The sequence below is a fragment of the Mustela nivalis genome (genome assembly GCF_964662115.1).
Source record: "Mustela nivalis genome assembly, chromosome: X".
Taxonomy (NCBI): Eukaryota; Metazoa; Chordata; class Mammalia; order Carnivora; family Mustelidae; genus Mustela; species Mustela nivalis.
The window spans coordinates 116313829-116385917 of record NC_139040.1 but is presented as its reverse complement, the minus strand read 5'-3'; the positions used below and the strand labels follow the sequence as shown (position 1 = coordinate 116385917).

At 38.6% G+C, this 72089-nt stretch overlaps 2 protein-coding genes and 1 long non-coding RNA gene across 6 annotated transcripts; 2 read left to right on the top strand and 1 right to left on the bottom strand.

The window, feature by feature from the left end:
• Positions 1 to 3705: 3705 nt before the first annotated feature.
• Positions 3706 to 4643, bottom strand: LOC309855717. Its single transcript, XR_014306945.1, has 2 exons — positions 4409 to 4643; positions 3706 to 4315 (listed from the first exon to the last, which is right to left on the bottom strand). It is a non-coding gene; the product is annotated as an uncharacterized lncRNA (long non-coding RNA).
• Positions 4644 to 14678: 10035 nt separating this feature from the next.
• On the top strand, positions 14679 to 61059 carry MBTPS2 (membrane bound transcription factor peptidase, site 2). Of its 4 annotated transcripts, none has more exons than XM_082718352.1 (12): positions 14767 to 14976; positions 18047 to 18195; positions 21422 to 21656; positions 28160 to 28263; positions 30796 to 30923; positions 38833 to 38951; positions 39856 to 40036; positions 48317 to 48411; positions 48757 to 48952; positions 50331 to 50406; positions 51943 to 52161; positions 60774 to 61059. In XM_082718352.1, exons 1-12 carry the CDS (start codon positions 14902 to 14904, stop codon positions 60823 to 60825), a joined length of 1629 nt encoding a protein of 542 aa, XP_082574478.1. In that variant the 5' UTR covers positions 14767 to 14901; the 3' UTR covers positions 60826 to 61059. The 4 variants fall into 4 exon arrangements, with proteins under 4 accessions (XP_082574477.1, XP_082574478.1, XP_082574479.1 ...); XM_082718353.1 differs by lacking the exon at positions 60774 to 61059 and adding an exon at positions 53172 to 54862; XM_082718354.1 differs by lacking the exon at positions 60774 to 61059 and adding an exon at positions 52871 to 54862.
• On the top strand, positions 32685 to 35218 carry YY2 (YY2 transcription factor). The gene has a single exon (XM_082718355.1). It carries the CDS (start codon positions 33161 to 33163, stop codon positions 34385 to 34387), a length of 1227 nt encoding a protein of 408 aa, XP_082574481.1. The 5' UTR covers positions 32685 to 33160; the 3' UTR covers positions 34388 to 35218.
• Positions 61060 to 72089: the final 11030 nt, after the last annotated feature.

The following is a 72089-nucleotide window of genomic DNA, read 5'->3' as shown; positions in this document are numbered from 1 at the left end:
GCTGTCACTTCCACTGCCTCTCACTGAGACATCACAATCAGGGACCTCAGTGGCTCACACAGCACAGTGTGCTCTTGGGATCAGCAGTATGGACATCACCTGGAAACTGATTAGAAATACAGATTATTGGGGCACCTGGGTGGCTCAGATGGTTGGGTGTCTGCCTTCGGCTCGGGTCATGATTTCCAGGTTCTGGGATTGAGCCCCATGTTGGGCTCCCATCTCAGTAAGGAGTCTGCTTCTCCCTTTCCCTCTGCCTCTCCTCCTTCTTGTGCTCTCTCTCTCTCTCTCTCTCATGAATAAATAAAATCTTTTTTTTTTTTTAAATGCAGATTCTCCACCCCCTCTGCCACCCCACACCTGATTACTCAGAAACTCTGGGGGGGTGGGAGTGGTGAGCTGTGGTTTAATGAGCTGTCCGGGGCCTCTGATGCACATGCAAGTTTAACAACTGGCCTGACAGAAAGGTGCATTATCCCCTCTTCTGACATTATCTCCTCTTAGCCAATCTTAACTGAACCATCTGTCCTTTAAGAGCCATTCTTCTATCTTCTATCTTTACAGAATAAAATTTCACCTTCAAGACCACAATGATCTTCATCAGTTCTTCTCAAATATATGCTTACTTCAACAGCTCAACTGGATCTGCACAAACCCAAAACCTCAGGTCTCCCATGACCCAGATAATTTTCAAGGCTTCATGTATCTGTCTACACACAGAATTCTTTACACTCAAGCATGGAGTGACTGGGTGGCTCAGTTGGTTGAGTGTCCAGCTCTTTTTTTTTTTTTTTTCCAACTCTTAATTTTAGCTCAAGTCATGATCTCAGGGTCGTGGGATCCAGTCCCACATCAGGCTCCATGCTTAGGATCCTCTCCCTCTCCCTCTGTGCCTCCCCACCCCTGCTGGTCTCTCCCTCTCTCTAAATCAAATAAAATAAAATAAAATAAAATGAATAAATAAAAATAAGAAATAAATAAAAAATTCTTTATACAGAAACAGAGTTTAACAACAAAAATAGTTAAAAAGGACTTCTAATCTCTGCTTGTGCCCCTCAAAAGAACACTAACCGTGACTAAAATTAAAGAGCTGAAAATATCAAGTCCTTATATGTCAATAATATCACAACGCAGCTGGAAAAAAATATTTAAATATCAAGTCCAGGCAAGGACATGGAACAACCAGAACTCTCTCACGTTGTTGGTGGGAAATGTACATTGGTACATCCCCTTTGGAAAAATATTTAACAACAAATACTAAGATATAAATATGTCCATTCTATGACCCAGTAATTCCACTCTGGTTATATACCTAACATAAATGAGTAATTATGTCTACACACACACACACACACACACATATATACATTATGTATACACACACACACACACACACACAAACAAGAATGTTCATAGCATTTATAATAGACAAACTCTGGAAATATCCAGATGTCTGTCAAGTAGACAGAAGATAATTAATTTGTGAAATACTACAAATAACCTGTTTCTAACTTTAAAAAAATAAAGGTAACTTTTGCTACCTACCAATAGTATTGATATCTTTTTCTTTAAAGAATTTATTTATTTATTTGACAGAGAGATCGCAAGTAGGCAGAGAGAGGGGGAAGCAGGCTCCCCGCTGAGCAGAGAGCCTGATGTGGGGCTCAATCCCAGGACCTCAGGATCATTACCTGAGCCACCTAGTCACTCCAACAGTACTGATGTCTTACAGATGTAATGTTGAGTGAAAGAAAACAGACACAAGAGAGTACATACGGTATGATTCCATTTTTAGGAAGTTGAGAAAATAGACAAAAACTAATCTGTGGTGATAGAAACTAGAAGAGTGATTACTTCTTAGGGAGCAGACTGGGAAGGGGATGAGGAAGGCATGTGGGATGCTGGTATATTCTTTATCTTGATCTTGGTGGTGGTTACACAGGTGTAGACATATGTAAAAATTCATCAAGCTCAATCCTTAAGATTGAGCTTAATCCCAGGTTTGACTTGGCTTTTCACTAAATCTTTCCCTCTTGCTCACCACCTCTCAGGTCCAGCTTCTCCTAGGTCCATCTTATTCTTCCAATTCTACATCCTGAAAGGTCTCCAGTAGGATGGCAAAGACAAAATTCTCTTTACTAGACAGTTATGGGGAGAGAGGTAGAGAATCCTCAGCCAGTAATGTATCATATCTTCTCATACACTCAGCTATGAAGTTAATTAAACTTTCCTGTGGAAAAGGTACCACTGAGTAATTATTTCTTTTTAATGATAATGGGTACCCGTACAGACAACAGACTCCTCACTTAAAATGCGGTAAGCTTTGATCTCGCTCTTCTTAGCAATATCTACTAGCCCATACCAGGACCTCCATGCCTCATGGGGTTTTTTTGGCTGAAGGTTATAAAGGTAAAACTGGGAAACAGCAGGACTTCTGTAGAAGGGCAGAAAAGCCAAATTGCAATTTCCTAAAATAGGAATATTGGCAGCACATGTCAACTTTAAAAGGAACTGGTCATTGGCACAGAGCACAGAAATAATCAATAGCACTTGCCTGGTATAAGTCCCCAATGTTAAATTTATAGTCTTTGACCCTTTTCCCCTCAACCTAGGGCCTGAGAATAGCTGGGGTTCGGCAGATGTATTCTTAAAGATCTGCAGTAACTTGCCCCTTTAAAAGAAGTCCATAATGGGTTACCAGGGGCTGGGAGGAGGAAGGAATAGAAAGTTATTATTTAATGGGTTCAGAATTTCTCTTTGGGATGATGAAAAAGTTCTGGAAGTAGTGATGATGATTATATACCATTGTAACTGCACTTAATGCCACTTTGAAATGGCTGAAACTGTAATTTTTATGTTTTGTATATTTTACCACTATTTTAAAAAAACAGGTCTGCAGAGACTTCCATTTCCAGTAATATAGCATGTTAGCTATCCTGGAAAACTTCCTAGGACAAAAATGCATAAAATATTAGAAAAGTATTTTAAATATTTCATAAATGCATGGTTGAGGTAGTGGAAAGTAAGGGAAATCCTCAAAGGTTTTGGGTTTTTTTAAGATTTTTTACTTATTTATTTGAGGCAGAGAGAGAGAGAACACAAGCATGGGGAAAGGCAGAGGGAGAGGGAGAAGCAGAGTCCCCACCAAGCAGGAAGCCCATGTGGGGCTTGATCCCACGACCCTGAGATCATGACCTGAGCCATGAAGGCAGACACTCAACCGACTGAGCCACCCATGCACCCTTCAAAGATTTTTTTTTTAAATTCAGGATGAGAAAACATGAATTCAGAGAGGGGAGTAAACTTTAAAACCATGGCCGCCCTGATGTCATCTGCTGACCTTAGCTATTTGAATGTGTCCTCAGTAGGAACAGAAGGTGTAGAAACTGGACCCTTGGTGAGGGAACTAGAGCAGACCAACCATCCCCAGAGTGTGACATTAAAGAAGAAACTCGCCCCTCCTGGCCTTGGCTATAGATGATGGAAGAGAGGGAGAAAAAGTCTCCCTTGAAATTTTCTGATTACACACTAGCCTCCAACAGCTTTGGAGCCTGTAAGTCTCTGTAACTCCTATTGATCCCAAATGAGGCTTCTTTTCAAATACCATCTTTCTTTTAGATGTGGAAAAAAAATCATAATAGATAAACTTTTCAGGTAGTGAAAGACCCTGGAGCCGCACCCAAGAATCGAACAGCACGCCTCCACTGGATGCAAACTGCAAGAGGTTTATTGGTTACACAGGCGCCTGCGGACGCATCAGCCTTTGTGGACTGAGAGTGCCGGGATAAGTTGGGGAGCAGATTATATAGGGCAAGGTTGGGGTGGCGGGAAGCGAGTTTACAGAAGCAGATGCTTGGTTACAGGGATCTGATTGGTTAACTTAAATCAAGCATTGTCAGGCACTGGGTTTAAGGCAAGGACACAACGGTTTGTTCTGGTGGGCCTTGGCTCAGCACTCTGGAAAGTCCCAGGTACACTCTATTCCTCATTTGTCTTTTCTCTTGACAGACCGGGTGATCACAAACAATAGACATCCTGGTATGTGTTGCCATCTGGCTATGGGGACAATCAAGCCTTCAGCAAGGGGAGAGGGGGTGCTGTGGGGACATCAGGTTGCTAAAACAAGCCTTTACCAAGGAGGAAGGGGGTCTTTCAGTAGAATTCACTTAATTCGTTCACCTGTTCTCCATATGACGTATTTTCCAGACCTCTCACCCCACTAACAGTCTTTCTTTGGGTACTTTCTAGTTTGTTCCAGTATCCTCTTCAGGAATGATGGCCACAAGGGGAAATAATAACATGGATTTGGCTCAACCTGAACGGAGTGGAATAGGACTGTTACTGCTGGTGATTGGTGTGATACTTATCTACTACTTGATAACAAATTACACCAAAACTGAGTCCTCACCATTCTGTGGGTCAGGAATCTGGGCACAGCTTAGCTGGGTCCCCTGGCTCAGGGTCTCTCACAAGGTGACAGTCGAGTTGTCATCTGGGCTGCAGTCATCTCAAGGTTCCGTCTGAGAAGGATCTGCTGCCAGCCCTGCTCATGAGGTTGTTGGTCTGAAGGCTTCAGTTTCTCACTAGGCGTTAGGCTGAGGCTGCACTCAGTTCCTTGCCTCTTGACAGGACAGCTTAGGACATAGTAACTTGTCTCATCAGAGTGAGCAAGTGAGAAGAGCGAGAAAGAGAGAGAGAGAATAAGGAAGACAGAAAACACGGTCTTTTTTTTTTTTTAAGATTTATTTATTTATTTATTTGACAGAGATTACAAGTAGGCCGAGAGGCAAGCAGAGAGAGGGAGGGAAAAGCAGGCTCCCCGCTGAGCCGAGAGCCCATGCGGGGCTCGATCCCAGGACCCTGGGATCATGACCTGAGCCGAAGGCAGAGGCTTTAACCCACTGAGCCACCCAGGCGCCCCAGAAGGCACAGTCTTTTATAACATAATCATGGAAGTCACACCCCATCATTTTGGCAGTATTGTATTTGTTAGAACCACGTCACTAGGTCTAGTCCACATACAAAGCAAGGGGATTAGGCGAGGCATAATCACCAAGAGGCAATGATCATTGGGAGCCATTTCAGAAGCAGCTTATCACAACTGGACTCCACACCTCTAATCCATCTCACTGAGACTAAAAAATTGATGATTTAGATTTAAGTGACCCCTCAGGTTAGTGGGGTCTTTAGGTACTTTAGTAAATGTTACTCCTCTCTGGAGGAACTTACCTTAAGCTCAGGCATTAATTACTTCCACCAGATAGAATTCCAACAAACATGAGTTTGCAATAAAAAGTGAAAAAAACACACATTATCATGAGCAATAATTAGCAGAAACAAAGGATCAGAACAGCCAATATTATAGATACTGGAATCACCAGATACACAGTATAGAATGAGTATGTTTAATATGTAAAATTGAAAACATGACTAAGGAACAAGAGAAAGTAAAAAAAAAAAAGCAGCAAATCAGATTTGAAACAAAACCAAATGTAATTTCTAGATATTAAAAATTAAATAATTAAAATTGGAAAATCAACAGACTGGTCAGAACAGCAAATAAACACAGCCAAAGTAAGAAATAATGAACCGAAAGATGGATTTCAAGAAACTACCCAGCATGGAGCATGATAAAGACATGGAAAATATTAAAGAGAGGGGGAAAAGACATGGAGGATAAAGAAACTATTATATCTAATCGGACTTCCAAATGAAAGGGGTTAAAAGAATATTCAAAGTGAGAATGGCTAAGAATTTGCCACATTTGATGAAGATGACAAATCCTAAAATTCAGCAAGCTGAATAGTGCCGGATACTCCCCTAGCTTTCCGCTCCACATTCATCCTTCTGTTCCCCAGCAAGGGAGCCCTGGGGTTGGATGTCTGCAAAATGCTGTCCTAGGCTCCTTTAGCAGATACCTTCCTTCTGGATTCCACCAATAAGGGGCATTGGTACCTAATCATAAGTAGAAAGAGGGTAATAGTAGGAGTTCTTCTCTCACACCTGCTCTCTTATTTTTTCTCCTTCTGGCCACAAGCCCTTGGGCACCACATCTCCTCCAATCATCCAGCCCAACAATTCCTGGGATGGTGGCCCCCCTCTCCTCGCCTCCAAGGTTCTGGTAGCATAACCTCCTCCCTTTGGTGCCTTGAGCCCTAGAGATGTAATAGCTGCTTTATGCTTTCCAATCTCCCAGCTACCTCACCTTTGTTCCTCTTTCAACCTTCCAATATATGTGTAGCCAATTCCCTTATAAAATCCTGTTTTGAAGTACCTAGCGTGGTTGCCATTTTCCTGCCTGGACCCTGACCCATATCCCATCAAACTCCAAGCAAGTTAAATAAAAAGAAATGCACATCTAAACATGCCGAAGAGGAACACCATAAAGAAGACGCATTACCTAAAACAAGAGACAATTAAACTGACAACAGACTTTTTGACAGCAGCTAGAAGCCAGAAAATAAGTAACAATCTCAAAATGTTGCATGGAAATAACTTTCAACCTAGTATTATATGCCCTATGAAACTATCATCTAAAATAAGAGGGAAATCAAGATATTTTCAGACAAGCAGGAAGACATTACTTTTAGAGCCTGCTGGATTAGATAACAGGGATACACTGGAGTTTTGTTTAAACCTTAGAACTTAGTATTTGTGATTTTGTTTCCCCCTGAGCCTTTTCTTGGAAGTCCAAATGGCTGCAGCAGAGCAAAATATACCACCCCAGAATATGCCTTTTTGGCATATTGATTATTTTAAACTAGTTTGGTGGGGGGTTTTTTTTGGTGTGTTTTTTGTTTTCTTAAACAACTGACACAGAGGATGCTCTGAAAACAATACAAGTTACCCTTTGTAAGAAAGAAACATTTACAAGGGGAATCTCTCTGTGTAGGGGTGTCTGCCTCTGCACCAGAAGGAGGAGGAAGACTCTTAATCTCTAGAAACTCTTATCTGTGCAGAAGGCAACAATTTAAATCAGCTTAACAGCCTTACCCTTGTTCGTTGTGCTTTTCCTGGTCACCTCCCATAACTGGCTTCCCCCACCAACGTCGTTTGTTCTTAGCAGAAGGTATTTAAGATAGTAGCTTAGGCCATTTCAAGGAGTTACTCAGTTTTCCTGGGTCTCTCCCCTGTATACAGGATGTGTACATTGTATTAAGTTTCTGTTTGCTTTTCTCTTGTTAATCCTTTATTATGGTGGGTGAGTCTCAGCGGAGGAACTCAGAGGGTAGAGGGAAAATTATTTTTCCTTCCCTATATGGCCAATTGCCTACTTCAACATAATTTCTGGAAACTCTGAAAATTTGCACAACCAGTGATCATATGACAGAGTAGATATCATCATATATAAGTAGTGAAACAATGTAAATAATATGAATAAGGTATGTCACTGAATGTACTGAAAATATTTTTTTTTAAAGATTTTATTTATTTGTCAGAGAGAGTGAGCGAGAGCGAGCACAGGCAGACAGAGTGGAAGGCAGAGTCAGACGGAGAAGCAGGCTCCCTGCGGAGCAAGGAGCCCGATATGGGACTCGATCCCAGGACGCTGGGATCATGACCCGAGCCGAAGGCAGCTGCTTAACCAACTGAGCCACTCAGGCGTCCCTACTGAAAATATTTTAATATTCTTTCAAACATACACACTTGCAGAGACTAAAATAACTTGAGGTGAAAAAAATTTACGTGCAAAGTTTATTTATTTATGTATTTATTTAAAAGGTTTTATTTGTTTGACAGAGAGAGTGAGAGAACACAAGCAGAGGAAGCAGAGAGACAGGGAGAAGCAGGCTCCCCACCGAGAAGGGAGCCCAAGCCTGATGGGGTCACGTGGTACTCAATCCCAGGACCCCAGGGATCCTACATGCTATTTTAAATCCATCGTTTGATTAGCAAATGTTTACCCATTACTGAAGAGTAAAATGCTATGATAATTATAATTTTTAAAACCATCAAGCATATGGGGCGCCTGGGTGGCTCAGTCGTTTCGTTCAGCAGCTGCCTTCGGTTCAGGTCATGATCCCAGGATCCTGGAATTGAGCCCTGCATCAGGCTCCCTGCTCAGCTGAGAGCCTGATTCTCCCTCTCCCACTGCTTGCCGCACTGCCTACTTGTGCTCTCTCTCTCTGTGTCAAATAAATAAATAAATTTAAAAAAACAACTATTAAGCTTATGTAGAGAACCAATTAAGAATTAAGAATATGAATTGCTTGGCCTTTGCTAGGTTATGATGTAGCAACAAATTCTAAAATAAAGAACTGTATTTAATTTTTTTCTTCACTTCCACTTAGGTTATAAGCCTTATAAGAAAAAAATCTCACTAAGGAATTATTCACATCTTGCAAGGGTAAATTAGCAACAAAATGTCAGTTTACCATGTCAAAATTTCACAAGCAGGAAAAATTCCCAAGTCCCCTTCTATAGCATCCTTGATATATATATATATATATATATATATATATATATATATATATATCTTCAGTTTATACATGAAGAAAGTAAAGTAGAAGAAGAATAAAAGAAAATGCTAAAGCAAAATGAGATCTCAAAACCACATTTTATTCTCATGTGCAAATCTCTAAATAATAGACTTCTTGAGAAGGCTTTAAAAAGAGAAGTCCTAGGGAGCCTGGGTGGCTCAGTGGGTTTGGTTTCTGCCTTTGGCTCAGGTCATGATCTCAGGGTCCTGGGATCGAGCCCTACATCGGGCTCTCTGCTCAGCAGGGAGCCTGCTTCCTCCTCTCTCTCTCTCTGCCTGCCTCTCTGCCTACTTGTGATCTCTCTCTCTGTCAAATAAACAAATAAAAAATCTTAAAAAAAAAAAAAAGAAGAGAAGTCCTTATAGTTCTATTAGGGAAGCTAAAAGTTAAAGAAAATCTTATCAACAATATTACTACAGATCATAGGTCAGCACGCTTTTTCTTTGAAAGGCCAGATAACATTTTAGGCATTGCAGGCCATTAGGTCACTGTCACAACTACTCAGCTCTACCGTGGTGCAAAGGTAGGTAACATGCAAACAGAGATCATGGCTGTGTTCCAGTCATTTACACAACAGGCAGAGGGCTAGATCTGACCCTCAGGCCATAATTTGACATCTACTACATACGATGAACTATTTTCAATAGTCAAAGATGAAAGGGGGTTTTTTGGTATTTGCTGAAGCTATGAATGCTAGTTCTTAAGTTCCTTCTAGAAAATGTGTTACTGGAAAATTTCTTGAATAGTGTTATGTATGTGGAAAGGCTACAATATTGTTAAATGTGCTACTTTATCTAGGACATCAGACATTTGGATATGCAGAAACAATTACAGGTCATATTTAAGTCAGGTGATATGGTAGATTAGTAGTGAATTCCACTCTGCTTCTGTTCAGTAGTTCTGACTGAAGAACTACTTGTAAGATGGAAAACCAGTTGTAAAATGTGTCACTATTATTAATAATAGAACTAACATGGTAAAGGCTAAGAGTGATTTAGGAATCATAAGTATACAATGTTTTTTTGATACACACTTCAGTACTATAATCAGAAAGCCATTATCTCTGTCTATAAGCAGAAGGATAGTGGACCATATCATCACACTTCCGTCAAAGACAAAGGTACAAGATGTCCAAAGATTTGGAATTGCCTTGTCATATATTTAACAAGAAGTCTAAGCGTGTTTAGAAGCCATCTTGAACAAAACCAAAATTATGTGCTTTTTGGATGAAAACAATACATCTTACTAAAACTGCTTTCAGAGAAAGTACTTTGCTTGCTGGAACCTGATGAAGGAACCAAACTGATATTTTCAGAGTACACGTATGTGTTACATGATAGCTGCTAAAAAGATTCTCTTCTCACTCCACAAAGATGTAGACAATAATGTACACGAAGTGAAACTGAAATGCAGGTGGAAAAACCTAGATGATTGGTTTCTTGAAAGCAATTATCTTGCTCCGTTAGCACATTTTTAGAACCAAGGTTTATACGATCTTTTTAAAAAAAGATTTTATTTATTTATTTGACACAGAGAGAGAGATCACAAGTAGGCAGAGAGGCAGACAGAGAGAGGGGGAAGCAGGCTCCCTGCTGAGCAGAGAGCCCTATGTAGGGCTCGATGCAGGGCTCGATCCCAGGACTCTGAGACCATGACCTGAGCTGAAGGCAGAGGCTTAGCCCACTGAGCCACCCAGGCACCCCAAGGACAAACATTATCTACATGACTGTAAAGCAGCAGTTGAGGTCAAAAAGTCTATATACATTAGGAATGAAATATAATTGAAGACAGCACTTTCAGAGGAGATTCAGAAAATATTTTCTTCAAATGGCACTAGAAACTTCCATTTGTGGGACTGCTTCAACCAAACTGTGCCATCTTCAGCAACCATACCAAGACTGGATTTAAAATGGAGAGAAGGGGCACCTGGGTGGCTCAGATGGTTAAGCCTCTGCCTTCAGCTCAGGTCATGATCTCAGGGTCCTGGGATTGATCCCCACATCGGGCTCTCTGCTCGGCAGGGAGCTTGCTTCCCCCTCTCTCTCTGCCTGCCTCTCTGTTTACTTGTGATCTCTCTCTGTCAAATAAATAAATTTTTTTTAAAAAAGATCTTTATTAAAAAAATGGAAAGGAGTCTTTACCTTAAGTCGGTTCCTTTTAAATGGAAAAGAAAGACTTAGTAATTGTGTGGCAGCATCAACACTAGCAATATCCCATAATCACAGCACTAACCAAACATTTTGTGCCACCATACCCTCCCTAGGTGAGAGTGAACGGCTGTTTGGGCTGTAGATGACACTACTGTGTATTTCCAGGTGTTCTTCTCTCCTTCCAGGTGATGACACTCCATCTGCTCTTCTTTTTTAAGATTTTATTTATTTATTTGAGAGAGAGGGAGAGAGCATGAACAGAGGGAGGGAAGGGAGAAACAAACTCCTTGCTGAGCAGGAAGCCTGATGCGGGGCTCGATCTCCAGGACCCGGGGATCATGACCTGAGCGGAAGGTAGACGCTTAACTGACTGAGCCACCCAGACAACCTCTCCCTCTGCCCTTTTTGTTAAGTACAACTATTTGACCACTTTTGGCTAATGAAACATGAACAGAAGCAACATGTGCACTTTGGGACCATAATACTTTACTGCCAGTGGTATATACTCTAGTCTTTTCTTTCTCTGTCCCAGTAAATGCTGAACCTCATATTGAGCATAATAAAATGGTCAAGTCTCCATCAGCATGTCAAACAATGATGGATACAGAGAACAAAGAAAAAAATAATTCTTTGCTATTTTTAGCCCTTGGGATTTTTTAAAAGATTTTTTTACTTTAAATTTTAATTTACTTTAAAGATTTTTTAATTGGGAGCACCTTAAAAAAAGAAATATTTCTGCACAAAACATCAGACTTTAAAAATCTAAATACTAATATTCTTCATAATGAATTTGTAATAGTATTTTAAATTAATATCTGATGTTATATCTCAAGTTGATCTGGTATCTCAGAAGTTTATTGAATGATGTTGATATTCTGCTTCAGCCAAATATTGATTTTTAATAATGAAGCTATTTTACATTCAGCAAAAATACATATCTGATGCCCCCTCTAAAAATGATAAAATTGTATGAATAATTTTATAATAATAGAGGCTATGTGTCCTCTATTTAAAATAGTTACCTGACAGGGGTGCCTGGTTGGCTCAACCAATAGAACATGTGACCTTGGGGTCATGAGTTCAAGTCCCAAGTTGGGTGTAAAGCTTCCATTAATCAATTAATTAATTAATTACCGACAGAAACATGAAGCGACTTGTAAACTAGGTCACAAATTTGTTTTTAGGAAAAATTCTTTGATCTTCTGGGATTCAGGTTTTTTTTTTTTTTTTTTTGCTGCCATCTTGCATCCTCTATCTTGTCTCATCTGCTGCCACCAGCTGGCTTCCACCACTGATAAGTTCCAGAAACCAGCAGGATTCAATTCAGTGTTTTGTTTTGGCTGCTGGGTCCCTGAACATCAAGTCAGCTGAATAAGTAAAGTTTTAGGTTGGGAACAGAAAAACACAATCAACTCATTTCCTACATATTTAGGTAATCAGATAGCCACACAGTAGCTGGTACTTGTCCCAGCAAGGGGTCCAGACAAGGCTCCAGGCTAACAAAAAAAAAAGATCTTAAGTTCTTATTCTCTTCCCTGGGAAGAACAGTGTTAAAAATTGCAGTCATTATGTAAGAGTGAACAAAGACCAATTCAAACACAATAGCCTACCAACAGTGTTAGTGCAGTTTTAAGTTTTAATAACTTCAGAAGTACAAATTCCACAAACTTAAAACATCTTTTAAAAATAAAAATACTATGGCAGCTGGATGGCTCAGTTGGTTCAGTGTCTGTCTTGGGCTTCGGTCATAATCCCAGGGTCTGGGACCCAGCCAGGACTGAGCCCCAGGGTCCCCGCTCATGGGCTCATTGGGGAACCTGCTTCTCCCTCTGCCCTCTGCTTGTGAACTCTCTCTCTCTCTCTCTCTCTCTCAAATGAATAAATAAAATCTTTTTTTAAAAAAGTAAAAAAAATACCTAAATTTCTTTCATGCTTAGTCTTGAAAATTTTTAAACAGTAATGTATTTCAATTTTTTTCAACATTTATCTTCAGTTGAGACTAAAACACTTGAAATTTAAAATTATCCAAAATTCAGAACGTGAAATAAGTATAAAAGAAATTTATTTTTTTAAGGTTTTATGTATTTATTTGACAGACAGAAATCACAAGTAGGCAGAGAGGCAGGCAGAGAGAGAGGGGGAGGCAGGCTTCCTGCTAAGCAGAAAGCCCGCTGTGGGGCTCGATCCCAGGACCCTGAGATCATGACCTGAGCCAAAGGCAGAGGCTTTAACCCACTGACCCACCCAGGTGTCCCAGTATAAAAGAAATTTAAATGAACTTTCAAGTGATGGCTTTTACAAGTTTGTAGCAACTATACTTCTGAAACTATCAAAACCTTAAAGTACACTAAGACTGTTGGGGCACCTGTACATGGAAAACTGTGGGGTCACAGAGTGCTTGAATATAAACTTTTATAATTTACACCCAACTACATCCAAAATAAGTTGAAACATTTTATAACAACATATATGCACACATGTATGCAAGGAGATGTAAAACTGACTTATGAGGTCTCTTGGAGCTGGAGGGACATGGTGTTAAATTATTAAAACTTTAGGAAAAGGATGGGAGAATGAGGCAAATTAGTAGCAATATCTGTAATACAGCTTTCTAGTATTATACTGTCATTTTTCAAATTGGAAGCCGTTTATATATGAGGGTCTATTTTTATTAGGGATACTTGTTCTTAAAATAGTATTATGTTCCCTATATTAATATTGATACTATTATTGCTAATGATGCTTCTTTGGAAAAGTTGGCTTACAAAAATATGAACATTAAGAGAATGCAGAAAAACATTCCATAAATAAGGGTTTTCTTTCCCTTTAGAAGTCATTTAGTTTAGTGATTCTCAATCTCATCTACACAGTGGAATGATGTAAGGACCTTAAAAAAAATAGTGACTCGGGTCCCACTCTGAGCTTCTGATTCAATTAATCTAGGCTGCAAATGGACATAGGAAGTTTTAGAAGCCCCACGATGATCCTACTGTATAGCCAAGGCTGAGAACCACTACTCCAGGTCAACACTTAATCAAGTATAGGTCAGCATACAAATATGTGCAGATATTTGGAGCTCCAGTTTTTAACATAGCACCAATCTCAAATTTCGTAATGGATGGGATTGCAAAAAGAACCTAACTTAATCAACAACATGGATGAATCTCAAAAATATTGTGTTGGTGGATGGAACTAGAGGGTATTATGCTCGTGAAATAAGAGAAAAACAAATATACGATTTCACTCATGTATGGAATTTAAGAAACGAAACAGAGGCTCACAGGAGAAGGGAGGGAAATATAAGATGAAATCAGAGAGGGAGACAAACCGTATGAGACTCTTAATGGTAGGAAACAAACGGAGGGTTACTGGAGGGGAGGTGGGTGGGGGTTTGGGGTAACTGGGCAATGGGCATTAGGGAGAGCATGTGATGTAATGAGCCCTGGGCATGATATGTAACGAATGCTTCGCTGAACTCTACCTCTGAAATTAACAATACACTATATGTTAACTAATTGAATTAAACAAAAATTTTTAAATAGAAAAAAATTATGTTGAACAAAATAAGCCAGACACAAAAGAGTATACTTACTGTATAGCTCTATTTATACAGTTTAAATACATTAGAACAAGGGTGGGTGGGGGGGACGGCCTGGGAAGACAAAGGAAGAAAATTCGTGAGGTGCAAATGTTCTCTATTTAGATTAGGGTACACAGATATACACAGTTATCAAAACTCACTGAAATGGACAATTGAAACCTGCACTATGATTTGGCTTTATGTAAACTACACTCAAATTAAAAAAAAAAAAAAAAAGAATAATTAAATCTGGATGCCTATGACAGCGTCTGCGAGACGGAGACATGACCCGCTGTCTTCACACGACCCCAAACTCTCACTGGCTTAAAAGGGAACAGCAAAGCCCGGACCAGAACTGGAGAGAGAGAATACAGAGCCAACAGCAGGGAGGGCCAGAGCCTAAGAAATCGCTAGAGGGCTGGGCGCGGGGGCCAGGCAGACGCACCCGCCTCGGTTCCAGGGTGTGCCACGAAAATAAGCCCCCGCGCCCTTTTCCGGTGCGCGCATGGCTGGTTGTGTGCTTTCCGGAAGAGTCCGGGGGGGAAAGGTCGCCACCGGGAGAAAGGAACCGGTGACAGCTTGGTTCCTGCGCGGATGCTGGGGCTGTAGGCGTCGCGCTTTCGGCTCGTTGCGGCTCACAGGGAGGAGGACGCCCGGGCTCGCTTATCCCTCCGCTGCCTCCGCCACTGCCATGATTCCAGTGTCGCTGGTGGTAGTGGTGGTGGGCGGCTGGACTGCCGTCTACCTGACCGACTTGGTACTGAAGGTGAGGGCCTCGGGCCTAAAGCCCAAGCCCGCGGTTTCCAGGGCCGGGCGCAAGGCCCGAGGCCTTTCCCCCTGGCTCGCGCCTCCCGGGCTGGAAGCCGCGGGGCCAGTACCCACGTGCGCCTTTCCGCGTGGCGCCCGGGCCCCGTGGAGTAAATAAAACACGGCGGACCGCGGGAGGGGTGTGGCGGTCTGCGCAGCTGCTGCAGTCATATTGCGGGGCGGTGCAGGCCCCGACGCCTTTGGGTCCTGCCAGGGAGGCGCCAGTAGTGGGCTAGGGAGGGCCTGGGCTTTGCCAGACCCCGCGGCAGCACCTGGGAGGAAAATAAAAAGCCCGCCTAGGAAAGGCATTGTTCTCCCTCATTGTCTTTAAGGCCACGACCCTCCAAAGACTGTGGTACTGGAATGAATCTAAATCAAGTTGCGATTTAGACCAGCGGTCTCAAACTTGAAAGTGTATACAATCATTGGGGGTTCCTGTTAAAAATCGCTTTCTGAGTCAACAGGTTTGGGGTGGGGCCTGAGGCTGCATTTGTAAGCAGTGCCCAGGTGTTACCGGTGTATTTAGTCTATAGCCCATACTTCAAAGTAGCATACTCAGGTAATAAGCATTTAGATAACCAGGTTCTGACTACTTCAATTCTAGTTTGCACCCGCTTCTTCACACTACCCTCCTTCCCCACCCACACGTACACCCCCGGTGCATGGTCCACTGTTTAGCTATTTGGGAAGGGTAACAGAAATTAGGCACACTTGCCTGACCACGTGTTTCAAGCAACCTTTGGAATGGAATAGTGGCGGGGGGCGAAGGTAACAATAAAGTCATTACAATATACAGATTTTATTCCATAGTACCTTTCTTAAGTGTTTAATAAAACCTTCATGTTACGAATACCGTTCTAAATAGAATATTAGAGTTTAGTATTGTGTGTTTTAGATGTAACAGTAAAATGAAATGATACTTGTGCTGCTTTCTTGGATTTAAACTTGCAAGTGAATAGGTTTTACAGTAGAGTCCTTAGAGCAAGGGCTGGGTTCAGCCACTTCCCACCCTTTGTGACCTTGGCCAAATTACTCTCTGTGCCTGGGTTTCTTCATCTTCAAAATGGAGTTAATAATAGTGAGGATCTTCTGAGATTGTAGAGGGAATTACATTAGTTCGTGCACATAAGACTTTGCTACTCAACCTGAAATTCAAGGACCAGCAGCACTTTATCTGGGAACTCGTCAGAAACGTAGAATCTTGACCTACAGAATCAGAATCTGTGTATTTACAAGATCCATAGGTGCTTCCTCTCCAAGTACTTGGCATAGTGTTTAGCATATCATAGCAATACTGGCCACTGCTTCTTTAAACAGGGATTCTGTTGTTTAGAAAAAACAAAGCCACGTGATTTCTTCATGTAGCATATGTGACAAAAATCCAAAATAAAAAGAACTTTTCAAACCTCTACGGTCTCTGGTCAAGTGTGTGAGGTGGTCAGGTTACTTCACTTTCAGTAATAACCCCCTAGGTCCCCAACAGAGCACTAACTACCCCTTGAGCAAAAAACCTAACTCTCACTCAGAATATCTGCCTGGGGAATGGAGAGACCTCAAGTTCAGGAGTCTGCACACCTTCGGCTCCTCTGCTTCCAGCTTGGTCTGCTGTTCCACGGTTGGTTCTTGTCAGATTTCCTCAGTAGACATATACTGAAGGAGTGTGTCACTCTACTTTCCCAAGTCCTGGGAAACAAGCAAGTTTTAAAAAACTTCACCTGAAGACTGAGAACAGAGAACATGAATGGGTCCAAAGGCGAACAGATACCTGTATTCGGTTAGATCATTTCTTATGACAGATAGGGCAGAGGTATCTCCTTCCTTCGAGACAAATTTCTCAAATGGATGACAAAAAACTTACTGTAACTGAGGAGTAATAGGGGTCAGTGTCGGGATATATAAAACAACCTTATGTTATTCAAAATCCTACATTACTCAAGGACTTCAGACTTCCCTAAAGATAAAACTCTTGTTAGGCTGTGTAGAAGCAGATCCCCTCAACCCTGAAAAATCTAAGTTACAAGACCCAAGATGGCTTTATGTAGGTTTTGTACTTTTATATGATCAAAGGCAGCCTAATTTCTTAGGGTTGTTGCTCATAAGAGGATAAAAAGCACTGATTCCAACTAACTTGTTCCCTGTGTTGGATTGGTTGGGGGTCTTCTTAAATTATAATACAAGATCTCTTTTTGTTGTAAAAAGGCTTCTAGAACTCTGCTGTTCAGTGTGGTAGCCACTATCTACATGTGGTCATGGAGCATCTGAAATGGCACTAGTCCAAATTGAAATTGCAATAACACTGACACTGGATTCAAAGACTTACATACGAATAAGTAGATGGAATGTAAAGTATTTTAGTAGTTTATTTTATTAATTACATGTTGAAATGATATCTTAGATATTTTTAGTTTAAAAATATATTTAAATTAATCTGCTTGTTTACTTTTTAAAATTGGGAAATTTAAAATTACATATCTGGCTTGCATTTGTGGCTCATGTTTCTATTGGACAATGCTCCTCTAAGCAGAGTTCAGCAAACTTTTTCTGTAAAGGGCCACATGATACGTATTTTAGGCTTTGTGAGCCACATAGCATCTCTGTCACATATTCTTGGGGTTTTTTTTGTCTTTTTTTTTTTTTTTTTTAACAATCCCTTGAAAATGTAAAAACCATCCTTAGCTCACAGGCTGTATTATGTGGCTTTGGCTGTCTCAATCAATAGTACATGTGACTTGATCTCAGGGGTCGTGAGTTCGAGCCCCACACTGAGCATAGAGTTTACTTGAAAAGAAAAGAAAAACAGGTTGTGGGCCACATTTAGCCCATGGACCATAGTTTGCCAGACCCTGACTTCAACAGACCAGCTAGTCTGAGACATTTAATATCCTGAAGAATAAACATAAAGCTTTTAATTTATAAGTATTTGGACAGTCAATATCTTGTTTTCCTATAGAAAAGATTTTTTTGATTTTCTTAAACTTCATACATGTTCTTCAAAACTGAGTGATACGGAACTTTTCTTTCTCTCCTAGTCATCTGTGTATTTTAAACATTCCTATGAAGACTGGCTGGAAAACAACGGACTGAGCATCTCCCCTTTTCACATAAGATGGCAAACTGCTGTTTTCAATCGTGCCTTTTACAGTTGGGGACGGCGGAAAGCAAGGATGCTTTACCAGTGGTATTCTTCATTTTCTTTTTTTGGCTTAAATCAGTCATAATCATGAGAAATGCTTGTTAAATGAACTATTTCCATTATTTTCCAATCTACTGAGTGTTAAAATGTCAGTAGTATAAAACTTTTCTGGTTTTATATGAACTTAGGAGATTACATCATTGTACTTTTGCATACATCAAAAATCAAGGTTCTGTATCTTGATCTGGGTAGTAGATGCATGGGTACACATGTAAAAGTTCTGTAAGCTGTGTATTTGAGACTTGGGTACTTTACTGTGTAAGTTATACACTACTAGAAATGAAAAACGAAGAAGAGAAATGCAAAAAAGCGCTTTCCATCAGGAACTAATTCTGTAGAATTCTGTCCCCTGTCATCACACATAGAAACGAAGGTCCTGGGAGTCATAGGATGTCCAAAAGTCTGCAGGCTTTTTCCTATACCTCTTTTGTGATCCCCCTCCAGGGGAATGATACTTAAAATATGTCACAACCAGTAAGGCATATACACACACCAACTGGGAAAATGGCCAGCCAGATTGTAGCAGCAGGGTTTTGAAGTCCCCTGGCCATGCCAGGCATACCCCTTTATTTTAACAAATTTCTTCAATCAAGGACCATATAGTGTTTATTGTTAAGAGGTTTATAAAAATCTCCTGGACACCTTAGAGACTGACACATTTTATAGCTGGCAGAATTTCTAGTGTGGGCATAGGAGGCCTTTGTCTAAATTCCTTTTTACTAGAAAGTTAGCTCCAACTGGAATAGAGCTAAATGTAAAAAAAAAAAAAGCATTAAAAAGCAAAAAAAATGCAGTAGCAGATCAAACAAGATAGAAAGAAGAAAGTAATAAAGAGCAGAAATCAGTGCAATAAAAATTATACAGAAAGAAAATCAGCAAAGCCCAAGTGTTGGCTCTTTGAAAAGATTGATAAAACCAATAAACCCCTTCCATAATTATCAAGAAGAAAAGAAAACACAGGTAACTAAAAATCAGAATTGAATGGTTAGTATCAAAAAGATAAAAAGTAGCAGGCATTAGCTAAGATGCAGAGAAAAGGGAACCCTAGTGCACTGTTGTTGGTAATATAAATGGTGCAACCACTGTGGAAAACAATATGTAGGTTTGTCAAAAAAAAAAAAGGAACTAAAATACCACCAAATGGTAGCTACACTTATAGTGAACACAGCATAATGTATAAACTTGTTGAATTGCTGTGTTGTACACTGAAACTAATGTAACATTGTGTGCCAACTATATGTCAATTTAAAAAAATATTTTTTTTAAAGAGTACCATATGATCCAGTAATTCCACTACTGGATATTTACCCAAAAGAAACAAAAATACTAATTTAAAAAGATAGATGCACCCCTGTGTTTATTGGAGCGTTATTTACAATAGCTGTGATGTAGAAGTAGCCCAGATATCCATCAATAGATGAATGGAGGGGCGTCTGGGTGTCCTAGTTAGTTAAGTGTCCGACTCTTGGTTTCAGCTCAGGTCATGATCTCAGGGTTGTGAGTTCGAGCCTTGTGTCAGGCTGTGCACTGGGTGTGGAGCCTGCTTAAGACTCTGTCTCTCCTTCTGTTTCTTTCCACCCCCTCACCTTTACCCCCCCCCCCAAAAAAAATAAATAAAAAATAATAAAAGCTTTAAAAAAAAAAAGATGAATGGAGGGGCTACTTGGTAGCTTAGTCAGTTGATCATCCTATTCTTGGTTCCGGCCCAGGTCATGATCTCATTGATGGTGGGATCAAGCCCTATGTCAGGCTCTGCGCTTGGCAGGGAGTCTGTTCAAGGCTTCTTTCCCTTTGCCTGTACCCCCACTGACTCTCTCGTTCTCTCTTTCTCTCTTGAATAAATAAATACAACCTTTTAAAGAAAGATGAATGGATAAAGAGGATGTGGTATATATACATAATGGAATATTAGCCATAAAAAAGAATGAGATCTTGCCATTTACAACAACATGGGTGGACCTAGAGGGTATTATTATAAGTTGGGGAAAGACAAATAGTGTATGATTCCATACACTATGTAGAATGCAAAAACAAAACAAAAGAACAGCTAACAAAAACTAAGCAGACTCTTAAATACAAAGAACAAACTGTTAGTTGCCACACAGGAGGTAGGCAGGGGAATGGCTGAAATAAATAAAGAGGATTGAGAGGTGCAGATTTTCAGTTACAAAATAAGTCACAGAGATGAAAAGCATAGGGAATATAGATGAAAAGCATAGGGAAGGGGCACCTGGGTGGCTCAAGGGGTTAAGCCTCTGCCTTCAGCTCAGGTCATGATCTCAGGGTCCTGGGGTCGAGCCCTGCATTGGGCTTTCTGCTCAGCAGTGAGCCTGCTTCCCCCTCTCTCTGCCTGCCTCTCTGCCTACTTGTGATCTCTCTCTCTCTCTCTCTCTGTCAAATAAATAAATAAAATCTTTTAAAAAATGCATAGGGAATATAGTCAATAATAATGTAATGATATAGAATGGTGACTACACATAGCATGATGAGTATTGAATATTGTATAGAATCAATATGTTGTATAACTGAAACTAATACAGTATTATGTTAATTGCACTTCACTTTAAAAAAATCAGAATTGAGAAAAAGGCACATTACTGTCTATTCCACAGACTTTTTAAAAAATGAAACTATTGTGAACAATTCTGTGCCTATAAATTTGATAATTTAGATGAAACAGACAATTTCCTTGAAAAACTTATAAAAAATTCAAAAATGTAATAGATTATTGCCAATTATAGAAGGGTAATTTGTAATTATTAAAACAGTAGAAGGAAACTTGTTCAATTTTACCATGTTAATATTTAAGCTTATCACAAAATATAGCTAAAATAAAATGCAAACAAAAGAATTGGCAGAGGAAAAAAGATATGAATGTCTACAATGTCAAAAGAGCTTTCATAATTATATGAGAACGAGATCAAAACAGTTCTTTGTAAATGAACGAAAGACATGAGAGGAAAGAAGCTTTTTATTGGGAAGAGTATTCAGCCTCTTCAGTTATGAGAGAATCATAAATTATTACAATTGCTTGGAGAGATCCTTGCCTGTGCCTCAGTCACATACCTAAAATTCAGATAAGAAAACGAGGCAGATACAGTGAAATTTTAGCCATTATTTTGAAGCTGTGAAATGTGGCTTGTCGATTAATTTGTTAACCCATGAGTTATATGGAATTGTATGTTTATGTGATTTTGTTTCCTCCCAACAGGTTCAATTTTGGAATGGTGTTTGGTGTAATTGCCATGTTCAGCTCTTTTTTCCTCCTCGGGAAAACACTGATGCAGACTTTGGCGCAAATGATGGCTGACTCTCCCTCTTCTTCTGCTTCTTCCTCTTCCTCTTCTTCTTCCTCCTCTTCTTCTGCTTCTTCCTCTTCGTCATCTTCCTCTTCATCCTCTTCCTCCTCCTCCTCACTTCACAATGAGCAAGTGCTCCAAGTTGTGGTAAGTACCTTGTTTTTGCTTTTTAAGTTTATCGCAACATAAATAGAAGGTATTTTATCTAGCTAGCATAACTCCTCTCCATGTTATAAATATGGAAATATATGCAAAGCCTCACGATTTCTCAAACTGCCTGCTTAAACAAAAATATTAATGGGAATCTAGGAAGGATTTGTTGGAATATGTGGTAGTAGTAGTAGTAGTGGTAGCAGTAACGATGCAACAAATGCACCACCATCGACTGTCAGCAATTACACAGATACTTGATTTAATTCATGTTGTCTTATTGAGGTCTTAAATGACTGTTTCTATCAAGAAATGAGCTGGCGTATTTAAGATCTCTATACTGAATAAATGCATTGCATTTTAGTCCTCTCCTCTGAATGGCTTTCAGACTCTAACCAGTAATATCCTTTTATTTAAAGATTAAAGACCTTGAATGGTCACTGTGATTTCCTGATGGGAAGAATATGCCGAATATTACTCCTTTGACTATAAGCTATTTATAATAATTCTCACTTGATAGCACACGTATAAACCTATATACCTTACTGACACATGTCTCCAGAGTGTGGAAGGGTGCTTTACCACTGAGTAACTTTTATTTCAGATTTTTTTACATATATGTTTTTATTTCCAGGAGTCACGGGTGTTATGTTCTTTATCATGCTTTTATTAATGGAATAAACGACTTAAGAACTAGTTACCAATTTTTTTAACTCTTCTTTTTGTGGTTTCTACTAGGCTGGGCCACCGTGGGTAGATTTAGAAGTCATTTGTAGAGAATGATAATGAATCTCACCTATGGTCATAGCTCTTTTTTAGAGGGTCAAAGGATTTGCTAGGTGAGGCCTCAGAAGAAATGATTTATTTCTTCAACATTTACTGAATGTAGTCTGCCTCGTGGCCCTATGCTGAGTCCTGCTTGCATGGGGAACAAAATCCAATCCCAGCACTCATGGAGCTGTTAGTCTAGAGGGACAGCTGCTGTGATTGTGCTACAGTTCACAGAGTACCAGGTACTATGGTACAGGGAAAATGCATGCTGAGATGTCCCTGGCACTGGGAAGAGTGGAGAGGAGACCTTTAAGGGAAGGATAAGAAAAGTCCCCATAGCCTCTAAGGAAAGATGGCAGTTGAGATCCCGGTAACAGAAACATATTTGCCTATTTAAGATCTCTATACCATATAAATGAATTGCATTTTAACCCTATGTAAAGTGTTCCCCATTAGGGAGGGGGGAATAGTAGAATAATAATAAAACCTAGGTAATATAGAGTGCTTCCTGTGTGAGGTTTTTGTGCCCATTTTATTCTTTTTTTTCCATTTTATTTTATTCTTATAACAATCTAGAGATAACTATCTGATCACAGAGGAGAAAACCAAGGAAGACAGATGTTAAGCCACTTACTTGCCTGTAGTCACAGCTTGTAAATGGTGGACCCACCACTGCCCTCAGAGCCATTATGCTCTACTCCCTAAGGAAAGACCAGTAATTCTTCAAGGAACTAGAAAGTAACTTTCACCTATGTCTAGGTGGTATATGGAGTATGGCATATGGTGTAGAAGATAAGATGGGAAATACAGATAGGGTCTGGGTTATGAAAGACCATTCTAAGAAGTTTTTATTTTGGGGGGCATCTGGCTGGCTCAGTGAGGCTGGAGCCATCCTAAACTCGGCATTGGTTGTGCGCTAAAGAAGAGGATAGTAGAAAAAGAAGCAGGTTGAGAGGAAATGTGATCATTCACCTGTCTGCCCGCTAGGATTAGAATAACAAAAGTGTTATTATTATTTCTTCTTTCTTCTTCTCAGTTTATTCATAGAGTTCACAAAAATACTGACTGTGTTAGGAGAGTCATGCTGCAGAACCATGAAAAAGTCAGCTGTCCTCTGTAGTCCACTGTGCATATTTATGTATACATTTAAGAATGTTAGGTCTCGGGACGCCTGGGTGGCTCAGTTGGTTAAGCAGCTGCCTTCGGCTCAGGTCATGATCCCAGGGTTCTGGGATCGAGTCCCACATCGGGCTCCTTGCTCGGCAGGGAGCCAGCTTCTCCCTCTGCCTCTGCCTGCCTCTCTGTCTGCCTGTGCTCACTCGCTCTCTCTCCCTCTGTCTCCGACAAATAAATAAATATAATCTTTAAAAAAAAAAAAAGAATGTTAGGTCTCCTGGTTTTGGTTAGAGTTCTTGTAGCTCAGAGAATGTACTTTCTGTTTACATTATAATTCCCTACAGCCTCATTCAGTATTAATTCCCAAAAACCTGGCACTGTGTGTCATTGAGAGATCAGAATTTTGGTACATCTAATACCCTGTGTGATCATGGCCAAGACAGATGGGCATTCGCATACTGTTGCCAGCAAATAAGACCTACCATCTGTTAGTATAGTCACACACTCAAATCCTTACCTTATCTCATCATTATATCCATAAAACAATAAAGCAAAAGGGGTGCCTGGGTGGCTCAGTTGGTTAAGTATCCAACTCTTGATTTTGACTCAGGTCATGATCTCAGGGTTATGAGATCAAGCCCTGTGTCAGGCTGTGCACTCAGCATGGAGTCTGCTTGTGATTCTCTCTCCCTCTTCCTCTGTCCCTCCCCCTGCTCATGGTCTCTCTCTCTCATGCACACACTCTGAAATAAATGAAATCATTTAAAAACAATAATAAAGCAAAAGGAACCAATGTCCTATTGAATCCAGCCTACTAACGTATTTGAAATGAAGGTAAAATAAGATAGATACTTTGTGATATAGAGAGAATGTATAAGAATTAATCTTGGGGTGCCTGGGTGGCTCAGTGGGTTAAGCTTCTGCCTTCAGCTGAGATCATGATCTCAGGGTCCTAGGATCGAGCCCCGCATCAGGCTCCCTGATCAGCAGGGAGCCTGTTTCCTCCTCTCTCTCTGCCTGACTCTCTGCCTACTCGTGATCTCTGTCAAATAAATAAATAAATAAATAAATCTTTTAAAAAATTAATCTTAAGTACATAAATTTAAAAGAGAAGTCAGAGAAATGGAAACTAGTGGTCTTAACAGGCAGAAGACCTCTGACAACATGGAAACGGAGCAGGTATGAGGAAGAGCATACCCTGATATTCTTAGAAAGAGTTGCTTAGGGGGCACCGGGGTGGCTCAGTGGGTTAAAGCCTCTGCCTTTGCCTCCGGTCATGATCCCAAGGTCCTGGGATCAAGCCCCACATCGGGCTGTCTGCTCAGCGGGGAGCCTGCTTCCTCCTCTCTCTCTCTGCCTGCCTCTCAGCCTACTTGTGATCTCTATCTGTCAAATACATAAATAAAATCTTTAAAAAAAAAAAAGAAAGAGTTGGCTAGTAGGGGCTGAGTAAAGAGAACTTCAGATAATGAGCATCAATAATATTCATATTTTTTGAATCTAGGACTCTAGGACTTTAGTTTTAAGGAAACACTTACAAATATGCAAAAAAAGTATTCTTCAAAATCTTACCTTAACATCATTTATTATTATGAAGAATTAGACACAACCACAGTGTATAATTGAGGAATGCTTAAGTTATGGGATTGTCATATAGTGAAATATTATGCATACATTAAAAATGAAGGTTATGAAAACTAGTTTCATAACTAGGGAAAGACACTTGCAATTAATGAATTTAGAAAGTGATCCAAGAGGTGCGCCTGAGTGGCTCAGTGGGTTAAGCCTCTGCCTTTAGCTCAGGTCATGATCTCAGGGTCCTGGGATCGAGCCCCACATCAGGCTCTCTGCTGGGCAGGGAGCCTGCTTTCCCCTCTCTCTCTGCCTGCTTGTGATCTCTGTCTGTCAAATAAATAAATCTTTAAAAAAAAAAAAGAAAGAAAGAAAGTGATCCAAGCAACATGGCTTGAATCTCCTCTTCAGTCACTAAAGGAGACTTAAAAGTGAAACTCCTCTATGCACAAAAATAAATTTCAATTGAATTAAAATTGAAACACAAAATCATAAGAAAGCAAATATAAAAACGGGCTTCTGCTATATGAACACAGAATTAGGATGACATAAGCATAACACTAATGGCACAAACCATGAATGTTGATAGATTTGATGACATAAAAATTTTTATATATCAAAAAACTAAAAGTAAAATTAAAATCAGAAGAACTTGGGGATGCATCTGTGATATGTATTACAGAGGACTGATCATTGATACTCGAAGTGATCTTCCACAGCAATAAGAACAAAAGAATACTCTAGGAGAAAAAACTAGTAAGTCATGAGTAGACTGGCTCACAAAAGACCTGTCAGTGGTCAGAAGCAGGGGGAAAACTGAGCTTTAATAATCATCAAAGAAATACAAATCAAACAATGAGATACTTTTTATATCCCTCAAATTACAGATTTGAAAGACTTGAATAATACAAGTTTGCCCAAGGTTATGGAAGGGTCTGCTTCTGGAGAACAGTTTGATATGTATCAAAGTCCTTTAAATTTTGTGTAATGACAGCATTTATTACCCACATAATATTAAACATGGGGCAAGGATTTTTTTTTTAGATTTTATTTATTTATTTGACAGAGAGAGAGATCACAAGTAGGCAGAGAGGCAGGCAGAGAGATGGCGTGAGGGTGGGGAAGCAGGCTCCCTGCTGAGAGAGAGCTCTATGCGGGGCTTGATCCCAGGACCCTGGGATCATGACCTGAGCCAAAGACAGAAGCTTAACCCACTGAGCCACCCAGGCACCCCAAGGATTCTTATATAATCCTCAGAATTTCCCCTTACGTAAGTGTGGTTATTTCCGTTTTAATAGTGAAGAAATTGCAATGTTGGGGGTAATAATCCAAACTTCCTTAAGGTCACTTTAGCTAGTTAGAGATGGATCCAGAATGTCAAACCCAAGTGACATGTGTCCAGAACCTGAACCAACCATGTTCGTCTAAGAATTATTCACCCAAAATATTTGAATATATGTGCCCAAATATGTTCATCACAATATTTATAAGAGGAAAAACTTTTTAAAATGATTAAATGCCTAACAGTCTATTTTATAGAATGCAATACAGCTATTAAAAATCACATTGAACCAGAAAACACTCATGGAAAAATGTTGATGATATCGTTAAGTGAAAGGGGCAGGTTTCAAAACCAGAGGTGTAATAAAAGTATAATTTTTAAAAATGCATATATATATATTTATATATATGAAAAGACTAGAAGGACATAAATTAAAACATCAAGAATGGTTTTTTGTTTTGTGTTTTGGGAGCAGCATTATAGGCTTCTGTTTTTCTTTGAATTTTCCTGTTTTTCCTGCTTTAAACACATTTTATAATTAAAGTAATAATAAGACAGAGGAGGAATTTCCTCTAGAAGGATATTTTTAGGGTCCAGCTCCTGGACTATGAGAAACAGATGCTCAGTGTGTGAATAATATTAAATGCGTGGTGTGTCCCACTTAACCTAATATATGGAATTTTTCCTTAACAGATGACATAACTTGGGAGTGGTTATTTACCTGACAAGATGATTCTTGGGTATATAAAAAACTATACCATATAACACTTACAGCAGCAAACTTGTTTTGTGTATTCAGTGATACGTACATGCACATCATCTTGGGAGCATGTGCTTGCAGGACAAGTTCTGCTGCTTTGTAAGTCCTTGATATGTCTGTACGTTCCAAAGGACTTCTTTCCTGCATTGAATGTTAATGTAAAAATTGTATGTATCATTTTGATATATTTTTCTGACCAATGTACTAGACAAATTATTGGCATCAAAGAAATGGAGGGCAGGGTGCTCCCACTCCCACACCAGTGAGGCACTTGATTACACTACCCTGATTCCCAGTGCTCATGTAATTTAAGAATACTAAAATGAAAACTCATTGATGGGAGGCAGGAATATCCTATATTACTCACCTAAGTACTTGGAACCTTGCAATAAAAATTCAGAGAAAGGACTAGGAATTGTAACAAGAATTTCCCAATCAGGCTTCCAGCTCCAGAGGCTAGAACAGTTGCTGACTCTGTCGCTGTCACTCCACATTCCCTGGCACTTTGCCTGCTTTCCTAATTCTTTCCCATGGTGAAGACTTCAGGACATGAAAGTTTTGACTTTTTAACCTGGTGTTCACTGTTATCTTTAGATTGGTGGTGTGCTTAATTCGAAAACTGCCTAGTTCGAAAAAACTGATGTTTTGACTTTTATTATGATAGAAGTAGAGAAGTAACCACTGATAGTCATATTACTTACTTTTTAAAAAAAATTATTTATTTGAGAAAGAGAGCACAAGCCAGGGTGGGGGGTGCGGGGGAATCTCCAGCAGATTCGGTGCTAAGCACTGAGCTTGAAGTGGGGCTCGAGGTGGGACTTGATCTCATGACCCTGAGATCATGACCTGAGCTGAAACCAAGAGTCAGATGCTTAACCAACTGGCACCCCCACTTTTAGTTTACAGAACCTTCAGCCTGGAAGTTTAAGCTTCAACACGGAGTGAACATCGTGGTTTCTTTGTGCCCACATGTGTATTTATCATTGTGTCTGTGAACAGGTTCCCGGTATAAATTTACCTGTCAACCAACTGACCTATTTCTTCGCTGCAGTTCTCATTAGTGGTGTTGTACATGAAATTGGACATGGGATAGCCGCTATTAGGTAATGATATATTTCTTTCTACTACATGTAATAACTTTTTACTTAGGGTTTATTACAAAAATCTGCTACATTTGATAGATTTTTTTTTCTTTCTGTGAATATTGCCTGGTGCATATCCACATTATTTTGAGGTACCTACTCTTTTATAAAGATTAATATGTTGATGAATACTCAGTTAACTATGCACATCTATAATCTAGGTCTTTCTATCCTTTGCCAGCCTTCTTATATCTTCATGGTGCTTCAAGATTTTCATCAAACCCTGAAACCCAATCTTTTTTTTTTAATTTTTATTTATTTTTTAAATTGCTTTTCAGTGTTTCAGAATTGTTTATTGTACCACACCCAGTGCTCCATGCAATACGTCCCCTCCACAACACCCACCACCAGGCTCACCCAACTTGCCACCCTCCTCCCTTCCAAAACACTCAGTTCCTCAGAGTCCACAATCTTTCATGGTTCATCCCCCTCCAATTTCCCCCAACTTCCTTCTCTTCATCTCCCCATGTCCTCCGTGTTATTCCTTATGCTCCACAAATAAGCGAAACCATATGATTATTGACTCTCTCTGCTCAACTTATTTCACTCAGCATAATCTCTTCCAGTTCCATCCATGTTGCTAAAAAGTTGGGTATTCATCCTTTCTGATGGAGGCATAATACTCCGTAGTATATATGGACCACATCTTTATCCATTCATCCATTGAAAGGCATCTTAGTTCTTTCCACAGTTTGGCAACTGTGGCCATTGCTGCTATGAACACTGGGGTACAGATGGCCCTTCTTTTCACGACATCTGTATCTTTGGGGTAAATACCCAGCAGTGCAATTGCAGGGTCATAGGGTAGCTCTATTTTTAATTTCTTAAGGAATCTCCACACTGTTTTCCAAAGTGGCTGCACCAAATTGCATTCCTACCTGCAGTGAAGAGGGTTCCCCTTTCTCCACATCCTCTCCAACACATGTTGTTTACTGTATTGTTAATTTTGGCCATTCTAACTAGTGTAAAGTAGTATCTCAATGTGGTTTTGATTTGAATCTCCCTGATGGCTAGTGATGATGAACATTTTTTCATGTGTCTGATAGCATTTGTATGCCTTCACTGGAGAAGTGTCTGTTCATGTTAGACAAAGGGCTGATATCCAAGATCTATAAGGAACTCCTCAAACTGAAACCTAATCTTTGTATTTATCATTAGGTTAGAATAGTAACTGCTAAATTTGAGCCCACCTGTCTGCCTTCTTAGTACTTTGTTTGACTTACTGGCTGAAATGCTCTCCTGCTTCTACTCACAGCCTATGCTGGTCAAAGCAAGAACACTGAAAGCTCTGGGATTGTTAACAAATATCATAGCCTGTCTAGAAACCCAAGTAGAAGATAAGGGAGGATGAGACCTGGAACTTGCTCAAGTATCATACCATGTTCTTGTCTTCACTACACAAATATGTCATTGTAATTATACCTGAGCATTTTAAAGGTTCCTAAACTTAGAAAGTTGTGATAGGGAAGCACAGTGCCCGCTTCACTCCCTCTGATAATTACTGCCATGATGAACACACATACTGATGGGAATGTGTTTTATCCCCTGGGTGTGTGTACCAGATAAAAGATTTTATAGAAGAAGATGAAATTTCTTCTTACTACTTTCCCATTGCTTATGAACACGAGTCTGTTGGCTGCCAATAAACTCTCATCTTGACAGAGCGTATACTGTTACACAAGTGTGACATATAGTGGTTTAAGTAGGAGGCTACTTTTTTTCTCTCTCTCCTTTGCTTCCATATTTTTAGCATTGCAGCTTTTAGGGTTTTGCATATAAAATCATTGTTATTAACAGTTTAATACTTCAATGCATGTTTGTGAAACAGTGTGAGTAATCTTATAAAATCCAACTGACAAGTGAAAGTCAATCAGTACTAAATGACAGCACAATATATTTGGGGAATTTTTTTTTTTTAACATAGCTGTTTGGCCTTATGAGACTATTAGAAGTAATTCCATTTTTAAAGAATGAATTGATAAAAAATAGTCCTCTTAAGAACAATCTGAGCATTATGTATTATGAATTAACAATAATTCAGGAATATACTTCAATAAACCTATACTTTTATTAATAATGGCTAAAACAAATATAGATACTTTACATTTTTTGTGTCCTTCTCTGAAAATAATTCAGAGTGAACCATAAAAATGTTTTTCATTTAGTTTCTCACAGAAATATTAACCATTGCTTTATATATGTGACTAATTTCAAGTTATTTGCTCAGCCTGTTGGTTTCAAAAAGTTTTCAAAGTTTTAAGCCTATTTCAGAATGCCCTATTACATAATGCAGTTTCATAGATAACCAAACCCATACACTACTGTAAAATTATAAGATAAATATACATCATATGAGTTTATTTTTCTCAATTGTCCAGAGAGACTTGTTAAGCAAGAATTTAAATCACAGTGGCAAGTTTTAAGATTAAATACATTATTAATTTGAAAACTGCAATACTAGTAGTAAATTCCTTTTTCTTTATGATTTCTTAGGGAACAAGTTCGATTTAATGGCTTTGGGATTTTTCTCTTCGTTATTTATCCTGGAGCATTTGTTGATCTGTTCACTACTCATTTGCAACTTATTTCACCAGTCCAGCAACTAAGGATATTCTGTGCAGGTAACAGACTTAAATTTCTTTATTCATATGTGTATCATTATAGAAAATATTCATATCACAAATGAAAACATCTCACCTTTTGGTTGATAAATTCAGTTTGTAAGATTCTCAGTTAAAAGTAACAAAACAAGGGGCTCCAGGCTGACTCAGTCTGAGAAGCATGTATGTGACTTTTGAGCTTAGGGTTGTGAGTTCGAGCCCCCTGTTGGGTACAGAGATTACTTAAATTTTATTTTTCTTAAGTAATAAAGCAAAATAATTTACATTCCAGTATCTACAAAAACAACAATTTGTAAAAGGTTGAAAGTAAAATGAACAGGACATACCATACAAATGTGAACAGGAACTATATCTACATTAGGTTAGTTAGACATAGGGGGTGACTTAATAATCAAAAGGTGTGTAATCCACAGTGAAAATGTAATCATTGTGAACTCACTGCATCAAGTAACAAACCAGCAAAACAAAAATGAAAAAGGTACAAGTGCATGGAAAAAACAAAAATGTAATAAAGGAAGCTCATCTCATCTCTCAGTACATGGCAGAAAAGTATGAAAAGTCAGATCATCAAAACTCAAATTAGTAAAGTAAAATTCAATAAATAGATCAAACTATATATCAACACAGCTTCTTTTCAAGTGACCATGAAACATGAAAATTGGCAAATTTAGTTCAAAATATAATTGCAGTATATTTAAAAATGATAATGACATAAGTTGTAAAAGTTTGCTGAAAGGAAAATTCACTGCCTTATGCAGTTATGAAATAAGAAATGAAAATAAGTCAGTTAAGCATTCAACTGAAGAAGTAAGGAAAAAACTATAAAACAAGAAGCAATATAATTAATAAGAATGTAGGTAGAAAATTATAAATTAGGAAAAAAAACAAACTTAAGTCCAAGAGGCTTTTTGAAGAAAAAAAGGAGTAAACATGGTAAAAAGCAGTATAGACAGAATTTGCAGCCAGATTGGGAATGATAACTGATACAGAAAAAAATTAAAATTATAAAATTGTTCTTTGTTCATCTCTGCCGAAAATTTTCTAAAACTGGGATAATTATTTAAAAGTATAAATGATGTAAACTCCAGAGAAGATAGAAAAAAAACCTAAATAGGCTAATTAATTACAACGGGAGAAGTTAAGAAAGTTGATGAAGAGTGCCCCTGAAAGTTTCATAGGTGTAATTCTTTCCAGTCTTCAAGGAAAGTTGGCTTTTTATTTAATTCCAATTCAGTATAGATTTTCCGTATCGCATGGAGAAGGAATTTTTTTTTTAATTAGGCTAATAGAACACTGATACATCCTGTAAAGTACCAAAAACTACATACGGTGTCTCTACACAACACAAGTATGGTTCAACAATAGGAAATCTATTTGAAACTGTTAAGCTTTATTTACCATTACGGGAAAAAAATCTTCATCTCAGCAGATATCGGACTCGGTATTTAACAAAATTTACCATCATTGATGGCTAAAAAAAAATTTCCTTAGTAGAAATAAAAATAGCCGGATACTTCCTAATGACATAACACTAACACGCATTCTTATTAAAGGACAAGACAAGCAGTCCCATTGTCGATTATCACTGATACTATGAAATGGGTCCCTAAATGTGGGTCAGTACAGGAAGAGGGAAGAAAAGGCAAAAATAATGTAAGCCTTTTTTTCAGGTACTATTACATACTTTGGTGGGGGAAGGAAAAGGGAAAATCAACAGAAAGGAGAAAAATTCAGTGAAGAACCTGGTTTACCGAATTAATAGTCAAAAAACAATAGCGCGGCATTCGGAGTGGGGAGGGGAGGGTGACGTGTTCATGAGGACTGGAGCGTCCACGAGCGCGTAAGTGTGAACGTAAGCACGCGTTTGTTGAGGTAGTGGGAAGCGCATGCGCCTGGCGCTCCCAGAAGCACTCGCGTCTGCCGAGTCCTCAGCGGCTTCAGCGGAGGCTGCCGCGTGTCTTCCACTCCTTCTGCGTCTTTCGAATCTTTAGCGGCTTCAGCGGAGTCCTCCACGCGTCTTCCACTCCTTCTGCGTCTTCCGAATCTTTAGCGGCTTCAGCGGAGTCCCTCGCGCGTCTTCCAGTCCTTCCGCGTCCTCCGAGTCTTCAGCGTCTTCGTGCTCAACCGCCCGCCCCTGCCTCTGGCGCTTGCGCTTTCCGCTGGAGCGCTTCGCTTTTCTGTCAGCCTTTAACACGGCCTTCCAGCCGCCTGCTCGCTTTCCGGGAACCAGAGCCTTCATGGAGCTCCCAGCCATGGCTTCAAACGACACTCTCTACATCTCCACGGAAAGTTCGGAGTTCCTTACAGATATTGTGGAGCTGCACCAGATCCATGTGGAGAGCGCCCCAGTAGAGACTGTCCCTGTGGCGGCCATCCCCATGGAGACCATCCCTGTGGAGACCATACCCGTGGTGGAGGCCATTCCTTTCGAGACCATCCCTGTGGAGGCTATGGCGATGGAAACCATCGCAGAGTACGAGATTATCAGCGGCAATTGGGTCCACGGTGGCCACCACCATCCACCTCTGATCGCGCTGCAGCCACTCTTTACCAACAACCCGAACCAAGGGGACCACGACCAGGATATCATCATGGTGCAGACACAGGAGGAAGTGGTGGGCTACTACGAGTCAGACAACCTGCAAGCCCACAGCAGTTTCGAGGACCAGATGGTCCTTCCGGTTGATGAAGATGAATGCTTCCAGCAGACCCTGGCTTCCTTGTCTGCCTCCGCATCCTCATCAGCCCGCAGCAAGAAGCGCAGCAGCCAAAGCAAGAAGGCCAGCGGTAAGAAAAATTACACGACCAGTGAGCCGCGGGCGGGAAGTAGCAACTCCGAGATGGGCGCCAAGAAATGGGAGCAGAAGCAGGTGCAGATCAAAACTCTGGAGGGTGAGTTCTCCGTCACCATGTGGTCCCCGAGCGAGAAAAAAGACGATGAGACAGGACAGATAGAGAGCTCAGCTCCTGATTATTCAGAGTACATGACCGGAAAGAAGCTTCCTCCCGAAGGATTACCTGGTATTGATCTCTCAGATCCTAAACAACTGGCAGAATTTACTAGAATGAAGCCAAGAAAACCCAAAGAAGATGCGCCAAGAACCATAGCTTGCCCTCATAAAGGCTGTGTGAAGATGTTCAAGGATAACTCTGCTATGCGGAAACATCTGCACACTCACGGTCCTCGAGTCCACGTATGTGCAGAATGTGGCAAAGCTTTTGTCGAGAGCTCAAAACTAAAACGACATCAACTGGTGCATACTGGAGAGAAGCCCTTCCAGTGCACATTTGAAGGCTGTGGAAAACGCTTTTCCCTGGATTTCAATTTGCGTACACATGTGCGAATCCATACCGGAGACAGGCCCTACGTGTGCCCGTTTGATGGCTGTAGTAAGAAGTTCGCTCAGTCAACTAACCTGAAATCTCATATCTTAACACATGCGAGGAACAAAAACAGCCAGTAAAAAGAGAAGACCCTTCTAAACTTGGGAGGTGTCTTCTAGGAGTGTGATTGCAAATAAATATGCCTCTCTTGTGTATTGCTTCTAGGAAATAATTTTTTTAATGATTCCTACACATCTAAGGGTCATGTTTTAGTAGACTAGTAGAAGTGAAAGTAAAATTTTTAAAAAAGTATTCTTTTATATAAAATACATGGTTAAGATGTTATATCTTGTTCTGTAATGCTATTTGAAATACATGGTAGTTTTGTAAAATTTGGTCCCAATAGGAGGATAATTTGTGAACGTCATATCAAAAGACAGTTCATTACACAGCTCTTCTAAAAATGGAACTTCTTTTCAGGGTTTTTTAAAATATGAAGCTCATGTATTGCTTGCAAGTTTTTAAAAATTCTGTAGTTTCCAAATGTTCATATTTATACTTTTAGGAATATGTTTGGTAATTCTTTGTTTTTTTCTGAAGATTGATAATGTTTTGCATGCAAAACAATGAACAATTACATACGTATATAGTTTCCTGTTTAAAAAAAAACGTAGGTTTTGTTTGCTATCTTATTTTTGGTTGTATTCTTTGATGTTAACACAAAGCTTTTAACTGCACTGTTTTCCTTGGTCTTGAATTAGATGTGACTTAAAAGTATTGGTCAATTTTATTTCCCCAAAATACTGCTGGGTGCTGCTGTTTAGTATAATTTCTTTGCATGTTCAATTAGAGAGTGGTCTCAGTTGTAGAATATATTGTATATATATTGACTTTTTAACACTTGATGTGTATATCTTGTGTAATAGAAAAAGCAAAAATAAAATACCTCTTCTGAAGAAGGAAAAAAAAAAGTGCCTATATAAATACCATAGCTAGAAAACAGAGAAAATGGGGAGGGTGCTACTGTTATTGGGTGGGTAGAGGCTAGGGATGTTGGTAAACATCCTGAGGTGCACAAGATAGTTCCCCACATCATAGAATGATGTGGCCTAAAATGCCACTGGTGTCACTGTCAAAAAACTCTGCTCTAGAAAAAGTAAAAGTTATAACAAAGATTCCTTTGGTATACTTACAAACAAATCATTAATGGACAAGAGGTTGTTTAAATAAGGGAAATGTGTATGTTCTACCACCCTTATTGCCACTTAGCCATCATGGGCAAATCTGGAGTTTAGCGGGGTGATGTGATACCAGCTGCATCCCTAACAAGAGAAAAGAAGCTGCCCGGAGATTCAGGAAAGCAGTGCTGCTCTGTGCCCCGCCCCTGTTTGGATGGGAAGATGTTAGGGTCTATGCTATGGTTGTGTGGTGGAATTATCCTGATAAGGGAGAAATAGTGAGAGTGCAACTCTCATGACAATCTGCTCATGGACTGTCATCCTGAGGAGTTGGGGAAAAGCTGGATTTAACACATGTTAACAGTGGCAAATCTAATCAGTGTTGGGGATGGATTATCTTGTGAAATTGTAATGGGACTAGCAATTGACGGGGGATTATAACTGTATGCCTAAATTCGTTTCACTAGAGTAGATTCCAGTGGGCAAAAAAAAAGTTTTGTTTTAATTTTGTTTTTTAAACGAAGCTATGAAAGCAGTATAAGAAAACACCAGGTGAGTATCTTTATAATCTTGAACTGGGAAAGACAACACAAAGGAGCAATTTGACCACACCAAAATGTAAAATGTCTGCATAGGCAAAACTATAAACCAAGCCAAAAAACAAACTGGAAGAAAAATTGTAATACCTCTTACAAAGGATCAAATTCAGGGGCACTGGGTGGCTTGGTTGGATAGGATCTGCCTTACTCTTACTCTCTCACTATCTCTGTCTCTCTCTCTCTCAAATAAATAGTCTTTTAAAAAAAGGACTAAATTCTTCAATATATACATTCAGGCATAATATATACAAATTAGTAAAAAAATATATATATAAACAGGTGAGGGATAGAAATAGTTCTCAACAGAAATACAAATAGTCCTTTAATAAACATGGAAAATGTACAAGCTTAAACAAATCACAACAGATTTTACTTCTAACATAGCAGATGACAAAATCTAACATCATAGCATCCAGTGTTACAGGGTAAGGAAACCTATGCCAATTATGAGAATATTAATGCAGACTCATTGGAGATCAATTGTTTTTTTAAGATTTTATTTATTGGGGTGCCTTGGTGGCTCAGTGGGTTAAAGCCTCTGCCTTCGGCTCAGGTCATGATCCCAGGGTCCTGGGATCGAGCCCCACATCAGGCTCTCTGCTCAGCAGGGAGCCTGCTTCTCTCTCCCTCTCTGCCTGTCTCTCTGCCTACTTGTGATCTCTGTCTGTCAAATAAAATCTTTAAAAAAAGATTTTATTTATTAAGAAAGAGCACAAGCAGGGAGAAGAGGAAGAAGCAAGCTCTCCACTGACCAGGCAGCCCATTGTGGAGCTTGTTCCCGGGACCCTGGGATCAGGACCTGAGCTGAAGGTGCTCAACTGACTGAGCCATCCAGGCAGCCCTGGAGGTCAATTTCAGTGCACATTTTTTGACCCAACAATTCCATTTCTGTGTAACTTGCCAAACCCCCACAGATGCATACTTAGATATATAACAATATGAACAAAGCTTTTTGTTGCAGCATTGTATGAAAAAGGTAAAACAACCTAAGTGATCATTAGTAGGGAAACATAAATAAGTCAGTATGTGTTTTTTTTAACATGGATTACTCTAATGGATATAAGAACTGGGCATTCTGATAAATTAGTAAAATAATGGATATAATAAAATAAAGTAGTGGATTTAAGAAATGGGCTAGATATGAATATGCAGCTGAGGGGAAAGTCCAAAGTACATACATGGAAAAGCAAAACATAGTTTCCAATAAATGGTTTGATACCATTGGTGAATTTAAAATATTTCTCTCTGTATAGAACAGAAAAGATTGTTTACCCATTGTGTCCTGGACTAGAATTACTCTGGATATTTAAGCAGCTTAAAAAACTCAAAAAGTGGAAGAACATCTTAACAGTGTGAATAAGGTACATGAAACATGTCTTAGCCAGTGTTTGACTACTATAATAGCTAAAAATAACAATGGCTTGACTTCGTGAAACTTCCCAAATGTAGGTAGTTCAGCACTGATATGTTAATTGTGTTATTTGGAGGACTCGGGCCCTTTCTATCTTGTTAGCTCTACTATTCCCAACACGCAGCTTCTACGTCATGGACTCAGGTTTATCTCCATCATAGCTCCAATGTAGCTGTAGTGCTGTCCCCATCACCTCCACTTATATCCTGTTAGCCAAAGTGGCATATGGCCATACTCAGCTTCCTGTGAGTATAGGAAATGACTTTAGGTTACATCTCTGTCGTTATAAAACTGATTCTCAACCACTGGTGCTGTTACCCTCCTGGAGACGTTTGGAATGTGTGGGGCATAGGGTGCATTCTTTGGGTGCCTCAGTGAGGAGAGACTACTAATGGCATTTAGTGGATGGGAGTCAAAAATGCTAAATATCCTGTAATGCAAGGGACAGACTTGTACAAAGAATTGCGAGGTTCAGAGTGCTGGTAGAACACCCACCCTGCTGCATGAGAAATACTGTAGAAGAAGGAAAGGCTAGGTATGGAAGAGAAGGATATCTAGTGGATATGCTAATGATTGTTTAAGCCCTCTCTCTAGAGGGGAGAATGAGGAGCTCTCATATGTAGCATTTGCTGGTTTCTGTGGTATAATTACTCCTGCCTTGGCCAATTTCAAGGTGCCAGCCCAAAGTCCCTGAAGGAGGAATTAGGAATAGATGTACACAGTCAGCTGTGGCGAGCTGGTAGGACCAGCCTCCAGCACACCACTGAGTTCACCTTAACCTTCTCTGTATTTAAAAAAAAAAAAGAAAGAAAACCTCTGTATATACGGTACATATGGTTATAGTCTGTGACATGGTGTAAGTTACTGTGTTTGGTCCATCAATAGTAATTCTCCATAACAAATTAATTCTTAAAACACTCCCTTTTTCCAAGTATCATTTGGATTTCCATAAACCAGCTCAGCAAGAATGTTTTTTAATTTCATCTTTCATTTGAATAGCTTTGAAATTTTTTTCAAAGATCACAAGTATGCTTTAGTTAATAATGTATACATTTTCTGAAAAGAAGATGAAGCAAGTAAAATATTAATTCACTTTATATTTTTACATATATATATTAGAATATATAGATGCTACTAATGTTAAATCATATTAGTATATGGTCTTCCTAATGTGGTATTAAAATGCTCATTTTACATTTCAGTACCTGAAATGGAAGAGGCCTCTAACTGAACATCTTTCCTTAGTACTAAAGTACTAAAGTAGATCTATCTGCTTCACAGCTTCTTGTGATTACTTCGCTAATTTATCAGAATGCCCAGATGTTACAAAGTCACACACCTAGATCATTCCTGTACCCGGTTGAGCTTACTCCTTTTTTTTTTCCCTCTCTTTTCAGGTATCTGGCATAATTTCGTCCTTGCACTCCTTGGTATTTTAGCTCTTGTGCTCCTCCCTGTAATTCTCTTGCCATTTTACTACACTGGAGTCGGGGTGCTTATCACGGAAGTTGCTGAGGTAAATAATGAGGATTTTGTGGGGTGTTCATTTACCAGACTTCATGGTATAACACTTGCATTTTATGTTAGGAACATATATTCAAGTTTTCACATGCAGAATGTTCAGTTTCTCCTGAAGAAATTACTATAATCCTTTTAAGTTGAGCAAAAAGTATTTTGAAGCCCACTGGCTTTTTAAAATTACTTAAAATTGTTTCTGCTCTGAGTTATAAAGAGAGTATCAAGATTTTCTGCCTGTACTTTGTTGATAAAATGCATCATTTGCCTTTACTGTTTATTTTTGTAACTGTGGTTTTTGAGTCACATGTCCTTAGTCCTAAGTAAAAAGACTGAAACTGATGGCCAGAACATTTCATAGGAGTTTAAGTTACTTTCTTCAACTCTTCATTTCACTGCCTTAGGCAATAATTACTACAATGGCATCAAGTCTTCCATTCAGACCTTCCGAAGAGGAAAATTACCTTTGTGAGTCCCTGGCTCACATGTTCATTGTGCTGATGGTATTGTCTGCATATTTGGGAGTGTGTTTAGATAAGGACTTGTCTTATAATTTTATCCACTGAGGGTATACAAGATAACGAAGGCATTCTGATGACTACTTACACAAAAAAATTTTAATAGTTTGGGAAAAACTTTATCATTTTAATCTTGATAGTTGGCAAGTGGGGTTTTTTTTTTCAGTAATGAAAAATTCGGAATCTTGGAAAAGTAGGAAAATTGTTAGGTATTTTGTTAATGTTCCAGGACTATACATCTACTATACATCTTGGATTCAAAGCCGGCTTATTTTTTGCATTGGTGAAAATATTGTACCTAAGTAGCTCAGTGTCTTTATTATTTGGTCAGATTAATCATAGCTTGTCTTCATACGTTATCTGATTTGGTTGTACCCTCTTCCCAAGGACTCACCTGCCGTTGGACCCAGAGGCCTTTTTGTGGGAGACCTTGTCACCCATCTACAGGATTGTCCTGTTACTAATGTACAAGATTGGAATGAATGTCTAGATACCATCGCCTATGAGCCCCAAATTGGTTACTGTATTAGTGCATCAACCTTACAGCAGTTAAGCTTCCCAGTTAGAGGTGTGTATATTTCTTCAGTATAATATAATGCTTCAAGCAACAGTACTTGCCATTCATCAATTCTTAGACCATGTCTATAGATTTATTTTGTTCTAATTTCTTTAAAGCAAATCAGTAAAGTACTAGTAGGCCCAAACTAGGAAATTTTCTTCTTGGTAAGTTGGGTACTAATATTTTTAATTGTTACTGAATTTCTAACTAATTTCATAATACTATATTTGACTTCTAGGACTTTGGTATCTGATTCTTTGTTCATTTAGAAGAACTTGTGTTAAGTCAGCATTCAAGCTCAACCATAACCAATTAACTAAATTCCAGTAATTAAATACCCCCTTGCTGTATGGGTGGTATCATATCCAAAGCTATTTGGGATAGAGTTATTCTATGTGGCAGGCATCTAGAGGAAATCATTTTGGCATCCAAAAATAACACTCTGAAGTCAGATCTTTTGTTCTGTGTAGCAAGTGACAAGGTGAAACAACTTTATTCTCAGAAGCTGCCAGATTTATTTTGAATTCTTTCAGCTCTGAAAAATCAGCCTCCCAAGTCTTTATACAAAATCAGGGGGCCCAGATTATTGTCAGTGTTGAAAAACACAAATTTTGTTCACAGACTATATTTTTAAGTCAAGAAGTACCCTGGATGCTTGTCCACATCTACTCGGGGCTAGGAAATATAAATAATCAAGAACAACTTAAGTACTGTGTGCAAGAATGGCAGAGTAGTAGGAACTGATTTTTAAAATTTTTTTCAAGTGTAATCTTCTATGTATAATACAATCTTAAGAACTTTTATTACTATAAAAGGTTGTCAAACATACATAAAAGTCAAGAAAGTAGTATGGGGGAGCCTGGCTGGCTCAATCGAAGGGGCATGCGACTCTTGATCTTGGTCAGGGTTGTAAGTTGGAGCCCCACATTAGGTGTAGAGATTACTTAAATAAATAAAACTTTTAAAAAATGAAAAGAAAAAAATAGTAGTATAAATGAAACCTCCTGCATCCTTCTCCCAGCTTCAGCAATTATCAGCATTTTGCCAGCTTTTTTTTTTTTTAATCTAATTAGCCCACTTTTGGGGGGAGTATTTTAAAGCACATCCCAGGCATCATATCATTTCTCCACGAACTTTAGCATGTCTTTAGCATATGATGACTTTTTAAACATGACCATAGTACTGTTATTCACATCTAAGAAAAATTAACACCAATTTGTAAGCACTAGTTAGCATTCACTTTTTCCTAATTGTTTTTCTCATAGTTACTTTAGGTTGAATGGTATGCACTTTAAGTGTCTTTGAACTTGGAACAGTTCCCCCTCTTGGGGGGGAGGATATCATTTAAGAAACAGTCATTTGTTTTGTCAAATTGCCCGTATTCTGGATTTGTCTGGCTCTGTGTTATCCTTATGATGTTGTTAATATGTTCAGTTATCTCCCAAATCCCCTATAAATGGCCATTAGGTTTAGAGGCTTGCTTAAATTCTGGATCCATCTTTTGAGGGGGTGAAAATATTTCATAGTTGTTGCTCACTACTTCCTATTGCATCATGTCCAGAGGCACATAGTGTTACACCCTGTGGTAATGTTGACTTTGTTCAGTGGGCTAACCTGATTCTTGAAGGTTGAAATATTTATCAATTTTTCTTGTTCTCAAGAACCATTTACCATCTTCCCAAACATTTCAGATGGCGCAAGGTTGGTATATGTCCTATAATGCATTCTTCTCTGAGAAAAATGATACATTATCTCATACTTCTTAAGTCCTTTATAATTTTCCTCCCAATTTCTTTAAATTTGATATAATTTCTATTGAATTACAAAAGCCAAACTGACACAGTAATCAAGTCAAGTTCTTTCTAGTAGAACTGTTTTATTTAGGGTAACTGCATTTCAGAAATTTAAGGTATTGTCCTTTCCTGTCAGACAGAATGGAAATGAAAATCTTCCTGAAATACTCTGAAGCTCTTATTTACTTTCTGAGTATTTCACTTTTGTGGGTCATGTGCTGTATTTTGGAGATGTTTGTGTAAACACCTAAAGCAGTGATTATTCTTTGCACACTAATAAAAAAAATCAGCCCCCAAATAATTCTTCAGTATCCATTTTATCTCCTTAGAAGTGACTGTATTAGGATACAGGTTGGTTCTACATGATGACTGTGTCTGATAAACCTTTACCTCTATTTAACCATTTTAAAATGGAGTACATATATTTAGTTAGCTTATAGGAATCCTAATGACTGTAAATGTAACTTCAAATAAATACCAGATTAATTTTTAATGGCAGACTTGACCACTGGGGCTGTGGACATTTTTTAAAAAGCTATGGATTAATAATAGTATTTTAATATCTAGATATGGTTTTTTATCCTTCATTATAAACATTGGGGAAATATATAGCTAAATATGGTAATACAAAGTGGCCAGTAATCCAAAAGTGATGATTTGTGTTCATTTTGGAGTGAAATTTAGTATACATAATTAAAATTCTAGGAATTTACACCACTGCAGAAAAATAAAGCCACCTTAGAAAGATCTGACCCTGGAAGTGCCTGTAAGCTGTCCCAACCAGTCATATCTGGCCACTTACCTCTCATGGTATATTATTAAATTTTTTAAAATATAATCAAGCAGACTGGAAGTTCTCCTTAAAAGTATTAACAAATAGATTTCTGTCAAGTTAGAAAAATGTGGTTAATCTACCTTGTGATTTAAATTGTTTAGACCTACTTTTTTTTTTTTAAGATTTTTATTTATTTATTTATTTAACAGACAGAGATCACAAGTAGGAAGAGAAGCAGGCAGAGAGAGGAAGCAGGCTCCCAGCTGAGCAGAGAGCCCGATGCGGGCCTCGATCCTAGGACCGTGGGATCATGACCCGAGCCGAAGGCAGAGGCCTTAACCCACTGAGCCACCCAGGCGCCCTAGACCTACTTTTTCTTCTGTTAATCCTTTCCTTTTTTCTCTTTCCTGAAAGCATTATCTTGAGTAAGAAAGGCTGTACTAAACAAGTCCACCATTTGAACTACATTTTCAGGATCATGAGATTGAAAACTAAAGGCAGCTGGATGGCTCAGTTGCTTTATAAGTGACTGCCTTCAGCTCACGTTATGATCCCAGGGTCTTGGGATCAAGTCCCACATCGGGCTCGTTACTCAGTGGGGGAGCCTGCTTCTTCCTATCCCTCTGCCCTTCCCCCTGCTTGTGTGCTCGCTCGCTCTCTCTCTGTCAAATAAATAAATAAAATCTTTTTTAAAAAACAGCAACTGCTCCTTAAAATGAAGCTTTGAGCTCAGATTCAGACAGCCCCCTTGAATAGCCTGCATGCCTATTCGGAGGAGGCAGGAGTATATCCCTGTAACTGCCTGGCAATGAGAATATTGTCCTGTCCCACATATCTTTACCTCAAGTGAGAAAAGACCCTTTCCCACCTGGTTTAAGATGATAAGAGGAAAATTTCAGAAAGACTTTCCATATATTTTGAGTACCTAGATTGTTTTTATGCCTGAATCATCTTTAATGTTTGGAGTAAAGTATCTGTTTTTCCATTGTGAACATCAAGTTATGATCCAAAGGTTTTTTTGCTATCCTAAACTGAAGAGATAATGTATGTGTGTGCATGTGTCTGTATGTGTAAGTTTATAATTTTTTAACTACCGGTTACTAGGTGATGCTGATAAAAATTCTACTGTGGAACTAAGAATAAATAACTAGGCTTGCCTCCCTATGTTGGAGCCCTAACTACATTTATATATTTAGTGTAAGAAAATTGTTCAGTTCATTTTAGTAATATAGAAAGTATTAGGGGGGCGCCTGGGTGGCTCAGTGGGTTAAAGCCTCTGCCTTCAGCTCAGGTCATGATCCCAGGATCCTGGGATTGAGTCTCACATTGGGCTCTCTGCTCCGCAGAGAGCCTGCTTCCTCCTCTCTCTGCTTGCCTCCCTGCCTACTTGTGATATCTCTCTCTCTCTCTCTCTCTCTCTGTCAAATAAATAAATAAAATCTTAAAAAAAAAAAAAAAGAAAGAAAGTAGTAGGGACTATGAACTGTAGATTGAAAAAGTCTCTTCTTTCCAGTCTTATTCTAAAATTAACCTCTGGTAGGGTACCTGGCTGGCTCAGCCAGTGGAGCGTGCAACTCTCAATCTCAGGGTTGTTAAGTTTGAGCCCCACATTTAGGTGTAGAGATTACTTTTTTTAAAAAAATTAAAAATATAATAAAATAAGCCTCTGGTCTAGACCAGTCTTTAGAGGCTAGACTATGTCAACAACTGTGTTGAGGCCCATCTTAGTGTATATTTAGAGTATGCAGATTCTCCCTGTAGTAGAATTCTGCCGCTGATCTGTTCTTGAATTACCTAATTGTCTCCCAGACTGAGGAGATTTAAAGGACAATTCTAATCATCTAGAGTTAAATTCAACCTATGAATGCCTCTAGGGCCTCTCATTGCAATCTTGAATTCTCGTTCTAAAGTAGAATTAGATTGGCCTCTCATCCTTAATAAAACTATGTACACTAATGTGAAAATTGTCTGTGGCATTCCTATCTTATAGGTTAAGAAATGAGTTACAAAAACTGGCTTAGCAACTTGTCCTTAAATGTGACCCAGTAGAAAAGATTATAAAATAGTTTTTAAAACTACAACTCCTTTTAATGGATAAACAGAAATATCAAATTTACTTCTCAAGTCACAACAAAATATTTAACTCTTTATTGGAAAATTATGTTTGTCAGGAGGTATTTAAACTTGTCAGGATGGCCACAGCCATGGATTTATGTTTTGGTTGGAGTATTCATCATAAGAAGAAGTCCCAACATAGAGGTTGAAAATTGATGATAACCCAGAGGCCAAAGCCAACTTCAACAGATACATTTGGTTTGGTCTGTGTGGTATTTTTTTTAATATGAATATCAATTAGATGCCAATGATTAAAATTCAAGAGGTTTCACATGAAAGTACAGATTTCAGATTTCTTTTGGAATAAAATAGATGATCTGTGAAATCAGGGCCCCAAGTTGAGTAGCCTAGCTGCTAACCCTTTAAAACAGGATGTATGTTTCCTAATTCATCACAGTCCCAACACTTCCTATTTTTTCCAAACACTATGCACTTCCTTTATTTGCTTCCTGGTCGGCCCCTTTAAGCATTTGTGTTACCAGACATGCTGTATCAAAAGTGATATCAGATTCTTGACTTTCAATTCTGTATTGCATACATTCCTCCAAGAAAAGTTAGTGATCAAGCATCAGATGTAAATTTTGTAAATAATTACTAAAACAAAGGCAAATGGCATAGAACATCATTTATGTAGTCAATGTATATTGAGTTATGTACCTTATATAAGATTGAGAAATTTTTTTCTCAAGGAGCTCAATCTAGTCAAGGATATAGACCATGTGATAGGGATTGAGGAGTGTACTTGTGATGAGCACTGGGTGAGGTATGGAAGTGTTGAATCACTATATTATACCTGAAACGAATATTACACCGTATATTAACCAATTGGAATTTAAATACAAACTTTTTTTAAAAAGAAGCAGACCATAGCCATATTATTGCGATACAAGGTTAACTGTGGGTAATGACGGGAATTGGCGGAGCTATGGGAATTGGTGGCAATCAGTCTTGACTCAGAAGAGGAGGGCAGATTTCATAGCAGCAACCCCTGAGTTGGGCTTCAACAGTGAGTTTAATTTCAGGAGGCCAAGATAGAAATGAACCTCGTAACCATAGACTAGAAAGTGGTCAGGGAACTGCTGGTAATTTGGTTCAGCAAGTTAATGGTATGAGATAAGATGATAAAAGTTTCTAGTCTCTCTATTTTAGTCTATGGAATTTAGAATTATTTGGGAGCAGTGCAATCTTTGGAAGTTTTGGATTAGAGGAGTTATAGTCTCATAGTTCTACATTGGAAGGTTAATCTGAAGCATTCATTATGTAGGAAAGGCTTGCATGTGTTGGCTAGCTGGTGAGCAAACAAGACTTACTAGGATTCTTCAAATGGGTCACATGAGAGGAAATAGAGTCTATACTCAAATGGGAATATATAGGGAGAAAAATAATAAGGAGGTTAAAATTGGTGCGACTTGGCAACTAATCAGAGAGAACATTGAAATTGTAGCCTGAATTGGTAAAAAATAAAAAATCCTAAACAACTTTTTACCTTATACTTTACAGTTAGGGCTGATGAATGATTACAGGCACAGGTTTGTCTGTGCCATTAGATAGTCACAGTTTGCTTTCATATTTCAAAGACAACTCATCATCCAAAATTTAAATACCTGTTCAATTATGCTAAGAAAACAAATCAAAACTACCCACACACCCAAGCAATGCAGAGAAGAAACTGATTTGTCAGCTAGTTTTTGTCATCTCTGTTTGGTTCTTCGTTTTATGTTGGCCAAGGAAAGATGGTGACAGTCTAACCAATACAAGATGTCTTTTTTCCTCTCTTTTTTAAGTAGGATCCCCACTGGGTGTGGAGCCCAGTGCAGGGCTGAACTCTCAACCCTGAGATCAAGACCTGAGCCGAGATCAGGTGTCAGATGCTTAATGGACTGAGTCACCCAGGCACCCCTCAAATAACCTAGTTTTTTTTTTTAACTGTTTTGGGGTGTCTGGCTGGCTCAGTAGTAGAGCATCTGACTCTTGAGCTCAGGGTCAGGAGTTCAAGCCAACCGTTGGGTATAGAGATCACTTAAGTAAATAAAACTTTAAAAAAAAAAAAAAACCTTAAAAGCAAACAACAACTGATGGCAAAAATAGAAAATCTTTATAAAATCACATTGCACATCGACTAAGATTTTCCTGCCAGTGCTCCTGAAGACACTCTTGTAATAGAAAAACTTCCTGTGGACTGGAAAAATGTACTTTTTTTTTTTTTGGTAGTTCTGTGGTAACTTTCCTCTTGAGTCTATCTTCCTCAGCACATCTGAGTATGGTAGTGCGAATATAAGATTCTAAGTTTAATTGGTCCCTGCTCTGCATCGACTTATGCTTTACACGTTTGATATGCTGAATACAGGAAACCTTCCAAAATAAATACATGGAAATAATTTTTTATCCCACCTGTATCAATGACTTAGCTTTCTTATTCTGCCCTAAATACAAGTGAGGCAGTCTAGCAAAGAACTTTTTTTTTTAATTAAAATAATTTATTTATTTTCAGAAAAACAGTATTTATTATTTCTTTTTATTTTTTTACCACACCCAGTGCTCCATGCAATCTGTGCCCTCTATAGCAAAGAACTTTTAAAAATAAATGAATAATGGGAATAAGTAGTTGCCCTGTTTCCATTGTCTTCCAAAAACGGTAACTGGATTACTGGTAGGCAGTCAAATACTGCACATCTCTGGGGTCAAATTGGGCTGCCCTGATTTTATGAGGAAAGCCCCAAGGTAAGCATGGAGGTAAGATAGATAGTTGCTATAATAGGGATTTTAGGGATAAGAGCCTCTTAGGCATCCTCTCGCCCATTCTGCTAACACTACAATGCAGGAACTGAGTAGTAATCCTAGATCAGTAGCATTATAGCTGCTAATAGTGGCTCATTAAATATTTGTGCTTGACCTGCTGGAGTTATTGCAAAACCTGCTGAGACCCTGGAACTCCAGCTTTATTTGTAGGTAAGTTTTTGTGAGGACAGGTAATCTAGGGTAAGTACTGCTTCTTTTTTAAAAATTTATTTGTTTGACAGAGAGTCCACAACTAGGCAGAGAGGCAGGCAGAGAGAGAGGGGAGGCAGGCTCTCCACTGAGCAGAGAGCCTGATGCCAGGCTCTATCCCAGGACCCTGAGATCATGACCTGAGCCGAAGGCAGAGGCTTAACCCACTAAGCCACCCAGGCGCCCCTATAGTACTGCTTCTTGATTCCAAACCAGACGCATCTCTTTTTGTAGTATCATGTCCTTTTTTGTACCATAAAGTCACTGCAGCAAGTAGCCTGTCAAACTGAACCCTCAATCATACAATTGTTTCCAAATTTATGTGCATTTTACTTACATTTTTTGTCTTGAAAGCAAAATTTTTATTACAGATGTACTTCTGGGGTAGCCTGGGTGGCTCAGTCATTAAGCATCTGCCTTCAGCTCAGGCCTTGATTCCAGGGTCCTGGGATCGAGCCCCGCATCGGGCTCCCTGCTCACAGCAAGCCAGCTTCTCCCTCTTCCACTCCCACTGCTTGTGTTCCCTCTCTTGCTGTGTCTTTCTCTGTCAAATAAATAAGTAAAAAAATTTTTAATGTATTTCTGTATAACAGATTCTAAAAATTTATTTCTCTTCAGCATACAAACGGCTAGATGGTTCGACCGAATGCTGTAACAATCACAGCCTCACGGATGTGTGCTTTTCCTACAGAAATAACTTTAATAAGCGTTTGGTGAGTTGTCCCTTTCTTGTCTGATACAGTCTTTACAAAATAATCATATTGATCTAAAATGGAATCTCTGAAAACTTTTCCCTTTTGCTTCGTGTTGTTTTATTAACATTTCTACATTTCACTTGTCACATTTCAACTGAGACTTTTCAACAATTTACAGGTGTGATATCTTATTTGGCCAAAGTGGAATATTTGAATCTAATTTATAGTAGGTGCACATAAATGGCATTTCTTCTCTGTGAATTTGTTCCTTATATTCTCTGTGACATAAAAGATATTAAAGACCTATAACTTTCTTGTTAGTAAATTATTTTTAGTATTGACTAATTAATATTTTGTTCATAGCACACATGCTTACCTGCCCGGAAAGCAGTTGAAGCCACGCAAGTTTGTAGAACCAATAAAGATTGTAAAAAAAGTTCAAGTTCAAGTTTCTGTATAATACCTTCTTTGGAAACTCATACTCGCTTAATAAAAGTGAAACATCCACCTCAAATTGATATGTTGTATGTAGGCCATCCACTGCACCTTCACTACACAGGTGAGTGTTTATTGTGGTCGACCCCCAAAATCATTAAGATGGTATATATTCTCCATGGCAGAAACTCAGTACAAATCCTATGTTAATTTTATTTATATAAATGTGACCACTTTTCAAAGTCTTATTGACTTGTTCTTAAGTGTTGTATGAAATTTACCATTAGGAAAATAATCTGAATTTATGAAGCAAGATGGAGCTGATTCCCATGTCTGCCTATAGAGAGTAATGTATTTTCTTTTCACCACCATTTATTCCCAAGTCACATAGGTGTGCTCTCAGATGTTCTCTGAGAGCTTTTTACATCTCTCTAAACTCCCAAAACAGTGGCAAGGGCAACATATCCCAGAGAATCCAGGAGTTATCGTGTTAAGACTATAATTTGTGTGTAACACATTAATTTTATATGAATATAAATTTCAAAACTGGGCCAGCATAATTGTTTCAACAGTGGCTACATGATTGGACTAAATAGCTTCTCCATATGGATGAAGATCATATGATCCAACTCATTTTGCTCTTTTTTTATAACAATTGCATTGAAATATAATTCACATACCATGTATTTGACCCTTTTAGAGTGTACAATTGAAGAGTTTTTAATATATTCAGAGTTGTATCGCCATCACCACAATCTAGGTCTAGAATATTTTCATCACCCCAAAAAAGAAACCCCATATCCATTAAGCAGTCAGTTCTCATTTCTTCCCAACCCCGCCCCCCACCTCTTGGCAACCACTAATCTACTTTCTATAAGTTTGCCTGTTCTACATTTCATATAAGTAGAATATTTTGTGGCTGACTTCTCTCACTTAGTATAATATATTTAAGGTTTATCCATGGTGTAGCAAGCAACAGTATGCCCTTCCTTTTTATGGCCAAATATTCCATTCTGTGGACATACCACATTCTCTTTATTCATTCCTCAGTTGATGAATATGTAGGTTTTATGTTACCCTTTAAAACGCTCTCCCATTGCTTCATAGTCATATTCTGAGTTACAGCCTGGGTCATTCTTCTTTTTAATTAATAGTTAGAATTAATATGATTTTAAGGTTATACCTCTTTGAAGGATAAGGACTCTTGATAAATTCTGCCATAGTTTTTAAGTCAGTCTCTGTATTTGGTAGTCATACTTGGTATACAGTTGAATATAAGTACACACTGGAACATGAATTTCTATATTCCACTATATTTATTAGGTGTTCTAGAATAATTGTTTTATATGTGGGGCATATAGGCTGCCTGCATATGTTTGGGAAGTGCTTTCTCAACCAATTTAATAGGCTAGCCTAATTTTTGACCATATAGAAAAAATTTTTATAATACTGTTACTTACCTGTATGAATAATATTCATTATTCCTTATTTTTCTTTTTTAGTGAGCATCACCAGTTTTATCCCACGTTTCAACTTTCTAAGCATAGATCTGCCTGTGGTTGTGGAGACATTTGTCAAGTATCCTTTCTGGTGTGAAGAATGTTTTTAAAAGTGTTACTTGGAACATGATCAGGCTTACCTTGAATAGAGCATGCACGTACCTTATAATATTGATTGATTGCTAACAACTAAAAAGGAGACTTTAAAGTTGAAGAAGATCAAATTGTAACTAGGAGGGAAGAAGTCACGGGAGAGAGAGAGAGATCTGGGAAGGAAAAAAGTTAAAATATGGAAGAAAAGGAACCGAGACTATAAATTGGGAGTTTAGAGTTGAATTTACTGATCTAAGGCCCCTTAGTAAGTTTATAAAGATTGAAAGCTTCAATTTCTACCACGGTGACGAATTCTGCCCTGTCTGAGCCTGTTAACTCTGACTAAATGGAGGAATGAGAAAAGGAGATCGAATTGGTTTCCACTATCAAAATAGCAATTCAGAGGACAATATCTTGAGTTCTTCAGCATATTTTGTTTGGATATAAAACTTGATTTTTTAAATCCATCATTATGAGGAATCTGAACAAACTGAGCAGTTTGTAAGGGTTCTTTCTTTTTGTCACTTTTTTAAAAACTTTCTAGATTTTAAGTTTATATCTAAGTATGGATCTTTTTTTTTTAATTCCATTGTAGTTAACATTACAGTGTTATATCAGTTTCACGTGCACAATACATATTTTTGTCGCTTTTAAATCATCTTCATTTCTTTCCTCAATAATTTGCAGAAATGTGAAAGGGAAAACAAATGAGCAGTTACTGGAAAATATGTACAGTCAAGATTGTACCTTGTAGATTGTACTTTTGTCTCAGAGATTTATGATAGACATAACCTTATAGATGATAATAAAATAGTTATAGTTATATTTACTCTATCACCTCATAGATAATAGTAAAACAGAGTTGAAGGGGCCAAAATCTTCATGTTTCCTAAGATAAGTTAGTACTTTGTAAGGATCAAAAAGTGATTTTCCCTTATTTCTAATTAATTAATTTCTAATTAATTTCCACATTCCTTTCCCTCCTTGTGTCATTAGAAGATTGCAAAGACTCAATCTTCCTCTGAGTTTGTTATTGATTGCTTTAGTTTGCAAATGGTTGGCCTTTATTTTTCTAGTCAAGGTTTTTGAGCTTTAAAATAATATAAATGATTTGTTTGAAATAGTAGAGATCTGGATTGCCTGGGTGGCTATAAGTTGAGCAGCCAGCTCTTGGTTTTTGGCTCAAGTCATTGTCTCAGGGTTGTGGGATTGAACCCCTCATGAGGCTCTTTGCTCAGTGAGAAGTCTGCTTCAGGATTCTCTCTCTCTCCCCATCTGCCCCTCCCCCTTGCTCACCCACATTCTCTCTCTCTCTCTCTCTCAAATAAATCTTTTAAAAAATAAATAAGTAAATACCAGGATCTAAGAAGGAATATCCTATACTAGTGGGCAGAAATTTAAAGAAAGGAGGGAAGTCAAGTATAATCTCAAATGTAGTCCTAGTAAAATATCTTCTTCTGATTATTAAATGTGTGTTTTCCTCTCAGACTTCACAGTCGGCTCCTTAACTCATTTCAACCAGGTACCTGATTTCTCTCTCAGGAGCTCTGGCTATTGTTAATGCAGTGCCCTGCTTTGCCTTGGATGGTCAGTGGATTTTAAACTCTTTCCTAGATGCTACCCTTACCTCAGTGATTGGAGACAATGATATCAAAGATCTGATAGGATTTTTCATCTTGCTTGGTGGTAGTGTACTTCTGGCTGCCAACGTGACCCTGGGACTCTGGATGGTTACAGCACGGTAATGTTTGCAATCATCATGCAGAATTATACTTTATATGAAAGAGAAAGCATTTCCTTAAAATTACATTTTAACCAACAACTTTAAGCTCCTCCTGTATCAGAATATCCAAACTCTGGAATGGGGGATAAACAGAAGAAATGAAAGGCATAGTCCCTGACCACATCCTACTTTTAAAGACTGAACTTAACAAATTTCAGATGCTTGTGAAACAATTTCTAAACAAGTGAAAATTTATATTAAACCATTCCGTGTGACTGCATATCATACTGCAGTAGTGTAAAGGAGAAGAGATTTGGGTGGAATTAATTGGGGCAAACTTTCTGAAAAAGCATCATTAACCCAGATTTGAAGAAGACCAAACTCTGGCCAAGTGGAAGGATGAGCATTTCCTTGGCCTACATCTCTTGTCTTTTTTCTTAGTTTGAAAAGTATTTTGAGATTTATTGATATATTATTTTGTACGCTGACAACTGAGGTCTGATTACAATTAATAAAATTCTATAAAAGCATCTGCTGACATGAAAGGGAAAATCTTTGTTAAATGATACCAAATAAGGGAACAAAGTAGGAAGTAGGGCTTACAGTGACACATTATTTGCCCTACAAGAGTTGCCTCTTTGATAAAGTGTCCCCGTACGTACCCTCATAAAGCAGCACTGTGTTCTGACATTCAGAGTGAGCTATAAGAAGTATCTTCCATTTGCAGCATTTGAGCTGAGGAAGTTAAAGTTGAGCGTCAGAACTGAGCCTGGTCTTCTTACAGATCACAAGACAGATCTGCTGCAGTCCTGGTTACCATTCTCCACAAAGCTTTGAAGCTCAAAACCCTTTCAGGGTAGACGTTTTCTCTTGTGCTGCTGGGGTTATCTGGGGCCTCGGTCCTGGGTTCTTGCCTTCAAGGAGCAACTACCTTAAGCTCTCAACCATACTCTGTCCTCACCAGCAGCTCCATGTTTCTCTGTATTGACTGTAAACACCCAGTCCTTGCTTTCCATCTTTCTCCTAAGCTACCTCTATGGGTCCACAGAAGACTTGGTAGTACAGTGAGAATGACTACATATGAGTACAGATGTGGATTTGCCAGAGCCTGGGAACTGACTCTTGAGCCCAAAAGAGCCCTGAGTAGTTCAAGGTCTTTTGGACTGGAGCTGGAACCCTGGAAGACCCAGGAAGTCAACAGGCCACTGTGAAGCTCTTGGTCTTCTAAGTGTCTGAGCGTACTGTTCTTTGTTGAAAAATACGTGCTTCCTTCATACACTCAAGAACATTAACAACTGTGTACCCAACTTTTTCACTAAGTGAGGCATTCCATGGGGTTCACCTTTTTCTGATTATTGAGCTGCTCTTCAGCAATAAAGGTTTTTAATTTTTAAGAAGTTCTTTAGACTGTATTGCAAGTTTGCCTGCCTTCTTAAATAGAAATTATTTATTGAGTATACTGTTAAGATTTTATGAATGACTTGATGTCATCAGTTATTACCACTACTAAAATCATACAAGTTATTCTTTTATCCCAGGAAAAAGGTGGTTGTTGTATTCTTAGGTAGATAGTCATTCAGGATCAAAGTCTGTTAGCAGAGAGCTCAGACCTGTTTAGATAGTAGAACTTGGAGAATACCATGAAATACTTGCATAATTAATTTGATAACATGAACTATGCAGTTTACTAATGAACATGTTGTATATGTGCAGGTCAGTTTTTTAAAACAGAAAAAAATTTTAATAGAGGAAATCCTACCCATTAACTTCTTTTTCTGGGTGGGAAAAAAAAAAAAAACAACAGCTACAACCAAACACCTCACTTTCTTGTAGCATTTGAACATCTTGGTCTCTTGCTCTATAGGGTCGGGATTTGAGAACCACTCTTATTAGGATAATGAGTAGATCAGTTGCATTTGCATAGAAATGGCCTCATCGTGTAAGAAAGGAAATATTATCTGTTGTCTCTTAGCTTGATTGTGGGCACTTCTAGAGCAAGGACCATGCCATACTCAGCTTTGCATCCCTGGTACAGTGCATGAGACATCATAAATACTTAATAAACGTGGTCGAATGAATGATGAATACTGGTATTTATGGATTAGAAAAGCATGTTTCTATTTAAGTAAGCTATGAATAGTATTATTGAATATTTACTGTAAATATATGTTAACAACAAAATAACTTGGAAAGTCTTTGTGTCCCTAGTATATTATCATCTTTATGAAAATAACCCATTTTGGTTAATATAGAGCAATTAGAAAAATGAATTACTTTGAGGATTTGAAAAAAATGTGCTTTCTGTGTTGTCACGTTGTTCAACAGTACTTTATTTTCAGTGTTCTGCTCTACATTGTTTACATTTTCCACAGTTTTTTAAATCACCTACAATGTGTAAAGAACATATATATTCTTTTCATCTCAGTTGGAAAAGACATGCGTTTAAACTTGACCTTTTGATAATCCTTCTTATAGGGTCATTGTCATCTATTCTAACAGCAAATTTTAGACAGGCACTTCATGGATACATGGCTCTCCATCATCAGTTTGTCCTGTGGTATTTATTGAATGTCCACATACTAATTAATGGTGCACAGGTATTTTTTTCTACGGATCTTTCTTTCAACTATGCTGTAATTCATTCTTAGTATTCAAGTTGAAGATACCATAGCCGCTGGCATTTGATGTTTAGCAATAAAAGAATAAATGTGTACCAGCACTCTGTGTTTTATCATATCTATGTGTTGTCTTTTTTTTAAAAAAGTGTTCTTCTCTACCAGAAGTGTTCCCTTTACATACAGTGTGATCTTCGTTTTTAAATTCTTGTTTCTAAAAGCAACCTTCAGTTTCCACTCAAGCAGTCCTTATATGAAAGTTGTTGCAGGCCACAGAAAGAAGTCTTAAAAAAATTGTATTTATTTGAGAGGAAAAAGATAGCAAGAGAGAGCATAAGTGGGGAGAGGAAGAAGCAGGTTCCCAGCCGAGGAAGGAGCCTGATGTGGGACCCAATCCTAAGACCCTGTGATCATGATCTGAGCCGAAGGTGGACACTTAACTAACTGAGCCACCCAGGCACCTGAAAGAAATCTTTTTTTAAATAAGATTCCTGTGCTCCCACTACTGTTTTAGAGGACTGTTACTTTTCCTTTCAGTAGTGTCCAACAGAAGTCTTCTCTATTTCTTAGGAATTCATGGAAAAGTATTTCAACTCTGACATTTGGTTCATCTTGAACTTTTGCTCTAGCACTCCCTCCCTTGTCCACAGTGCCAGCCTCAATCTCTCTCTCCCTCTCTTCCTCTCTCTCCCCCTCCCCACTGTCTCTCACTTTCCCTCTCTACACCTCCCCCCACCACACACACACACACACACACACACACACGGGCACATATTCTCTTTCTAGATTACCTAAAGGCCAGATAAAACAGACTGGGAATTTAGCCCAAATCCCGATTGGCTGGCATCATTTCCCTCCTCCTTTTTGCCTCTGATCCCATTGTGCTACGATTAAGAGCCACAAGACTAGATGACTATTATCGAAACCACTTTTTTTAGCAGCTGAAGATAGAATTAAATACTATAAAATCTACCTGTTTAATATGTACAATTCACTGGGTAAACTACTTTTCTCTCAATGACTACTCAAAAAAACAATAGTATACATAAGCTTTAGTATAAACTAACTTTTAAGCAAATGAACATGTGATATAACACTGGAAAGTAAGAAAATGTTTCATTTATTTCACAGCTTTTAACTTGCAAGTGGTTTTCAATACTAGAATAGAGTTTAAATAAATCATTTTTAAGGTTAAGCATGTAAAGGGGTACCTGGCTGGCTCAGTCAGTAGAGCATGCAGCTCTTGATCTCAGAGCTGTGAGTTCAAGTCCCATGCTGGGTGTAGAGATTACTTAATAATGCATGTGAAGGTGCCTTGGGTGGCTCAGTCGGTTAAGCATCCTACTCCTGATTTTGACTCAGGTCATGACTCAAGGCTGTGAGATTGAACCCCATGTCAGGCTCTATGCTGGGTGTAGAAATTGCTTAAGATTCTATCTCCCTCTCCCTCTGCCCTTACCCCTGCTAAAAGAAAAAAAAAAAAAAAAGATAAAGCATGTGGATATATTTTCTTTGAGACAATACAGTTTTTTTTAAAGTTTTTTTTTTTTTTAATTTGACAGATCACAAATAGGCAGAGAGGCAGGCAGGGGGCCGGGGAGTCAGGCTCCCTGCTAAGCAGAGAGCCCAACATGGGGCTCCATCCCAGGACCCTGAGACCATGACCTGGGCCAAAGGCAGAGGCTTAACCCACTGAGCCACTCAGGCACCCCGAGATAATACACCTTTTTAATCAGTGTATTTGCAAGCTCCTCTTGGTGTTTTGGCCATATCTTAGTTTTATTTAGCTAAAGATTGATGGATATTCAATAATCATCCCTTCTTATTAACTGATCGTTTCTCAGATTTTTCTGCTGATGTGCTCTTGACACTCTTCAGAAGAGAGAAAAAATGCAGAAAGATCTAAGAATAGAACCCTCTAATTGGCTGTCCATCCTACAAAATTGAAGTCTTGCTTTATCTTAAGTTTATGTAAATTTTGCACTCAGTCTAGTATCTAAAACCAGTTCTCTTAAAGATACGAAACTCTAAACAGTGAAAGAATTAGATGCTAAGAATATTAATATTTTTTCCATATCTAAAACACATTGATAGAAGCAGTTTATAACAGCTGATCTGTAGACTAGTGACAGTCTATGATGGTGTTTTTGTCTATCTCTAGTGAAATGAGAAAAATATGTTAAATCTAATTACAAAATAAGGCAAATATATTTTTGTTGTTATAAGGTGCCTGCTACCCTTTATCAAGGAGTTCTCCTTTATTTAGATTATGGAAACATATACTTATTAACTTAGCACTTCTAGATTGCTCTGCAGAATGTCTAACTGACCCTCATCAGCAAGGCATGAGGGTTCCATGTTTCCCCATGCCCTTGCCTCCACCCGAATTGTCTGACTTTCATGTTCTCACAGATGTGTACAAAATGTATTTACTTTTAATTGGCATTTCTCGATTAATAAAGTTGGGCATCCATATACTTGTTTAGCCACTTAGATTTTTCATTTTGCCAACTGCTTATTGATATCCTTGGCCGGGCTGTCCATTGAGTTTACTAAATTTTTCTTCTTGATCCTTAAGAATTTTTTGTATATTCTAGATTAGGAGTCAACAAACTGCAGCCTGCAAGCCAAATCCTGCTCACCACCTAGTTTTGTAAATAAGGATTTCTTAGAACATAGCCCCATTGAGGGGCCCCTGGGTGGCTCAGTCATTTGAGCCTCTGACTCTTGACTTTGGCTCAGGCCATTATCTTGGGGTCTTGGGATTCAAGCCCCTCTTCAGTCTCCGCACTCAATGGGGAGTTTGCTGGAGATTCACTTTCTCCCTCTGCCCTTCCCCTGCTCTCTCGGTCTCTCTTTCTCTCTCTCTGTAATAAATCAGTATTTTAAAAAAAAACACAGCTACATTCATTTATTTATATATTGTGTATGGCTCTGTTCATGCTACAACAGCAGAGCTGAGCAGTTCCAACAAAGAACATATGACCTCCAAAGCCTAAAATATTTACTAACTGTTTATAGAACAGCCCATGTTCTAGATATCAATCTCTTGTCCATCTTAGATGTTGCAAATAATTTTTCCATCTGTCACCCATTTATAAGTTTTATTCATGAGATTTTGTCATTGAACAAGTGTATCTTTAGTTTGATACAGTAAAATCCATTAATTTTTTGAGTCCTGTCCTTTCCCAAAGTCACAGTAATATTCTACAATTTCTTCTATTTACTTTAGAGTTGTACTTTCACAATGAGATCTTTGATTTCTACAATATATGGTGTGAGGTAGGAAATCCAGGTTCCAGGTTTATTTTTCTATGTAGCATGACCTATTTTTAAAAATAGACATAACAGGGGTGCCTGGGTGGCTCAGTGGGTTAAGCCACTGCCTTCGGCTCAGGTCATGATCTCAGGGTCCTGGAATCGAGTCTCACATCGGGCTCTCTGCTCAGCGGGGAGCCTGCTTCCTTTCTCTCTCTGCCTGCCTCTCTGTCTACTTGTGATCTCTCTCTGTCAAATAAATAAATAAAAATCTTTTAAAAAATAAAAATAAAAATAGATATAACAGTATTTTCCTTTTTAAGATTGTTAAAGCAGTTTACATGAAATTCTTAATATGGTGCCTGGAATGTTCAAGATATTATATACTTAAATTACTTATTTTCATAATGCAGAATTATGACATAAATTTGCCTTGACATCCATGATCACACAGTGGCAGATCCTGCCTCCTTTTGATATGCCTCCTTGGCTTCCACGGCCTTTGGGCTCGCTCTTGTTGTCCAGATGTTTTCCAGTCCTTGACCCTTTAAAATATTTCTTCCTCCAATCAAAATGAGCCAAAAATCATAATACTTAAGATGTTGGCTAAAGATTTTGCTCAGTGAAACAATTCAAAATGACCTTTGTGGGTATGTGTACTGATAGTAACTTGGGCATTTAAACCTGCTCTTACCCAAACATTTTAACTCAGAAGGACACATTGTGATGAACCAATATGAGAGAGAATTTGAGATAGAATGGACTTTGAGGACTACATCAGATTATAGAAAGCTGTCTACTCTGTGCAAAGTTTAGGATATTGTATTTCAAAATAAGCTATATTTTTTACGTGTTCATTTTATTTTGCATTAATTAATTAGAAAAGAGGCTAAGCTTTCTTTTTTAATGTGTGTTCTTATGTAGGTTTTTAAATCCACATCATTTGTCCCTCTTTCCCTGCAGTAATCATCACCTTCTTACTACTTTTCATTACTCAGGACTCACATTTGTTGCAAGAGTTTACAAATACATTTGACCATACCTTACCTTCTCTTATAGGTCCCTGACTTTAATACTTTATTCCGAACATTGTTTTCTTCCCTTTCAGTCACTTTGTTTCCCTCCTTTAATGGCTTCTAATTTTCTTTCTAGGCTGTAGGTATCACCAGAAATCCACAATGGGAAGTGGGTAGCACTTTGCAATTTACAGAATGTTCACTTCTCCAGTCCAGGGCATCCCCTTTTTTGTTACAGAAATACCTGGGAAAAAGAAGTTGATAATCAGGAATTTACTTGGAGAGTATAGAATTGGAACAGAATGAGGGAGATAAATGTGATTCCTTTGGCCTTTATAGAAAAACAATTTTCTTACTAAAAAAGAAATACACATTTGTTATAGAAAACACCTTAAAGTAAATTGTAATTGGAAAAATAGGATTATATTATAGATTAACTGGTAAACTGCTTTTTAAACTTTATCATGTATTATAAATAATTTTCAATGTTATTAATACTCTAGTGTTATTTAAATGGAAATATAATATTGCAGCATTGAATGTACCATATTTTTTTCTTTTTTGTTGTTGTTTTTAAAGTAAGGTCTATGGCCACCATGGGGCTTAAATTCACAACCCTGAGATCAAGAGTCACATGCTCTACCAACTGAGCCAGCCAGGCACACCTGAATATGGCATAATTAACCAACCCCTATTATTTCCAGTTTTGCAGTGTTATAAACAGAGCAGTTAGGGACATACTTATAACTGAGTCTTTTTGCATATCTATGATTTTTTGGATAATTCTAGAAACTCTTACAATAATCTTAAGAGAAAAATCACTGTCTCAAAATGTGAATGTTTTATATATACATATTGCCTTGTTGCATTTACATTTTTTCTCTTAATTAGATATGTAAAATAGCATCTCATTTTAATTTGCATTTCCTTGATTAGAAAAAAGGTTCAACATTTTAAAATGTATTTATTGGCCATTGTGTTATTTTCATTTATTGCTATCCTTTGCCCGTTTTTCATGGGAATGATTATTGTCTTACTGCTTTTCACTATAAGCTCAGCTCTGCCATTTGATTTGTTACATGTGAATAAATTAAAACTACATTTAAGTATAATGCTAATGCTTATTTTTACATTTTTATATATCCTGATGTGTCAACCTTTGCCTTATGTTTTCTACCTTTGGTGAAATGTTTTCAGAGTCTTCTCAAGATTTCATAAATATTCACAAACATTTTATGATCATTTTATGACTTCATTTTTTTCAAACATTATAATCTTTAATTTACAAGCAATGTATTTTGATGTTGGTGCAAAGTAGGAATATAACCTTGTGCTTTGTTATCCCCAAATGATTAGCCAGTCATCTGAAAGGAGATGGCTAGTCTTAAGAGATATTTCATGCCAGCCAAGAAGTCATGAATTTATATCCTTTGGAGAGAACGGATATAATACGTGAAATTATCGCTCATTTAATAAACCATTCTTATTCATATAGGAGGCAGCTATTTATTATTAACTTTTTCAGTTTAGTAATACAGTGAATTGAGAATATGTCTTGTACTTTAATTGACAAGAGTCCGTAAATCATTTTTTCCCCTGAGGCATTTTTAGTTTTATTGAAATAGTGTTTCTCATTCCTAAGCAATATAGATTAGCAATCTGGAGATTATCCTTAATATATATATCATTATCTAAAAGGTATTGTTTTCATCATCTTCTTAATTATTTTTTTGCTTCTTAGATTTTCAAGCTTTAATTCCTCTCTCTGTGGATTGTTTAATATTAGTCTTTAAAGGTTAAAAAGAAAACTCTTTGGAATAGATGTCCAGACTTTAAAGTAAGTATCTTATCTTCATCTGTTTTAATTATATAATTATTAAGTTTGAAACACTGCATTCCTTGATTACTTGTTCACATATATGCATTTTTAGTCATAATTTAAAATCATGAAAATAAGAGATAATGAAGATATTCTGAATTTGTATTTTATTTCTTATAAAATTTGAATGAGTGCTTTTTTCCCCATTCAAAATGTTTTTTCTCTGAGATCATTGTAGTTGGTTTTTAAATTTGCCAAATTTTAGAATATGACTCTTGTAAATGCGCTATTCCAGGAGATGGTTATTGGATTTGAAAGTTTCCATTTTTTTGCTTATTCCCTTTCTATAGCCACTAGAACTAATACAAATATTCTTCCATTCATTTAAAGAACCATTTATTGCATACTTACTGTGTTCTTAGCACGGTTCTGGGCTCTGGGGATACAGCAATAAATAAGTCAATTTTTTTTCTTTTGTATTTTGTAAGGAAAAGATACCATTTATTTTTAAAACAAAATATATATGCTAAGCATTACTAAATGTTGCAGGCATGGGGTGACAAGAGATTAAGCCAGGAAGGTTGGTAGAGGCCAGGTCCTACAAATATGTTTTGGACTTTAGCCTAATTGCAAATGGAAAGTGTTTGGAAGTTTCAAGCAAAAGAGTGACATAATCATATTTGCATTTTGTGGATCACCTTGACTAAGGCTAAAGCATAGATTGGAGGGAGGCAAGTCCGGAGGCAGGGAAATTAGTTAGGAGACTATTTCACTATTTTTGGCAAGAGCTGATGGTGATATAAAATAGGATGGTGATAGTAGAGGTTGAAAGAGAGAAACACAAATCAAAAGTAGGATCCACTCTATTTGATGGTTTCATGTGGTTTAGATTCAGGAAAGAGTCAAGAAGACTTCAGGTTTCTGGCTTGGACAATTGAATGGTGGCTAGGGAACACCAGACACGGAGCAGTTCAATTTGGAACTCTTGAGTTTGACTGCCTGGGAGAAGTTCAAGTAGTTTGTTGGACTGACAGGTCTGGAACTCTGGAGAAACTAGTTGGAGACACCATGTATAAGCTGATTTACCCCAAATATGTGATTAAACCCATGAGAATGGATAGTCTAGGAGAGAAGAAAAGGAAAAGGAAAGAGTAGGTGTCCTAGGACAGAGCACTCAGGAACACCAGCATTTAGGTAAAAAGCGTACAACGGAAGAGGAAAAACGAACTTTAGAAAATTAGGAAGAAAATCACAAGTGAGAGTTTGGTATTAGAGAAACAAAGGGAAGAGAATGTAGCAAGAAGATGGCGATAACATGAGATGTTACTGAGAGAGGCTGCCAGATGTCCATTTAGCAGTTCATAGGTGATCTTGAGAGAGCAGCCCCAGTGCAGCACAGAAAGCTGAGCCTAGCTGTTGTGGATGGAGGGGTGGGGAGAGGGGGTTCAGGGAGAGACTGCAAATGCAGAAAACGTACCCAAGAAATTCCATTGGGCGGGGTGCCTGGGTGGTTCAGTTGATTGGGCATCTGACTCATGCTGGGACTATATGTTTTGGCACATGTTGTGATCTTGGCGTCGCGGGGTAGAACCCTGGGCATGGTGCAGAGTGAACTTGAGATTCTCTCTCCCTCTTTCTCTACCCCTTTCCCTGCTCATATTTGTTCTCTCTCCCTCACTCTCCAATAAATAAATAAATAAATAAATAAATAAATAAATAAATAAATAAAAATAAAATCTTAAAAAACAAAGTTCTATTTGGAAGGGGTGGGGAGAAATGGGACTTGGTAAAGGATATAGAGGAAAGTGTCAGTATTGTTGTTACTGTTTTAGCAATAGGAAAATCATGGGCATGTTTTTGGTGCCGATGGGAAGAACCTAAGAAAAAGAAAGCAGATCGTCAAGGGAGGAGATGGGCTCTAGAGCACAAGTAGAGCAATAGCCTTCAGCAAGAGAGATGCCCTGTGTCAGCGGGGGGAAGAGGAAACATGGATGCAAATAGAGTTATCTTGAATCCTAAGTGTATAGTACAGGCTTGGCATAGAGTAGGCACTCCAGAAATCCTTGTTGAGTAAGATGGAGTTCTCCTATAGCTGCAAGGAGCAGTTGAGCCAACCCCCCTTCTAGATAAGACACACTGGCAGAGGTAATTGAAGAACAGGTACAGAGTACTCAGCTCTGGGATGATAGCACTGAATTTCCTGATTTTAAGAATGTTCTATGTTTACTTAAGTTCTCGGAAAACACAGGGCAGAAGTTTAGAAGTTGAAAGGGTCCAGAATAAGACAGTCTGGCATAAAAATGATTTTGAGCTAAAGACATTTGAGTTCCTAAAATGCCTTATCTGCCTAAAAGCAGGGCTTCCCAAAGGAACTCAGTTGTCATGAATCTCCTACCAGGAGCCCCTCAAATCTTTTCAAACAGGCATTGACACAAAACTATCATATCCCCCACCAGTTCTTTTAGGAGCCCATTTATCTTTCCGAAAAGCCATTTGTTCTTTCATAAGTGCCCTTTCTCCCCTCCTTCTGAGAAGTCATTTATTCTCCCATCAGTGACTCCGTGCTCCTATCTGTCCCCTGGTAGATGCCAGAGAAGCCCCAAATTCAAAGTGCCTTGAGTCACATTTCTTTGTGAACTCCTGTGCTGTGTGTGTAAATAAATTTATTTTTTTCTCTTGTTTATCTGTCTAGTTTAATTTGCAGACATCAAATTATTAACCTAACAGAGTAGAGGAAAAGTTTTTTTTTTTTCTCTGATAGACTGAAGGGGCATGATACGTGAAACTTACTCTCACATGGTTCAGAGGGAGAGATAATAAAGCCAAGATGGCAAAATGTTGTGTTGCCTGTGTGGCTCAGTCGCTTAAGCATCTGCCTTGGGCTCAAGTGATGGTTCCAGCGTCCTGGGATCCAGTCCTGAGTTGGGCTCCCTGCTCAGCGGAGAGCCTGCTTCTCTCTCCCTCGTTCTGCCTGCTGCTCCCCCTGCTTGTGCGTGCTTTCTCTCTATCTCTCTGTAAAATAAATAAATCTTTCCAAAAAATGGAAAATGTTAACAATTGTTGAAGCTCGTTGAAGGGCATGAGGGAGTCATTTGTATTTTTTTTTTCCTTTGTATTCTTGAAATTTTTGTTTGAAGTTACTTCAAAATAAAATGATTTTTTTTAAAAAGAACCAGCTTCTGCATTTATTGAATCTCCACTTTTTAACTTTCTATTTTACTTGATTCCCAATTTCAACACTTTTTATTTCACAGCTTCCTATAAATGGCAAGCATGAGGGATTTTAAAGACAGAGCTGCTTTTTTGGATTTGGGCAAATTATATCCTTGTGTTTTAATTTCTTCTTTTTGAGAATGATACCTTCAAAACTTTGTTGTGTTAACTGAAATAGTCACAAAGTTGGCACTCAAAAAATGTTTTCCCCTACCTTTCCAGGACCAGTTCAAATTACAGTGCCCTATGGAACCTTCCCTCATCACCTCCAAGATAAGTTATTTTGTATCACCCCTACACTTAGCTAAGTGGCTCTTTCATACATTACATCTTTGAATTCTCCCAATAACCTCACAGTCATTTTCTTTGCCTTATAGATTAGGACACTTAATGAAGTTAAATGACTTGGCTAGGCTCACACAGTCAGTCAGTAGAAATGTAAGGATGAGAACTCAGGTTCTTTTAGTTCCAACTCTTGTGTTTTTTGTTACACCATAATTTGATATTTCTCCTCAAGTGTTGTTTTTAACTGTGGTAAGACATACATAACATAAAATTTGCCATTTTAGTTGTACAGCATTAAATACATTCATATTGTTATGCAACCATCACTACTGTCCATCTCCAGAACTCTTCATCTTGAAAAACTGAAACTCCATACCCATTAAGCAATAATTCCCATTCCCCCCTCTCCGCAGCCCCTGAAAAACTACCATTTTACTTTGTCTCTGTGAATTTGACTACTGTGGCTACCTCGTATGAATAGAATCATAAAGTATTTGGCCTTTTGTGACTGTCTTATTTTACTTAGCCTAGTGTCCTCGAGGCTTATCCATTTTTAGCATGTGTTTTATAAATATCTGTACTCTGGCATTTACCTATGATCTCATGTGTCCTATTTCATTTCCTGGTTATAAAGTCCTTGAGGGCTGTGACTCTTTGTTTCCCCTTGGTATGGCCACCCTCAAAGGGCCTAGGTCATAATGGTAGTCAAAGAGCTCTCTTGAGCAGATGGCTAAAGCCACTCTATAAGGTAGAAAATGAGTCTCCTTCTTATATGGTACATTCCAATTTCACACCTACCCTCAGCTACTGGAGCCAAGAAGACGGATGAGCAGAACTGTTCTCTCTACTATTACAGTGGAAGGCCAGACATAACATAAAAAATTTCCCCAGGTTTGGAAGGATGGCACAGGAATTTTACTCATGGATTTTTAGCTCCCTGCTTACTGTAAAAATCATATATGCAGTAGTCTTTAAAAAGAGGAAAAAATCTTGTAGTCCTATGAGTGAAAGTTTGGTAATGTTTGTTTTCTCCCCTGAGAAAAATAAAAGTGGCTTGCCACATTCTGGTAAGAATGAACTCTTTGGATGATTGGTCATCAATCCTTGATGTCATCGGAGTGGAGTGTGCTGGGGATACATTTGCTTTTGCCATGCTATTTGATTATTACATAGTTCCTATACATATTAAAGGATAAAAAGAGGAGAAATGGAGTTTTAGCTCTGCCACCTACTTGTGACTTCAAGGAGGGGAAGACTTTGCAGTCCCTTCTCACTGATACACCCATGCCTTCACCCCTGTGGAGTAACAGAACTTCAAGGGCCAACCTGGCCTCGGAGACCAGAGAGCCTGTAGTCTTGTCAGGAGCAGCCCCAAGAAACTCGAAGGCCTTCATCCCTTTGTCTAACAGAAGATGCTGCGGGACCACATGCCACCAGTCCTACTCCTGAAGCAGACCTCTCAAGGAGGATGTCCAAAAAGCAGAGGCCACCTGCTCCTCAGGAAGAAAGGCTCTGCCCCAACCAGCCGAACTCTTCTTCAAGAAAGGGTACCCAGAAGAGACACAGCCTGAGGCATTCACCCATGTGTTTCTGAGCCAGGATCTCTACCACACTTCAGACACTGGAGGCATAAAATAATTGGATTCAACCTGAAAAGTAAAGTTGTTCAGTATACTAAATGACTTGCCTCTGGGTGTCTGCAAAAACACAAGTTTCGAACATGCAGGTTCTGTGGAGATCAGACAACACACACTATCTCAAAGGATCTTCCTTCCTTTTTTTAAAATTTTCAAATCAAAATGAGAAGTACAGGGGCACCTGGGTGGCTCAGTTGGTTAAGCTTCAGCCTTTGGCTCAGGTCCTGGTTTTGAGCCCCACATCGGTCTCCCTGTTCAGTGGGGAGTCTGCTTCTCCCTCTCCCTCTGCCCCAACACCCCTACTTGTGCTCTCACACACTCTGCTCTCTCTCTCTCAAATAAATAAATAAATAAATAAATAATCTCAAAAAAAAAAAAATCTGCCCAAGCCAAGAGATAAGCCAGAAAGAAGAACACAGCTAGGAAGTTTGAGGTCAAAATGGAGGCAGCCAAAGTCTTTCATTTTCTATTGTGTCGTATAATCCATGTTTCCAACTGTGTCCTGCTACAAGGAAAACAAATTCTTATTGAATTTATACAAATATATATTGCCATAAAAATATAGAAACACTCGAGGAGCCTGGCTGGCTCAGTCAGTGGAGCATGTGAACCTTGATCTCAGGGTTGTGAGTTTAAGCCCCATGTTGGGTACAGAGATTACTTTAAAAATAAAATCTTTTAAAAAAAAGTTTAAAGTCTAAAAAAAAAAATAACACTGACAGTTTCTGAATTCTGGGATCATGTAGGGACAAAAGATAAATGTTTCAATCTGTTCACAAAAGTACATTGTATCAAGTTGTTATATATCAATAAGCTTAAGAGTGCTTTTTTTAAAATCTGGAAAAACAAAGCATTTTTTTAAAAGCTCAGCAATGTTTTAAACAAAGTCATAAAAATTGTAATTACCCTCCTCAGTTCATGTGGTTCCATATTAGTACTTTTTGTTTTACTTAAATCCAGTTTTCCCTGTTTTAGAAATTCTTACTCATTCAGTTTTAGGATCTTTTTTTTTAAAGATTTTATTTATTTATTTGACAGAGAGAAATCACAAGTAGATGGAGAGGCAGTCAGAGAAAGAGAGGGAAGCAGGCTCCCTGCCGAGTAGAGAGCCCGATGCAGGACTCGATCCCAGGACCCTGAGATCATGACCTGAGCCGAAGGCAGCGGCTTAACCCACTGAGCCACCCAGGCGCCCCTTCAGTTTTAGGATCTTAAGGTTATCAGAAACCTATACCCAGAGGTTTTCTATGAGTATTTTTGAATATGAAACACATTTGTAACAGCATCAGAGTAAAGTACCTGTAAAAGAACATTTCAAGGGGGCCTGGGTGGCTCAGTGGGTTAAGCCGCTGCCTTCGGCTCAGGTCATGATCTCAGGGTCCTGGGATCGAGTCCCGCATCGGGCTCTCTGCTCAGCAGGGAGCCTGCTTCCCTCTCTCTCTCTCTCTGGCTGCCTCTCTGTCTACTTGTGATTTCTCTCTGTCAAATTAATAAATAAAATCTTAAAAAAAAAAGAACATTTCAAGTTAATTACATACCAGGACGTCAGATTTTTGGCATTTCATACAATCTTTAGAACACTCATCTTAATAACACATCTACTCAAAGTCTAAGAGGGTTTAGTACCACTTTTTTGAATTTGTTCCTCATGTGATTTAACATACCAAATAAGTCTAATTAGTTTAATGTCTCACAAAAACTTTAAAATGTTCCATGGGTCCATTTTAACACCACAGATCGTGGCCAAAAGACTTTATTTTAGAATTTTGATTTTGTGGGGCACCTGGGTGGCTCAGTTAGGTGTCCACCTTCGGCCCAGGTCATGATCCCAGGGTCCTGGGATTGAGCCCCAAGTCCGGCTCCCTGCTTAGCGGGGTATCTGCTTTTCCCTCTCCCTCTGCCTCTCCTTGCCTCTCATGTGTTCTCTCTCTCACAAATAAATCTTTTTTTAAAAAAAAGAATTTGATTTTGCGAAGTATGTTAAAAATATTAAAAGGTTTGAACGTGTGATTAAATAAAATCACAAATTATTACAAAATGGTATTTATCCATTTAACCAAAGTGACAATAAAATATATTAAAGGCAAATACAGAAGGTTATATAATAGTAAACAAAATTTAGCTTTTTTAATGTTAAGACTCAGGGTTTTTTTTAATTTTTGTTTTGACGGGTTTTTTTTCAAATAATCAAAGACTTGACAAAAAGGAAATTATTTTGGCAAAACATAGAATCCTTGTTTTTTAGGCAAGTAACTTTAATTTATTTATTTATTTACTTACTTACTTAATTTTTTGACAGCGGAAGAGAGAATGAGAGAAAGCACAAGCAGGGGGAGAACAGAGGCAGAGGGAGAATCAGGCTCCCCACTGAGCAGGGAGCCCAGTGCGGGACTCCATCATGACCTGAACCTAAGGCAGATGCTTAACAGAGTCACCAAGGCACCCCTAGGCAGAAAACATTAAAGGTAAAGAAAAACTTTCATTTATAATTTCTTATTAAAAACGATAAGAATTTCTTATTAAGACCAATAGTTCAAGAAAACTCCATCCTTTTAGTAAAGAGAAAGCACAATTCTCATTTTTTTATATTAAAATTCATTTACTTTCTTAAATTTATCTTAATCTTAGCCAGTATTGACCACACAAATTCCTTTCAAAAGATTCCTTTTGGGGGCGCCTGAGTGGCTCAGTGGGTTAAAGCCTCTGCCTTCGGCTCCAGTCATGATCCCAGGGTCCTGGAATCAAGCCCCGGCGTCGGGCTCTCTGCTCAGGAGGGAGCCTGCTTCCCCCACCCTCTCTCTGCCTGCCTCTCTGCCTACTTGTGATCTCTCTCTGTCAAATAAATAAAATCTTTAAAAAAAAAAAAAGATTCCTTTTGTATAAACCTTCTGCAATTCTTTTTACATTCCCATTTGTCCTCAGTTTTCCCACTTTATTTTTTTTTAAGATGTATTTATTTATTTATTTATTTATTTATTTGACAGACAGAGATCACAAGTAGGCTGAGAGGCAGGCAGAGAGAGAGGAGGGGGGGAAGCAGGCTTCCTGCGGAATAGAGAGCTCGATGTGGGGCTTGATCCCAGGACCCTGGATTAGGGTTGACCTGAGCCGAAGGCAGATGCTTTAACCCACTGAGCCACCCAGGCGCCCCAGTTTTCCCACTTTAAATGATCAGCCTCATTTTAGGACAAAATCATTTTCTTTCCCTCAACTCAACAAAAATGCATTTCTATTCCCTATACTACTTGTTATCAAAAACAAATGTCAAAAAAAAAAAAAAAACAAATGTCGTATTTTCCTTGCATACAGAGTTATTCCCCTTATTATTTCCAGTAGTCTCGTTTACATTTATTAGAAATCATAACTTTTTTGAAAACTTAGTTTCTAGTGAAAACTGGTAAGCAGTTCTGAGCCATCTGCTACCCAATTATTCTTTACATTAGCAAATTTATGAATACATTTAATATTTCCAGAAATGTGCTTTTTCATAGTATAATATTTCAATAAAACAAAGCCAAGTTTACTAATAGACCCGTATTTATCTTTAGTTTCTCTGTATAAGAGAAAAACAGATAAATTTCTGTTTAGTACTTGATGCTTTATTATTTTGTCTTATTTGGAAATGATTTAGGTATTCAATAAATGTAACTTAACTCATCATTTAACTTAGCAAAAGTTTTTAAGTTTTAGGTTACCAAAGATTTTGAAACTACTTACAAGTTTACTTATAAGCCTTTGTACATCTATTTAATCTACTTGTTCTTAACAATTACATTTAGATTACCCACAAAACTTTATGAGCCATTGGACAAAGTCAACCATTACTCTGGGGTTTTTTGGACAAATTTTCCAGCAGAAATAACAGACTTATTTGACTTTCAGTGAACACAGGCAGACTATAAGTTTTATATTTAATGCTGTTAACTCTAAAAATGTGCATTTTAATTTGATCAACAACCTTAAATTAGCTTTCATATTGAATACTTCCCCAGATTATGTGAAAGTGAAAAACATTTGGGTTAGTTTTTGTCATTCTGAGTTTTATATGCCTAATCTTACAAGCTCTTGCCTTCAAACTGGCTACGTACATCCCTTTTACAAGTTAATTTTAGCAATACTGTTGGGAGTTAGTTGGACAGGTAGGTAGTCAGGGCCAGAGTCCCCAGCAAGAAAATATGGAGTCAGGACAGCTAAGATAAAACACTAACATCTCATTTTACAGCTTAGACAGGACCACACTAGCATTCTGCTTTGCAGCCTTTGCAGAAATGACTTCAGCAAAACGTCCTAAAATAAGGCAATTAACCACAAAGCATTTGTCTCTATTATAGGCAAGAGGCAATTAAGACATAAGCCTCCAGATGTGAGCAAAAAGGACCATCAGCTCAGAGACATTAACCTAATAGGTAGACAGATATGTGGCCAAAGCCCTGATTGCTTAAGAAAGTTCTGCAAGGGGCACCTGGGTGGCTCAGTGGGTTAAGCCTCTGCCTTCGGCTCAGGTCATGACCTCAGGGTCCTGGGATCGAGCATTGGGCTCTCTGCCCAGCAGGCGCCTGCTTCCCCCTCGCTCTCTGCCTGCCTCTCTGCCTACTTGTGATCTCTCTCTGTCAAATAAATAAATAAAATCTTTTAAAAAAGAGAGAAAGTTCTGCAAAAGAATTCATAAAAACCCTTAACCTTAGAAACTCTGAGGGCAACCCTTTTGGGCCCACTTCTTCTCCAGGAGCTTTATACTCTTGTTCAACAAACGTTGCTTTGCTGCCCACCACTCTGCATCTGGTCTACCTCTTCATTCTTCGAAGTAGTGTGACCCAGAACCACAGGCACTAAGGGGACAAAAATCATATAATATTTACATGAACAACCTATATACTTTTTTAAAAGACTATTTATTTGACAGAGAGAAACACAGCGAGAGAGGGAACACAAGCAGGGGAAGTAGGAGAAGAAGAAGCAGGCTTCCAGCGGAAAGGGGAGGCCAATGCGGGGCTGGATACCAGGATACTGGGATCGTGACCCGGGGCCAAAGGTAGATGCTTAACAACTGAGCCACCCAGGCACCCAACCTGTATACTTTGAGCCTATAGATTAGGCTGGAGTGCTCCCTGTAAGTCTTGTAGGGAAAGGGAAGTTACAACAGGCAGGTGAAGCTGGTTTTTTTTTTTTTTTAAAGATTTTATTTATTTATTTGACAGAGAGAAATCACAAGTAGATGGAGAGGCAGGCAGAGAGAGGGAGGGAAGCAGGCTCTCTGCTGAGCAGAGAGCCCGATGTGGGACTCGATCCCAGGACTCTGAGATCATGACCTGAGCCAAAGGCAGCGGCTTAACCCACTGAGCCACCCAGGCGCCCCTGAAGCTGGGTTTTAAGAAGGGGACTTTACAGGGCACCTGGGTGGCTCAGTGGATTAAAGCCTCTGCCTGCAGCTTGGGTCATGATCCCAGGGTCCTGGGATTGAGCCCCTCATTGGGCTCTCTGCTCTGTGGGGGGCCTGCTTTCTCTCTCTCTCTCTCTCTCTCTCTCTCACTGCCTATTTGTGATCTCTGTCAAATAAATAAATAAAATCTTTTAAAAAAAGAAGGGGAATTTACTTTGGATGTGGATTTATTTTTTTCTATTTTTTAAAAAAGATTTTATTTATTTATTTGAGAGAGCTAGAGAGAGAGCACAGGTAGTCAGAGCAGCAGGCAGAGGGAGAGGGAGAGGCAGGCTCCCTGCTGAGCAGGGAGCCCGATTCGGGGCTTGAGCCCAGGACCCTGGGATGATAACCTGAGCCGAAGGCAGCTGCTTAACGGACTGAGCCACCCAGGTGCCCCTAGACATTTATTTTTAAGTCATAAGTCTAATTTTTGTTGTTTCATCTTGTCAAGGAGATCCTTAAGGCTAGCCACTATAATAATAAGACAGTTGAGAGCTGTCTATTTAAAAAATGTTCTTTTTTTTAAGATTTTATTTATTTGACAGAGAGAGACAGCGAGAGAGGTAACAGAAGCAGGGGGAGTGGGAGAGGGAGAGGCAGGCTTCCTGCTGAGCAGGGGGCTCCATCCCAGGACACTGGAATCATGACCTAAGCTAAAGGCAGACGCTTGACAACTGAGCC

Coding starts and splice junctions, on each gene's coding strand:
- MBTPS2 (XM_082718351.1), top strand. CDS start 14,716: ATGGCTGGTTGTGTGCTTTCCGGAAGAGTCCGGGGGGGAAAGGTCGCC. Junction 38,952..39,855: donor TTATCACGGAAGTTGCTGAG/GTAAATAATGAG, acceptor CCTCTTCCCAAG/GACTCACCTGCCGTTGGACC. Junction 48,953..50,330: donor ACTGCACCTTCACTACACAG/GTGAGTGTTTAT, acceptor TTTCTTTTTTAG/TGAGCATCACCAGTTTTATC.
- YY2 (XM_082718355.1), top strand. CDS start 33,161: ATGGAGCTCCCAGCCATGGCTTCAAACGACACTCTCTACATCTCCACG.